General features: G+C 39.6%; 1 long non-coding RNA gene across 1 annotated transcript; it reads right to left on the bottom strand.

Annotated features, from left to right (window-relative positions):
- Positions 1-16,487: 16,487 nt before the first annotated feature.
- Positions 16,488-58,156, bottom strand: LOC143651534 (uncharacterized). The gene is made up of 3 exons (XR_013160017.1): positions 58,054-58,156; positions 48,066-48,233; positions 16,488-17,178 (listed from the first exon to the last, which is right to left on the bottom strand). It is a non-coding gene; the product is annotated as an uncharacterized LOC143651534 (long non-coding RNA).
- Positions 58,157-72,089: the final 13,933 nt, after the last annotated feature.

The following is a 72,089-nucleotide window of genomic DNA, read 5'->3' as shown; positions in this document are numbered from 1 at the left end:
AATGCACCCAAGTTACCCTATACCATGAGGGGCAGGATCGAGAAAAATACCCTAGTTTTGTGCTGCCCATAGATAACTCCAAGGTGGGCTCCAACGGAGACTCTACGTAGGGCCTTGGTAGCTTTGCGTCCCAGTGCTCACTGACACGCTTTTCATTGGCTTTCTTCCCTTCCTGGCCTATGTTCCCATTCCCAAATGTTGTTTCCTGCATCATCTCCAAAATAGATCCTTGTACACACCTGTCTCCAAGTCTGCTTAGATAGAAATCAAACTGTGATGGCTAACTTTACGAAGCTTTGTGTGCTACCTGGTACAGGCTGCAAGCCCAGTGAAAGTAGTTGCCACTGGAGCTTCTCGCTGCCCCTGTGCTGGACTCTGTAACCGTGACATATGCCTTCTGAGCTAGAATAGGTGAGACCCTTCCAAGAGTTTAACTGGAAATCTTCTTAATGACTAAATGTGGAGAGATTTTGGGAGAGAATATGTATGCAGTTAATTTTGTTGCACGAGATAAAAGACAAAATTAGCTATACTGTTTTGTATTTCCCAAGGTCCACAGAAAGAATTCATGGTATTAAGTCAGCATTTCATTTTGAATTTACTCCATCCCAAGTGAAGAAGCACAATTAGACAGAGAGACCTTTCTGTCAAAAAGGGTCAGGGATGACTTCAAGTGCAATAGTGCCTCAACTCAATTCCTATCAATAAAAGTGGGAGTAACTCATTTTAACCATATTTCAAGAGAAAGAAGGAGAAGAGGAACGAATGAAGGAAGGAAATAGAAAAAAGTATGAATTTAAATCATGGAGTCTGCACATGTTTACTTTCAATGAACATTTATGCTAAATGCAAAATTCTCTTCTATAGCTAAGTTTTTTTTATAAATATAGCTATTTTCATAAAAATATCAAATTATTGGGTGCTTCGGGCCTTCATGACTTCAACAAGTATTGTGGGTATTTGAAGAGGCCAAGCCTGCAACAGTGATGACCCCCCACCCCCTGTAGGACCGCTATCCTTGTCAGGGAAAAGAGTGAGGTGAGTTCAGGTCACAAGCACCCTTCCTGGACACTTGGGCCCATTCCGTGTTTAATACTGTGCAGAATCCCTATGATGAACGCTCTGTAATATTAGGATTCTCTAAGATGTATGTAAACTCTGGTTTGAAATCTCACTAGAGGCATAAGCTAAGTTATGGTCAACTTTGTATTACAGCACTGTGCCTAGAACTTAGGAAGGGATACATACAGATGAGGTCAGAACATAAAATTTCATGACAAATCAAATCAGATCTAATATGGAAAACAACAGCTATTTCTAACTGATAATTCAATAAGTGTGACTTAACTGCCTCTGTCTATAAATTGCCAACGAAGAGGTAAAGCAATGCTTAAGTGAACTCAAATATTCTTACCCAATGCTGCCAGATGGTACACCTTAAGTAGTAGCTTTGGGTATCTCATTGGCATAAACCCTTCAATGGCTGCCCCCACATTAAATAGAAATTCTTCAACATGGTTTCCAAGGGTCCTCACAATAAGATCCCAGATTACTTTTAGACATTCATTGCCTTTAGCCACCTGTGCTGTATGCTCTGACCAGATGAATCTCTCACTGTTTATGGAACGTAAAATTATGGTTTTCTGGCTGCAAGTAACAAAAACTCCTTCTTGCCCAAGCAAAATAAGGGAATTTATTGGAGAGGGTACAAGCATATCTCATGGATCAGTGGAATCCTGCCCAGTAAAGCTACCAGACTTCACTGGGCATGGATCAGGAAGCCAACCTTAGCTAAGACTTAAGGACCTTCCATCTAGCACTTTGCCATTTTGTGACTCAGGTCCTAACTTCCAGTTTCTGTGATTGTCAGGTCATGGAATGGTAACTCAACACAGAGGATCTAACTGGTCTAGTTGTTGACAGTGACCCATTTTTTGATCCAATCAACTATGACCATGGATGAGAAGTAATGAAGTTCAAATAAGTCTCCTGAGATCCTTCCACTATGGATCTGGAGCAGGTTGAAGAAAAGTTAAATGGTTGAACGACCCCCCAAAGCATTTTCTTAGATTCTCTTCTTATGTCATAGTACACCTTCCCCAGCACACCGTTCACTCATCACCACCTCATCCTGCAAAATCATGTCTATCCTTTATGGCTGACAGCAAATGAAGACTTTCCAGATTCTCTAAACCCAATGTCATACCTCCCTTCTTTGAATCCTCAAAATACAAGCCAAATTTGAATTTTTTTCCTCATATAACTTATCTATTCACACTATAAAATTCACCCTTTAAAAGTTCAAAATATAGTGGATTTTAACATATTCACAAATGTATGTAATCATCAACACCATCTAATCCTACAATGTTTTAATCAGCCCAAAAAGGCACCTTATAGCCATTGGCAGTCACTCTAATCCTTTCAGCCCTAGGCAAACACTAATCTACTTTATGTCTCTACAGCTTCACTGACTCTGGACATCTTATTTAAATTTAATCATATAATATACGGTCACTTGTGCCTGGCTTTTTTCACTAGTGTAATGTTTTCAAGGTTCATTCCTTTTTTTGGGCCAAATAATATTCCATGATATAGATAGACCACACTTTGTCCCTTCATCCGTTGATGGATATTAGGATTGTTTTCACTTATTAGATATTATGTTCACATATTAGATATGAATAATGCTGCTGTGAACATTTGTGTACAATTTTTTGGTTGTCTGGGTGTATATTTAATTTCTCTTGTGTATATTCTTAAAAGTGGAATTACTGGATCTGTGGTAACTCTATGTTAAACTCTTTTGAGGAACTGCAAAACTGTATCTGAAAGTGTCTATGCTGTTTTACTTTCCCAACAGTAATGTACAAGGGCTTCAATTTCTCCTCATACTTGCCAACATTTGTTATTTTCCAATTTCCTTTTTTTTATTATACCCATCCTAATGGGTATGAAGTGGTATCTCACCGTGGTTTTCATTTGCATTTCCCTGATGGCTAATGAGATTGAGCATCTTTCCATGTGCCTTAGTTGTTTTTATAAGGAAATGTCTTAATTCTCCACTTCCTGAACTGACGCTAACTCCTGTTACTTGCAGCTCAGTCTTTATTCCCTTTGGACTGTCTGCAGCTCTGAGTACAATGCAGTTTTTTGATAACTATTTGTTGAATTTTGTAGAACTAGGGTAAACTTTATCATCTGATGTTTCTATAAGAAATCAGTTTCATTTTATGTCATTATTGACCACAAAAGTGTCCTTGAATTTTAAAGCCAAGTTATTTCAATAGTCTTCTACCAGTTGAACTGCACTGATGCGATCACATAGTTGCAATATCGATACTTATATTTTACTTACCAACTACTGGATGCCTTACAAACTTTATCACTAATCTTCAGAGGAATCTTTGTGATAGACATTATTATCCTCAATTTATATAAGAGGGAAACTGAGGCTTAGAGCAGCGATGATCACAAACATTGCATTAGCTCCACCACATTTCCCAGTTGCTTTGTATTTAGGGTGAGTTGATGGTGAGTGGATATGACTTGTGCCACATGCAGGCACAAGCATCGAAGAAAAGTCACACAACCCTCCAGATGCCACTGCTCCTATGGCAGGAACCAAGAAAATTATATTATACATGGCACAGCTATAAGATGGCAGAGCCCTTGTGAGCCTGATTCCTGAGTGATGCTGTGGGACACATCCCTATTATCAGGAAGCATGACAAAATAAGAAACCATCTTGTATGAGGTCACTGGGACCTTGGACTTAATTCTTAGTGGTCAGTGAATTTAATAGCACATAGAATTAATTGATTTACCTAAGCCAAAACTATGATATAGAAGAACCTAGAGTCAAACCCTGCAGTCTTTGCCTCCAAAATCCTCTCCCCTTTCACTCTGAAATCTTCAAGAATTCCCATGGTATGGCGCAATTTACAATATAGTTGCATATCCATTTCCTTCAGTAGATGTTCAAGGTTGAGTTGATCTAAATCTGATTTGGTGTAGCCTCAGGAAACTCTCACCCACCTTCACTGCCAATCTTTCCATAGTCAATCTCAGGATTTAAGCATTCTGGTAGATTTTAAAACTGGTAAACAAATCATACATTTCTGAAGGATAAACTAACTCCACCATGCTCCCATTCAGGATTAGAAAGTCAAAGTGAAATTCTAATCCTCCCCTGCCTTCCATAATCCCTCATCTCTGGCTTGAAAAATTAAGATTTGCTCTCGTCAGAAAGTTGGTGCTGTGTCTTTAAGGACTTTTAACTAGAACACTAAGTCATTTCTTTGCCACCTCTCACATCTATATTGCCATTTATATTTATTTTCACATCCAAAAGAAAGAAATATCTAGGATAATGGGGTGCTCCAGAAAGAAGTTATTTGAAGAAACTCAACCTTTCATTTTCCTTGACTATATTGTATTTCATATACAATATAGCCTCTTAGCCATAATGTATTCTTGGGAACATTTATTTTGGGGATCAATTTTTTTTCTCTAATGAAGAAATCTATGAATACATTTTAATTTTTTTTTGACTTTCAGTTTGTAAAAGGGCCTCTTGTTGTATCATCTCTTAAAGGATTCCCAAAGCTTGCACAACATCATTTGTTCTTGATACTAATGTGCAAGAGAAATATACTAGCTGATATGAAATTAAATTGATCCAAATTGGGTGAACTGAGGTTACCAGAAGCATGAATGCAGCAAACCTCAAAGTTCCAAACTTAAATCACCAAATCAATTCTTCAGTTTGAAGTAAAACTTAGAGGGACCCTTGAGATACATAGCCCTTAACAGGTAGGGCATTAGATTCTACATTTCTTTGATTTGAATATCAAGATTCCAAAAAATGACAATCTGGATGAGGATCCACTTTCTATGCTAAGGATAAAAAATAAAACAAATAAAAATGTTTCATCAGTTGTCCTCTGAGCTTCGACAGGGTAAATTCATCTTCATATTTATCTTCGTTGCTTTAAATGCCTAATTTGAGTGTTCAGCCTCTGAAATCAATTTCAGATGTCTCTGGGGAGCTGGAACAAATAGCTTGCCTGCACTGTATTAAGTTTGAATTGGGGAAGGAGAAAAGACTTCGTCTTTCACACACCATCAGTAAGATGAGAATGACAGCTAAGAGAGAAAGAGAAAGAAACCTGACATGTTTTCAGGAACATTAGCATCGTTTAACTATTAATATTATTTAGCATTCATTATTCACAGAATGGGACAACCTGACTTTGACCTCACTTTTGAAAAAATGTATTGATTGGTATGAGGATAGCATTGCAATCATCTTGAGGCAGGGGCAGGCTGGAATCACCTCCTGAAACTGGGAGGTTTGTTTCCCAGCATCCCCTCCATTGAGCCTTATTCTATTTGCAGAAGGATTAGCACATGTAGGCTCCCAGGAACCAGGAAATTTCAGGAGAGCCTATCTAAACAGGATCCTTCCTTTCCTTTCCCAGAACTTGGTTGAATTAGTGAAAAACAAGTCCTACTGCTCCTGGAAAGGATGGCAGAGATGCTTGCCCTAGTCCTGGGATTTATTAGCTCTCTTGGAATAAATGTGTTTACCCACCATTGTCAGCAAGGATAATTTGCACAAATATGATGCAGAGTTAGCTATTAAGGAACCCAACCAATCCAGGGCAAAAATGGAAAATACCGCTCTCCATACCAGGAACATGTAGCCAGAGGGAAAATTTCTAAAATGCTTCACTGGCAGAGAGACTTTGACCCAAAAGAAAAAAAAAGGAATAATTCTACTGTTATAATAAGACTGCTTCATGGAAAGCAGTGGAAAAAGTATGTGAGTAGGGTTTAGGAAGATCAGGTTTGAAAACTTCCCCTTTTGTTTCAGTGCCTGCAGCCATTTTAAGAGGTCGGGGTAGCTTCCATTTCTCAGGTAGTATGAACATTTGGGAAAATTTGAGTTTAAATTCTTTTTTTCCCCCAAGACTTAGTAATAACACAAATGGGAGTAATTTGTTGTGGTAGGCTGGAAAATGACCCCCTAAAAGATGTGCACATCCTAGTACATGGAGTTTATGAGTGTTACCTTATAAGGCAAATAAAAGAGTCTTTGCAGAGTAATTAAGTTGAGGGTCCTTTATAGTAGATGGGGAGATTGTCTTGGATTATCTGGGTGGTCCTGAAATACAGTCACATGAATCCTCATAAAAGGGAAAATTGACACACAGAAGGTGACATGAACAGAAAGAAGAGGGAGATTTGAAGAGGTGGGCCTTGAAGATTGGAGTAATTTTGTCTTGACAAGGAACCAACAGAAGCTGAAAAGGTAAGGAATGGATTCTCGACTAAAGCCCAGAGCACACCCTGCCAATACCTTGATTTCAGCCCAGTGACACTGATTTCAAACCCTTGGCCGTCAGAGCCAAGAAAAATGTACCTCTGTTGTTTTAAGTGATTCAGTTTGTGGCAAGTTTTTACAGTAGACATAGGAAAAGAATATATTTGTATATTCATATGTTTTAATATTTTAATGACCCTTTCTGAGTGAAATCCTTCCCAATTAATCAGCACTCATAGGAAAATCTTGCTATCAGCAGATCTAGGCTCTTATTTATTTCCCTTTGCAAAAGCTGTGCCACCTGGGAAAAATCATTTTGCTGCTCTGATTTTCTATCTTTGAACCTACCTATTGGATACAATCATCCCTATTCTGCCTCACTCAAAATGACTTTATGAAAGGAAGGCTGGAGTCAACGGGGGTTTTCCTAAAGGAAGTTATAAGTCATATGCAGATCCAACTGGGCTAGCCAGAGAGTGGAGTATGCTCTTTGTAACCAAACTGCACTCTCCTCATTATTCACCTCCATAACACATAAACTTTGTGATTCTTACTTGGTTAATTATGTAGTATCTGCCCTACTCCCACCCCCCGTTAGTAAACAAGTGACTTGAGGACAATCAATCATTAGTTCCATTCACCAATATAGTTCCAGCATCTAGAATGTGGTAAGTGCTCAATGAACAATCATTGAATAATTGAATGAATGGACAATTCATCTTCAATTTCCATCAGAACCAAAACTATCCATACTTTTTCCTTTTTCCAGTTCTCTAAATCTTTCTAAAAAATTGATGACTCCTATTCAGTGGCAATCTTTGTGCTGGGCACTGTGGTTACAGGAATGAGTGTCTTCCCTTAAGATTTCATAATTTAGTGAGAAAGAAGGATAAGACTATACCAACAGAAACAAAAATAAATATATAATAAGAACTTGAGAAGGGAAAGCGAGTTAGGGAAGACTTCCTGAAAGAGGTAACGGCAGAATAGACTATTGGAGATTGAAAAAGAGTTTGGCAAAGAAGAGAGAGAGAGTATATCAGGTAGAGGAATACACAAAGGGAGAGAAATTCAGGAGCAGTTCAAGTCAGGGAAAATGCAAGAAGTCAAGCCAAGTGTGGCTGGCATGGAAACAGCAATGTGGAGAACTAATGAGAGCTGCCAAGGCTGGATCACAAGGTAGGAAGATGTCCTTGGCAGGGCTGGACAGTACAGATTCAGAGCTTGGGCTCTGGTTGAAACAGCTCTGGGTGGTATGTCAGATTTCCCATTTCCCAGTCATACTAATGAAACATTGTTGGGCATACAACAGTCCCAGGTGATGTCTCTCATGCCAACAAAATTACCAAAACACTCTACTTCCACTACCTAGACTGTCCCAGTTAAGTTAAATTTTATGGCTTCCTATTCTCAGGTATGTGCCCAAGTTCATTACCATCTGTGACCTCAGTTTCTTTATTGGTGAAGTCAGCTTCATCATCATTGTCATCCTCAGCAGCACTACCACTATCACAATACCCACTCTATAGTGTGGCTATAGGGATTAATGAGATAACTTACATAGAACACCTTAGTTGCAGCATGTAATACATGAACAATAAATGGTAGTATGAATGAATCTTTTTTCTTAATATCCAGGTGATGTGGAGCCAGTTAACTTTTTGAATATAAGAGGTACACGACTAAATTGCACCTAACTAGTTCTTGGCCATCATGAACTGCTGTTTGCTTATTTGTCTAGCCAGAGACATTATTGTCCAATTAACTTCCTCTTTCTTTCATCCATCCATCCACACACTCATGCATTCAGAAAGAATGTTTCTGTTTCTGTTTTCATTAACTAACTTTTAGTAGTTAGGTTCACGTGTCAACTTGGCCAGGTGATGGTACCCAACTGTTCTGTTGCTGTGGACTTAAATCATCAGCATGTAAATTTCATCTACGGCTAATTACGTCTTTGATCAACTAAGAGGAGTGCCTCCCACAGCGAATAAGTCTTAAAAGGAGAAGCCAAAAGAGAGATAGTCAGCTTAACACAGCTTCAAGGAACTCAGCACAGCCTCATGCAAGCAGCTCAGAGCTCAGAGCTCAGAGACAACTCAGATCCAGATGTTTGGAGATGCAGAAGGGAAATGCCCCAAGGAAAGCTGTTTGAATCCTGAAGACAGGAGCCCAGCAAACATCACAGTGTGCCTTTCAATATGACAGAGGAACTCAAATGATGTTTATCTGCCTTTCCTCTGAAGAACTGTAAATTTGTAACTAAATAAATGCCCTTTGTAAAAGCCAGTCCATTTCTGGTGTATTGCATTCTGGCAGCATTAGCAAAGTAAAATGTAGCTGAGGTTGAAAAAGTCACTTACTCACCTCACCTTACTTTCTTCTTCTGTAACAAAACTATACTTCTTACTCCTCAGGGTCATTGAAAAGATTAAGTGAATTAGTACAAAAAATGCACTTAACAGAGGGTCTGTACCTGTTTGCTATTACTATTAACTTTTTAGAATAGCAACCCACATTTGTTATTGGTCAGCCACGTAAACTTGGATAAGTTCTAAACTCTGTAAGTCCCGACTGACTTACCTCTAGGTGGATTTGAGAATTACATATAAAAGCCCATATAAAAGTTCATGGCAGAGGGCCTAACACAGAATAGGCACAGAATAAATGTGCCTCTGCTTTTCCTCAATAGGTTTTTCATCAGATATTAGACTGCATATTTTCTTTATACTACTCCTCCCCTAATTTTTCAGGTTTAATTTTAGTAATAATTTTCTTCTTATTATTATTTCTAACGTGGTAGGAGACCCTGGAAATCATGTAGTCCACTTCCTATTTAAATGTAGTGACATGAAAAACAGAGGGGTGCATTACTGGCTCCTAGGTAAACAGACAGATGTAGGGCTGGGTATAGAACCCAAATTCCCCCCAACCACAGCCTATAAGTTGCATTTTAACTTACAATTTTACCTAAATGGGGTCAGACAGTATCCCTCCCCAAGTAACATGAACTGGATAGGATGGATATAAAATGTGACCATTAGTGAGTATCCATTTCTCAATGTGGTGGCCAAGTGTGTTACAAAACCCCAGCTGAATCTTCTGATCAGTTTCAAAAAGGCCAGGCTGAGAGAGGAGCCAAAGGACCCTCACTATCCTGAGAAATACCCAACTCTATGTGAACAAATTCTTTTTTTGGCTCCAGGACCTCACTGCCTTCTAACACTGTGAATCACCTCCTTCCCGAATTTCTAGCTTACTTGGTGAATACAAACAGAACAATTGCCCAAGCAACATGGAAACATTGATGTCCTCCAACATTGTTGACAAAAGCCCTCGGATTGACCTAGTTACATGTGCCTTCTCTCCTCTGCTCTCCAATAGGACTCTGGCTGTATCTGCAGCCTCTACAGAAAACTTGGATTTAAATAGTGCTTCCCTAGGGATAAATTATTAACACTAATCCATGTCTTGGAACAAAGCAGCCCAAGGATGGGATAATGTTGCTCTGATACCTCCCTGCACTAGCTCTGCCTTTCAGCCCTGGGTTTCAGCACGACATCCACTTATAAATCCATGCAACTCACTGGGCAAGGGTCACAGTATTAAGATGCTAATTGTAGGAGTTTGCCAATTATGCTATTTTTCCAGATCCTCAATTAATTATTGAGAGATTTAATATCATTTTGGTCATGTCATTTGCCCCATTCAGAGTCTGTGATGGCTCAGGGCTAACATCCCCAGCACCTCCAAATGCCTTAAAGGCTCAGCATCAATGAGCACTTCATTGTCCCAGATCTTCCTCATTCTTTATCTGAGACCTCTTTGTCCCCATTTCTCCTGGAAGTCAAGCCTGAGGCAGCAAGTAGTGAGAATTACAACATGCCCTAGGGAGTCTTCATTCTAGTTCTCCTGTTCCCAAAGCCTTTATGAGGGCCTGTTCAACCCAAACACATACTGGAGTATGTAAACTCCATTTTCGGGGTCAATTTCTTGCCCTGCTGGTGGGACAAAATCATGGCCTGTCTGAATAGCTATGCAGCAATACTCCTCAGTTACTTAAAGTCTATGCACACCCTTTGTCCAAGCAATTCCAATTTAGGAACTGAAGTAGAAGGAATCCTTAGGGAACTGCACAAAGGCGTGTGCATGGAGTGTTCAAAAAGCATTCCATATTAAATCAAAGTCTGGAAACTGCTTGAAGAGTTATCACCAAAGAAATAGCCCAATGAACACTTCTGCAATGGAGTATTGTCTGCCCATATAGGGTACCACCAGGTTTTGACAAAAGATATCCATAATATATCAAACTTAAATTCAGGTAATAATAATTGGGTCTAGATTGACTCTACTGTTGTAAAACAAATGAACAAAAAACTTAAAATGCATCTGCTAACCTTGTTTATTCTCTAGTTTAGATATTGGGCTTAAAGTATTTGGGATCAATTTTTCTGAGTATGAGCTACTTTGTTTTTCCATAAGTTGTTTCTGTATTTTTAAAAATAACAACTTTATTCCATCTCCCTACCCCATATTAGTGACAGAAACTTCCAATATGAAAAATTTAGAATGGCCATAGCCCAAACACCTCTAAAAAAAGGGATGAAAAGATCAAAGGTGATGGTGGAGTTATACAGTGAAAATAGGATTTAACAAATGAAAATGAATGCTGAATCATTAAATTGGTATCTCTTTTAGTCTCCAATATCCTACAGCAGCTAGAAGTAAAAATGTAAAACTGTGGAATTGTAACCCATGTCAAATTCTGAAATATGTTCTGCAACTAATTGTGGTGCTGTGCTTTGAAATTTATTGCTTTTTTTGTATATATGTTATTTTTCACACAAAAAAAGAAGAAAGTCAATTGAGATGACAAAAATATATATATTTAAACCTTCTAGCCTCCTATATTCTGGAGCAGCTAGAAAGAAAAAAATCTGAGAGGATCGTATGGTAACCCATGACAAACTCTGGAATCTGTCCTGTAACTACTTGTTGAAGAGTGCTTTGAAAATTATTGCTTTTTTTTTTCAAAAATGATTGCTTATTTATTTCTTTGCTTATACTATACAACAAAAAATTAAAAAAACAAAGAAAACAAACAAAAAATAATAACGTTACTGAAATCTAAGTCATATACCACAACATCCTCTTTTTAAAAGTATACAGTTCATTTTTTTTTTTAGTTTAATCACAAAGTTGTTCAACCATCATTGCTATCTAATTTCAGAACATTTCATTGCTCCGAAAAGGAATGTTGAGTCCATTAGCAGCCATTCCCCATTCTACCTTATCCCCAGCTCCTGGAATCCACTAATATACCTTCTGCTTCTATGGATTTGCCTATTCTGTGTATTTTGTATAAATGGAATCATGCAATATGTGGTCTTTGATGTCTGATTTTTTTCACTGGGTATAACATTTTCAAGGGTCATTCATACTGTAGCTTGTATCAGTACTTCATCCTTCTTGTTTATGGTCAAGCAATATTCCACTGAATGGATATACCACATTTTGTTTATCTACACATCAGTTGATGTGCATTTGGGTTGTTTTCAGTTTTGGATATTATGAATAATGGTTCTAGAACATCATGTACAATTTTTGAGTGGGTATATTTATTCATTTTGAGACGGTTATATATATATAGAAGAGAATTAATGGGTCAAGTGGCAGCTCTATGTTGAATATTTTGAGGAACAGTGTGAGAAAAGTGGCTGTATCATTTTATAGTTCCACCAGCATCCTTGCCAACACTTGTAATTGTGTATCTTTTTAATTATAGTCATCCTAGCAGATATGAAGTGTTATCATATTTTGATTTTGATTTGCATCTCCCTAATAACTAATTATGGTGACTATTTTTCATGTACGTTTTTGGCCATTTGTTTTCCTTCTTTGAAGAAATGTTTATTTAAATCCTTTGCTCATTTTTAATGGGTGTCCTTTAATTGTTCATTTGTAAGAGTTCTTTATGTGTTCCATACACTCTACTGTTTTTCAGATGTATTATTTTTGCAAACACTTTCTCCCATTCTATAGGTTGCTTTTTTCATTTTCTTGATAATGTCCTCTGAAGCACAAAAGCTTTTCAGTTTAAGTCTAATTTATCTATCTTTTTCTTTTGTTCATTTGCTTTTGTGTCATTTCTAAGACTCCATTGCCAAATCCCAGATCATGAAGATTTCCTCCTATGTGTTCTTCTGAGTTTCACAACTTTAGTTCTTATATTTAGGCTTTTGATCCATTTCGACTTAATTTTATGAGATGAGGTCCAACTTTATCTTTTGCGTGTGAACACCCAGTTATCTCAGCACGATTTGTTGACTATTCTTTCCCCATTGAGTTGTCTTGATACATGAAATGCTGTATAATTTATTGGAATCACCATATGTTCACCTGTCTTCAGTACTCTTCTCTATCACCATCCCTATTTCTCTGACCATAGTTTTCTACTCTCTGCTTTCTACGCCATAACTTCTGTCACCTGTCTTAGCCTTCCCTGACTGCCAATCTTGGATACACTTCCTCACCATGCCCTCAATCAAAGCCTGTGGACAGGATGCCTCTCACTAAGCCCCAGTTACCAGCTCAGAAGAGTGTACAAAGGACTGGACATTCAGAAGCCAGAGCCTCATTGTTTGTAGGGGAAAATGACCTATCTAGCCCAAACTCTCATTTGTTGCTTCCAGCTTCTCTGTGAGAGATGATCCTCCCACCTTTACCTGAAAATCTCCACTAATGTGAAACTCATCACCTATAAATGCAGAGAGAGACACGTCTTCAGACATTTCCATTAGTTCTTATTTTGAGCAGCAATCAATTCCTTTGCAACTTAATCCACTGGCCCTTGGTCACCTCATCAAAGCCATACTGGGCCAGTTGCTCTTCATTTCCAGGGATACCACTTCAAGTGTTTGAGGACAGTGACTTTAGGTATCTGAATTTCCTCTGGGCTCCACCTCCCCCAACACTGCCTGCCATTCCCTCAACACACAGTTTCTTGGGCCCTCACTGGCCTTGATCTTTTTCTCTACCCAAGTTGCATAGTCAGCTTACATCTACCCTGTGCAACCTAAGAACATGCATTCCATTCTGTTCAGCTCCAGGGAGAACAAAGGAATCACCTTCTGCTTCTGAGACACCATCTCTAGCAAATTCAGCCAGACGGTCAATCATTCACATTGTCTCTTAAGTGCCCTCTAACTGTGGCTCCTCCACCATCATCCTCATCTAAACAGAATGGTTTAGTGTGTGTGTGCAGGGCTCCTGTAAAGGGTGTTAACACAGACCGAGCCCAAAGCATGTCCACTTGCCATGCCTGATGTCCATGGGTAGGGAGCTCTGTGTATGTTTGCAAATGTGGACTGTATTTTTTTCAATAGTATAGGCACCACATGAGGTAGCATCAGCTCTGCACCCATATCGCATACACAGTACTGCTTCCTCACAGGCCTCCCTGCCTCTCTTCCATTACCTGTGTTCTCCATGGAGCAACCAGAGACTGTTTCAAAGGAAGGCATCCACCCCATTTCCACTCCACCCCACTTTCACCCTCCAGGAGTTTCCCAGCACCTTTCCAGTACTTGCAAGTTTTTCCCAGAGGCCTGAAAGACCCTGCATTAGCTGGCCAGCTCATTTCCTCAGACATCTTGTGAAACTCTGCTGCCTCCCACCCAACTCCTGTGGACTTTGGTTCCTGGAATGTTCCAGGTTCTTTATCAACCTGTCATCATCATCCATGATGGGCATGTCCGGAAGAGGCAGACAAGCCTCCTCTACTCCAGGAGGTCATAGAGTACTAAGGAAAGGGACCTCATCATTAGTGCATGGTGTCCAGCAGCTGCTGTGGGAGCCAGACCATGAAACCCTCTGTCTGCCCCAGGAGGTGACCCCTTCACAGTTAGCTTGTGTCAGCCATGCATGTCACACTGAAGCCGATGTTGACCGAAACCCCCTAAGACATTTTCAGACATCTGTGCAGAAAAGGAAGGGCTCAGAGGTAATGGAACCTGTCTTTCTACATCAGAAGGACTGTCATGTATACCAGGGAGCTAATCTGCCTTCCTGGCTCCAGGAAGCAGAAACCATGGATTTGGGCTCCACACAAGTTGCAGACTTGGATAACTGCGCAGCAATGAGAGAAATTCCACAAGAGTATGGGGCTTGGGTGGCCTCAGTAGTGCTCAGGAAAAGGCCAGGCAGCCACTGATCCAGGCTGTGGGCTTGGAGATTCTTATATTCTGAGCCCAGTGGAGAAGGTGATGCCCAGAGCTCCCCCCACCATCTTGAACTTCTATCCCTTAATGCTATTGATGGCTTACAGAGCTCTAAGGCCTTGTCTAATGCTGCCTTTACACATAGTAGCTAAGTGGAAGCTAAACCTTCTACATGGGTTGAATCCAAGAACCCAATGTGTCCAACATGTTTAGGAAAACAAAATTCACCTTTTATAAAGTCATTATTGGTACAGAACTACCACGGAGAAATCAGCATGATCCATATTTCTGTTCTCAAGGGAGCAAAATATCTTATTATGCTTTTAAAAGTCGTAATGATATTTGTTGGGTTCACCTAATCATATATATATATGATATAAAATTTAGAAAATACAGGAAAGCAATGAGTCTGAAATAAAATGGTCCATTATCCTATCACCTTGATATAAGGTCTATAAAGTTTTTGATGTGTTTTATTGTACTCTTATTTCCTATAATCATATATGCATACTTTAATTTTAATCCTGCTTTTTTTCTCGTGAAAAACACCATGGATATGTTCCATGTCATTAAATAGCCTTCTAAAATGTGATTTTTAATGGTTACTTAGTATTCCATTTTATGGCTGCTCCATAAATTAGTTAACCACTCCAGAACTGGTGAGTATTAAATGTGTTTCCAGAATTTTAGTAGCAAAAGTAATGTAATGGAGTTGTTTTTCATATAAACCTTTACCTACATAAGATTATTTCTTTAAGGACAATTTCTACATTTAACAATTGCTAAGTTAAAGTGAAGGCCAATTTATAAGGTGCTTGACATGTATTACCAAATTTTCCTCTGGAAAAAATCTTATTACTTATCCTGCCAGCAGCATTTGAGAAGGCTTCCTTAAGGAACGCTTGGAAACCTCTTTTGGTGACCTCATTGAGAACTACACTTTGGTCAAGTAAGGCAACCTTTGCACAGGGGGACACCTCAAACAGAAATTCTACCATGAAGCATGAACCCCCAATCACACCCCACCAGCTACGGCAACCCCTAATATACTATACATGTCTATGATTTTGCTTATTCTAGGTTTTGCATATAAGTGACATCATGCAATATTTGTTCTTTTGTGTCTGGTGGGTTTCACTCAGCATAATGTTTTCAAGGTCTATCCATGTTGTCACATGTACTCCTTTTTACAGTTGAATAACAGTCCATTATGTGGCTATACCACATTTTGTTTACCTATTCATCTAGTACTGGACACTTGGGTTATTTCCATTGTTTTAGCTATTGGAAATAATGCTACTATAAAGATAAGTGTATCCAGGTATGGTTTTTAACATGTAAGCACATAGAGAAATTACTCCCTTCATCAAATGGCCTGATTATAAATGATAAGCCAATCAAAGAGGCAGAATTAACTGGTGATGACAGATTCAAAGTTGAACGACCTGAGTTAGTGACATGGCCCCACCACTGCCAGGCATGACCTTGACCCAGTACTTACCTACTGTTTTCTCATCTATGAAATGGAGCCATAATAAAAATAGAACCTGGACAGTTGTCAGGAGCTGTATAGTAAACACAATGTTAGTGTGTTTTTAAAAATATAAAATCTCCTATGCAGCACACCCTGAGTTCATGTCCCTTATATTGTACATTTTATTCTCTCCAGCATTCCTCTGAAAATTCAGTATTTTATTTCCATTCCTAAATGAAGAACTTCAGAAAGTTTAAGTAAATTGACCAAGATTGCAAAGATAATAAATGGAAGAATTGGGATCAACCTTGGGTCTTTCTTACTCCAGAGTAAACCTTCCTTTATTTTTTCAGAATAGATGAAAAGAATTCTAAAGCCACACCTCTAGTTATCAGGTCTCATGAGAAATCCTTTCAGAGGCAGTATCTCAGTCCAGCATAGACATTTTGTTTGCTTGTTTGCTTTTTAATTTATTTAGATACAATATGGATTCAGTAAAATTCACCCTTTTAAAGTGTACTGTCCTGAGAATTTTGGAAAATCTATACATTCATGAACCACTACCACAATCAGGATTAAGAATATTTTTATCAGCCAAAGAGTTTCTGAGCGCCCCTTTGTGGTCAATTCCCTCTCTTCACTCCCAGGTCCAAGCACTCAAAAAATCTAATTTCATTCTCTAAAGTTTAGGTTTTTCTAGAATATCATATAAATGAAGGCATGCAGTATGTAGACTTTGGAGTCAGGTTTCTTTCTCTTAGCAGAATGCACATGAGATTAATCCACACTGTTGCGGGTATCAGGCATCCGTTCTTTTTAAATGACCTCCAGCCTTTGAAGGTGATGCTCTCTCCCCTTTGCAGCTGATGAGATCAAAGTTCAAAGGCGTTGAATACATTTCTGAAGGTCCTGTGACTACAGTCAAGCCTCGGTCTTCTCACATCACATCCTTCACTTCAACACACTATGGCCACAGGCACTGATGGGACTTGGTAACTTGTTCTGCCCTTGAAGAGACTCATGTCTCTGTCTCTTCACTTGATTTCTAGCTCCTAAAGGGCAGGTTCTCGGTCCAGTTCATCACCTCATTCCAAATTTCAAGCTGGGCACTGAGCCCAATATGTACATCCAGGAAGCATTTGTAGAACTAAATTGCACTGAAAGACAAGGAGACATGTCAGAAAAACAAACAACAAACCCTGTGTAATTAGACAGCCTTGTAATCAATATATCAAAGCACGTTGAGTTTTCATTTTGAAGCAGGAAAATAGTAATAAACATGGAGACAAGGAAATGAATCAGTGACCCACATCACCCCCATAATACATCATCCAAAGTGTTTGCAGACCTCCACACCTCAGAAAAGCAGTGTCCACTCTTGAAGAGTCACAGAAGGCTCAAAGAGGAGTTTCCCCAAAAGGGAAGGACTTGGAACCCAATTATGTCCACAGTGGCCTCTAAGGCTAAGAATAGCAGCTGCCGCCTACTGAGGGTGCCAGACTTAGCTCAGAGTGCGATAAATGCCCCAAGTCTCTTGCGACCCCCTTGCCAGGTTAGTATCATTATTCTCAAATAGAATAAAAATTAAAAGCCTGAGGTTCAGAGCAGTTAGATCTTATGAACCAAAGCCATGGAGCTAGTACAATACCAAGCTGAAATTTAAACCAGTGGCTGTCTGATGTCCCTCTACTAAGCTGATATTTTATATCCCTTCCTGTTATTGGCAAAGGGATGTCAGAAGGATTCCTTTAAAATTACTTCTCTTCATTTGAGTCAACCAAAAAGTATCATTTCAGACCCTTTGCACATTTTTTTTTCATCTATTATGCTTGTCCACATCAAATGTCAAATCCTTGAGTAGATAACATAGGATAAGAAAAGCAAAGTAAGAGAAGACAAAACAAAGTCCGCTTTCAAAAGTTTGGAGGCTACAAATGACTAGATAATGGCTTAAAAGTGAGTCCAGAGGAGCCCCTAGAAAACAGGTCATTAAAGATAGACGTGGACGTGGACTTGGTGGCAGGTAGATGCCATCCTCAGAGAGTCTACCATGGACTGGACACTTTCTGGTGGATTACCAGATTTCCTTCATAGGAATGTACTGAAGTTTGCTTATTAGTCCCTTTTCAGATGAGGAGGCAAACTTTAAGAGCATAAGTATTTTACATTTCCAAGTGTATTAGTAAGGAAACTCCAGAGACATAGAACCTGGAAAGAAAGAGAGAAAGAGAGAGAGAAGCTTCATGAGGAATTGGCTCATACAACCACCCCCTGGAACTGTCAAATTTGAATTCCATAGGACAGGCTGCAGGCTAGAAACTGCAATAGGGTGATTCTGAAGTCTGGCAAGTTCATATTCCCTAGGATATGGATAGCTGAAGTAGAAATAGAAATTCTTCTTTCTGACTTCTGAAATCCTCAGTTCTGGCTTTAAGACCTCCAACTGATTGAATGAGGAGGGCAATCTCCTATTTTGATTGTAGATGCAATCAGCCATGGAGAAATCAATTGATTACAGATAAAAATCCATCTACAAAATACCCTCACAGTAGCAATCAGGGCAGTGCTTGCTTGACCAAACAACTGGACAGTAAAACTGAGCCAGCTTGAAACATGAAATTAATCTTCACACCATGGTTGCATAGCATCCAATTGACAGATCCCAAAGAGCCACACAGGTAGTAATTGCCTCTACATAGGTTGATCCTACAAAGGAATTTAATTTAGATTGGTTCACATGGTGTTTATTGAGGCCTGCCATGTACAAGGAACCATGCTGGGGGCTAAAGTGAAGGGGATATAGGGATAAATTCCAATAAAAAGTGGTTCCTATCTTTGGAAAATTCATATTCCACCAAAAGAAAGGGGATATGTTGCCAAGAGCGATACAGTTTGAAGAATCATGAAAAAATGCCATGGGGGCACAGAAGGTAGAGACATACATTCTGTCTACAGGACCCCAAGAACCACCAGGAAAACCCAGTTTTGGCAGTCCCTTGAGCTTTTGAGGGGCAGTTTTTGACAAATAGGTGGGGGTACCTGAGAAAGTCTGAGTTTTAGGAAAGAACAACAGCCCAGGAAAATGTTTGGAGATAGAGGGGCAGGGGCAGGAGCTTAGGTGGATGAGACACTCCACTGTTGACCTCAAACAACCCCCCAGGCTGCCATATAAAATCTGTCTGCGGACCACGAAGAACTGTTGGAGGAGGGGGTGGAGTGGGGAACAGGTTGGGGTCCAGAATAGAAGCCAGAAGAGAAAAATACTAGATTAGAGACACAGGAAGTCATAGAACAAAGAAGAGGGTTGAAGCCATACAAAGATAAAACAGCTGACAGAAGACAAAGCTCCAGAAAGAGTGTTTCTGGGTCTTTCTTTGCTGCGCAGTAGGATTGGCAGGTGGCCATCAAAGGGAAACGTGGCTGGGTACGGCTCTGGTGTCAGGCAGCCTGGGGGTGCAGGCTTTGTTCAGTGACTGAGCAGTCAGTGTGCTGATATTCAGAATGCACTATGCTAAGCAGAAGGTAGTCTATATTTAGATTTTTCTTTTAATCTTGAAAAAGAAGAAAACAGTAGCAAAGAACTTTCTTGTCAAATCCTAATTCAAGTTGAACTTCTAAAGACACCAAAGCTTTCGCAAGCGTTCAAATGGGAAATCAGAGGTGGGGGGGGGATAGATAGTTTTCTCCCATTTGTGTTTTCGCTTGCCATGGGAGTAACAGGGTATCAACCAAGTCCTGTGCAACACTTTTATTTTTAAAGCATTGTTTAATATACGGGCTCACATTTGATCCTCTGGACATCCCGATGAGTTAGACACAGACTGCAGATCATTTCCTTTCACATATGGTGTCAGAAAGGGTCTGAGCCTTACAGAGTTCAAGAACATCCCCAAGGCTGATCATCTGGTAAGTAACATATACAGGGATGGAACCCAGGATGGATGATTCTTGTCCCAGGGAAGGGGAGGTGCTGGGGGCTCTGTTGGAACAAGCTACAGGCTTCGAAAACCAACTGGATTATGTCCTGTCTCCATCATTTAGAAGACATGAAAACTTGAGCAAGTCATCTATCCTCCCTGAGCCTCTGGGCCCTTAGAGGCCACACAAGGATTATTTTGAAGATCAGGTGAGACAACACACATACCTAGCATGGTTCCTGGCATGCAATTGGTGGTAGCTATTCTCATAGATAGATGAGAGAAAATGGATGACAGAATGGGTAGCTCTGAATAGAAAGTTCTTATCTCTGGGGACGAGGAGTCTTGGCTGGGATTCTCATTCTGCCACAGCCTGGTTCTCAATACTTAACATCCTAGGAGGCCATGAAAACTGTGCTAGCAATAGACATTAGGACTGATGGGCCTGAGGTCCCTGCTCAGATAAAAACAATATTTGCCCTCTTAGATTCAAAACAAGTAGAGAAATAGGACAAGGAATAAAACAGATCAAGAGCAACCTATGTCTTTTATTATTATCAAGGCTAAGTTGGAAGATGGAGCTCAGAGTAGGAGTCCTATCAGCATGCTAAGTGAACCTACTTTGGTCAACAGTCAGAGGCTTTTCTGTGCTGCGGCTTAACTATCTATGACGGTGGATTGTTTCTGGGAACATGGACAAGTTTCCTTTCTGCATGAAGCTCGTTCCCACATTTACACATCAGGAAAAGGGTGGAGACAGGACCCGGATGCTAATATTCATCTACTGGGAAGGAAAATCAGGCTATGGAAGAAGCATTGCCCCTAACTTGCCCCAGATGATATTACCTTTTTATCATGTTAGGCTTGAAAATTGAGTGCATGGTGTCACTCTCCCGCCTGGGCTATGTGCTCAGCCTGCTTATATCCCTGAGCCCCCTGCCTGATAGTAGTGACATGCCACTTCCAGAAGTCAATGTTCAAGAGGCCTCAACAGCTCCCTTTGTCAGGGTTTTGCCGAGAATGTAAAAGTTGAAGATTAAATCCCTTTGTAAGTTGGACTCCAAAGAAATTGAAGAGTGAAACTGTGGTGTTCATGGTCCTTATGGACTTTTGGGAAAAGTCCAGAGTTCAAAACTGTTAGATAAAAAGAGCTCTCTTCCCCCATTTCTTATGCTTCACAGTCTCCCCACCCAGAGGAGTCCTCAATCCCTGCCTGGACTGGGGCACCTTAAGCATCTATGGCTGAGTCTGAACTGATCTTCCATTGAAAAGCATGTGGGTTTTTCAGGGCTTCAGACAATGTCTTAGTTTAATGCCAATTCTCTGAGGAGGTTCTCACTTTTGAAAGAGTTTAAACAATTAACAGGGCAAATAAGACCCATAAGACTATAAATGTTTCCCAAACCACCAACCTCTGAAACAGTCCAATTTCCAATCCTAAAGTATTATTCCTAGTAATCCCAGGAAAAATGAATTTCCCCAAACCCCATCCTTAATTTTGCCAAAGACCATAATAGCAACCCTGTGAAGGAGGGGGGATGTAGAAAACCTTGCCACTTTTAGCCCCATCATGTTGCCAGTCCACTTATGTCAGTTGTCTGGAACCCATAACATAGGAAATAAAACTCAAATGGGAAAAATCTTCCATGGATAAGTTAATTTGAGCACCTACCACATTGGAGGGGAAAATCTGCCCGGAAATCCTGTCTCCTATCTCAGAAAGGGAAAGCTGCTTTTCCTTCCTTCTAGATCATTCAGATCTCCTCACTCCCACTTCCCTCCCAGCTCTGTGTTTCTGCCATGCAGTGCCAATCCCTGTACAGAGTCGGCAGAGTGGGATTGTGTCTACCTCTCATGTAAATAGGCATTGGCGGTCCTGGGACATCATGCCTGTTGGTTGTGTCTCAGGCTATGGGCTTGCTGAGTCCAGGAGACCCTTATTCACTGGTCACCACATTTATTTTAGTTGGAGAATACTGTTCAGTACATCCCTGCCCTGCAGCCTCATTATCCGGTGCTTGTCTGGGTCTAAAGAAGACTAAATTTCTGACTGTGCCAACATTTCTCAGGTTTTCAGGGTTCCTGTCCATGTAAACATCTCTTCCCCCACCTCCTTCTCCCCAAGGGTGAGCTGAACTACTTTTCGTTTATTCCTTTCAGGGAAGTCCAGCTCATTGTGTGGTAATACAGGGCTGCTTCCTCAACTGGGCACTTACTGCTTATGCACCTTTAGGGCATGCTTTTCCCAGCTACCCTGCAGATGGAAGGCAGCCCGCATTCCTTCCCTAAACTGCTCCAAAAGGCTCTTTCTCCTCCAGTCCAGTCTCTGCCAGCTTATGAAAACCCTGCCTGCCTTTACATCTGCAGATAGCCTTTACCCTTGCTGAGGCTATTGTTTCCTGCATGCATGTAGTTCAAGGTCAAGTTGCATCCTAACCTGTCCTGGGACTGCACAGTCAATGCCCATACCTTCACTGAAGCCAGCAGTTGGCTGATATTTGCTTGCCAAGCCCCATGTGGACAACATCTGTTAAGGTCACCTATAACGGCCATGTGACCTACCCAAGGCCCCAGCATGCCTGATTTCTTTTTGCTTACAGCCATTCACATGGCTTCTCTGCAGCTTGATTCTTATAGAAAGTCAATCCTCTGTGGACCAAGTTGCTGTAACCTGTAGTTACCCACCAGGGTCAAATTGCCATGTATCCTAGCACCTACAGACTCTTGTCTGGGCCCCAGCAGTTAAAAACCAAGTGCACAGCTATTAAGGCCCACTTGGCTTCATCTGAGCTTCTGTACACTGCCAAGGTCAAGTGTCGCACTCGTAGCACTCCAGGCTCACATACCTGCCCCAACAAAACTGCAAACAATTCATGTCTATTTTGTGTTCCTAAATATTTCAGTGTTCCAGACAAATGTACTAAATTGTTAAGGTTTTAATACCACGCTTCTTTTCTACCTAAGATCTGAACAAATTGACAAATAAGAAAGAAATGGATGAAGGCCAAAATTTGCTTTCATTTTTGACAACTGCAAAATTGGAGAGATTGGAATTTACGTGACAGCCAAATGGGATGGCTAAGCAATCTCCAGCACCGAGCATAGTTATCCACCAGACACGGATGGAGTTAGAGGGGGGTCAGATGGGCTTCTCCAGAAGGGCAGCAGTGGCAGGGCAAAGGAGGTGTGGGTGGAAACAGAAAGCCATCCCTGAGGAGCAGAGGAAATCTGAGCCAAGCACACTCCATGTTTCCAGAAGTTACTCCACCCCAGAGAAGTGGATTAAGTAGAAGGGCTAGTGAAGCCTCATTTTTTTGGAAGGTGCATCATAGAAACAGAACCAACAGTAGATTTCTAAAACTTATTTTAAGAAATTGGTTCGCACAGTTATGAGGGTTGGCAAGTCTGAATTCCATAAGGCAAACTATCAGGCTGGAAACTGAAAGGGTAGCAGAGGGTATACACTTGAGGCATAATTTGTTCTATTTTTCGAAGCCCTCAGTTTTTTGCTCTTAAGGCCTCCACGTGATTAGACAAGGCCCATCCCATTAGTGAGGGTGACTTTCTTTACTTAAGGTCAACTGATTGTAGATACTAATCATATCTACAATATGCCGCCACAGCAACACTTAGGCCAGTGTGTGGCCAAACAACTGGCTATCATAACCCAGCCAAAGTGACACATAAAATCAGCCATCATTGAAGGATATATCGAGTGAAAAAGAAGTCTTGAACTTCACCTTTGGAACAGATGAGTGAACAGAAATTCTAGTGTCAGGCAGGTGGTCTCTAAAGGTGACCTCCAGGATTGGGTATTCACTGTGGAAGAACGGCTGGTGTTCCTTGAATGCAATCTCAGAAATCAGGGGTTACATTCTGATCAGGAATATGGTGCTGCTGATAAACCTCCAAATCTGCAAGCAGATACTTAGATCCATTCTAAATATCCATTGCTTTCCAGGTACAGTTGCAAAATGATCAAAATCTGATATGCAAATATTGTAACATTCTCTTGTTGAGTGTTTATTTGATGCCAGGCCTGGAGTTAGACATCGGGAAGAGAGAGAGAATTAATACATGAGAAATAGGAAACACCAACAGTATCCTTCTGGGTCTCCGTCGTTATAAGGAATAAATGAGTTAATTGCAAAAAACCATTTAGGATGGTGCCAGGCACAGAAATTGAAGGAATCTGCTCCCAAAGTAGGAAAGAAGAGATGGATGAAACCAAGGTCAGAGCTTCAGATTTTGGAACGTTCCACCAGGTGAAGCTAAGGATCTTGATCTTTGCCCTGAAGGTCATAAGGAGTGGCTCAGTTAGAAAGCTTCCTCCGTCTGCAGTTTCTAGGACTGGTCAGTAGGAAGGAAATGAATTTAGGGAGCAAGGTAAGAAATCATGATGAGGCCCTTCCTTAACAATATACAAACGAGGAAACCTCAGATTCAAAATAAATGAAGGAAATAGAAGTTAAATTCCCTGGACTCTCATTTAGGAAGGGATGGGTGGTGGTCCCTGTGACAAGAGAAAGTATATAGTAAATAAAACTTCTCCCTACAATGGCCTATGGTCATACTATGAAATCTAGTTTGGGAAGCACCCTCCAAAAACAGGCTTCCTGAGCCACAGTCAGGTTGATAGATTCTAATAAAGAAAGTTTACTGGGCTCCCCTGTCTTCCTATCCTCTTATTAAAGATAGTGGGTTGCAATGGATTTCCATTTCAGAGTTTATTGATTCTTAGTTTTGTGTAAGACTACCTTCCCCTAAACAGTTGGTATTCCCTCAAAAGTCTCTTTTGCATGGTAGCTCTGCCATGCATTAGTATGGGGGAAGGAGGTGGGGGTTTAATGCTGACTGGCAATAGCATTTATTTTTCTTAGCTAATAGCCAAGCATCTCTAATTCAAACCAACTGAACTAATTGAACAAAAAAGAATTTCACAGTACTGACTACTAGACTGTATTTAAAAGCAATTGTTCTCAATCAATAAATGCTGCTGGATTGTTTGATTTCATTAAAAATGTATTTGTTACCAAGCAGCTGGTACCCAAATAGTTGCTTTGGGTAGAGATTGCTGCTGCCCTATTGGATCACATATAAGATTTTATTTGCACATTTCCAGTCACAAATGACTCTGGAGCAAATGTTCATAGAATTGGGATGGTCCTACAACCCTATCACTGTCATTTAACCCTAAACTGAGAGAACACAGATGTTTCCTGGGCCTGCTCTCCCTGCATTCCAGAAGACAGTTCATCTTGTGAGGGCTTCACAAAGGCAAGAATATTAAAAATAATTCCTAAATATAACACATTGAGGTCACTTGAGAGGAATGCACTGTTTCTTTCAGATTCTCATCTGTCCATTTGCCTAATTCCGCAAACACTTTCGGAGGACCAGCTGTCCAAGAGGGCAGTAGCAATAAAACATAATAACCATAGTGGACATGTTTTGATTGCTAGATGCAGACACCACCCTAGATGTATGGCATTAATTATCTTGCTGTATCTTTACAACAAATCATGGAAAATGTACTCTTATCAGCCTTTTTTTTACAGATGAGTAAGACACAGAGGTTTGTTTCCCTTTGTTTTCATTTGCTAAAGCTACTGGAATGCAATATACCAAAAATGGATTGGGTTTTACAAAGGGGATTCATTAGGTTACAAATTTACAGTGCTAAGGCCATAAAAGTGTGAAAATTAAGGCATCAGAAGATGATGGACTCTGAAGAAAGGCCGCTGGCATCTGGAACACCTCTGTCAGCTGGGAAGGCACGTGGCTGGCATCTGCTAGTCCTTGCTCTCAATTCGTTGCTTTCAGTTTCTGAGTCCAGGGTCCTCTCTTAGCTTCTCTGGGATAAACTCTGGATTTCTTCTCTATTAGCTTAGCATCTTCTGAGGTATTTTCTATGTCCAATATCTATGCTTTCTTCAAAATGGCTCCCACTTAAAGGATTTCAGTAAGCAGATTAAGACCCACCTTGAATGGATGGAGATACATCTCCAGGGATACAACCTAATCAAAATGTTCCACCTAACCATAGATCTGTTCCCATAAGATTGGATTAAAAGAACACAGGCTTTCCTGGGGTACATTGCAGATTCAAACCAGCTCGCCCTTCTTTCCATCATACAATTTAGGTTGATGTTTATTTTGCGTGCTTAACTGTATGTCTATCTGTCTCACCTACTAGCCTGAAGCTCTGTGAAAGCTTGGAAGGTGCCTACCTTATTAACTCAGTGGATCCACTGCCTATGAAGTTTTTGGTGGCAAAGCAGTGAGAGGCAGTGGTTAAAATGCCCCTCAAGTACCCAGACTACTTGAATTCAAGCTCTAGACACATCTCACCCAGCATAACTAGAGAAGTAACTTGAAATAAGCTGATTAAATTTTTGTGTCTTAATTTCTTCTTTTGAAAACCAGAGAAAGTAATAAGATAATCCATAAGGTCATGTCAGGAAGCAAATGATTCAGTACTCGCAAAAGGCTGAGAACAGTGTTTGGAAACATAGTAAATGCTCAGTGAATATTAGCCAGCATCCCTAATGTATCAAGTGCCCCATAAATACTTGTTGGATGAATAAAGTAATTAAAGTTGAATGAATGAAGAACTCAAAGCTTATGATAAGGAATCATAATGGATTCACCCAGTTCATGGAGGTTAGGAGTTGCTTCCAAAGAGCTGACCCAACTTTCAACCATGTCCGAGAGGGTAGGCAGAATTTTGCAACATGAGGTGGAGGATGTTTACTGTTGGTGTAGGGAACAGAATACACAAAATCTGAGAGCACATGACACACAAGGACATAAATAGGGGCTTGTTGGGGGAGGAGCAAGTGACCAGAGTTTAAGGTGTTTCAAGGACCAAATTCAGGGTCTGTAAAGTCCATCAATAACTTGGGATATGATGTTGAGGGTAAGGCAGAGAATTTGAGGCTGCATTTCATTCTTCTCAAGCAAAGACAGGTATAATTCATCCTACTCCCAGCCTACAGGAAGAACATTTGGCTTTCTTCTCCAAAAAGCCCAGCCCCTCAAGAGTCTTCTCCATGAAGAGGTTGATAGCCACAGCACAGATACCTGCAGACTGTGTATATGCCTGACTCTCTCACTGGTCTGTGAGCTCCTGATGAGCTCAGGCATCCTTAATTTTCTTCCTTAAGTGTCCTCCGGAAATGCACAAAAAGCAACAATTGAATTGAATCACTGATTCCTTTATCAGCTGTGACCTCCGTTGCCAAAAATGTCCGAAATTTTCTGATAGAGATACATTAACTCCAAGGGAATTATTCAGAGCCCTGGTGTGCCTGTAAGGAACTGACTTTTTAGTCTAATAGACCTGAGTTCAAATGCAAATTGATTGAACTTGAGCAACTCTCCATTCCTTTGAGCTTCAGTTTCCTAGTCATGAAATGACTGTATGTGTCATTGTGAGAACTACATGGGAATTTAGAAGATGGTGCCAGGCAAATTGAAAGCTGTTAAATAATATGTAATCAAAATAATAAAGAGAACAATAAGGCAATTTTTTATTTTTAAAAAGAGTTTTACCCTGTTTCCTAAAAGGTAAAATTTGCTAGTGGGGCAGGGGATTGGAGGAGATGTTGGGGCACAGTAATGCTAATGATGATATTTAATATGCAATAACTCAATTATGAATCAGACACACTTCTATGTTTTTTGCTGCCATTGTTTGATTTAAACCTAAGGAACAACCCTATCAGTTATGTTGTTTTATCATCTTCATTTAACAGGTGAAGAAACTGAAACACAGAGATGATGTGAAACCCTTCTTCCTGTATCTCAAAACCCTGTCATAGAAAGGGAAGAAGAATCAGATGATTTTACATAAGCACAGTAAGTTTCACTGAGAGCCACTGACCAGTCTACCAGGAAGTCAGCACAATGTAAAAAAAAAAAAAAAAACAACTTTCTAGAATGCAGATCTGGTATTAGGTGGAACAGACTGCCCTAGGAGTGAGTGAATGGTGACTGAGTTCCCAAGCCCAGGAGGTATGCTGCATCAAAGGAGCACTTTGATGATAAATACACAGGTGAGATAAGGTGTCTACTAAAATCCCTTCTTTCTGAGCTCTAGCCTCCTCTGAACTGATTTCCACCACAGTCCCATGGGGCTGTGTCTGCTCAGAAAATTTCCGTTTGTCTAACTCCAACAAGTGCTGGGTGATCTAGATACTCTCTGGCACAGGGAAGGCACTCTCTAAGTATTCCTGGGATGGATAGATGGATGGATGGATGGATGGATGGATGGATGGATGGATGAATGGATGGATACCTTGGGACACATAACAAGCCTAGAAACTTTATATCATTAGCTCCATTTTACTACTAAGGTGTGTGGTTCATCCAAGATCATCCTTGAGATAACGAATAAGAGGATGGACCCCAGAGCCAGAGGACACCCTGCTCCCTGCCCCATGACTGGGACAGTGAAAAGTGACAGAGCTTTCCTGTGTCTTGGTTTTCTCATCCATTAAGGAAGAATTAATAATTCTACCAACGTCTTAGGGTTGTTATAAGTATTAAATGTAATCCATGTAGCCACACTCATATTAAACACTTACATGTTTACTATCAATTATTTACATGAAAGATGGTAATAAAAGCTAGGATATGGGGGTTACTGATATTTCTTGAGTTTTTACCATGGAGAGGCACTGATCTGGTCACTTTCTATGTGTGATTATGTCTAATCTAAAAATAGTGACATAAATTAGACATTATTAATACCACTTATAAAATAAAAACCAGAAAGATAATTAAGTTGCCAAAGACATAGAGTGTGCAATTATTTGAATCCATCTGCCAGTATTCAAAGGCTTTCAGTAGTCTTCTTCTATATAAACCAAGATATTCCTATTCCTAGCCCAGTAAAAAATCAACCACTCTGGGTTAACTTGTTTTCCCAACAATTAAATATTTAACTCTTTAAGCAGGGGAGTGTTCTTATTTTTAACCATTTTAAAATGTAAATTTCTTGAAAGTGATAGGTTCTCTAAGAGCAATGACATCTCACTAGCAATGAGTGCACCCAGTGCCTGGTTCTTGTTTTCTAATACCATTCTCTGATAAAAGAAACCCTGACTCCATGGAGAAATGGCAGATTCTAAGTCTGGAGGAATATTCTCAAGGAATATATGAGATGATCCTTGAACATCTTGTAGTGGCAGGAAATGAAGAAGTGCTCAGTAAACCAAAGGGTGTGGGTATGTTACAGGTGCATAGGAACCAAATGAAAGAGCTCCCAATGGCCAAAGATGGAGCAATTTAAGCAACAATAAAAAGTGGTGTTGTATTATAACCCAATGTATAAAATAAGTTTCCATGAGTTCACACTGATATAAGTAAATTATCAAATAAATAAACAAATGGGGGAGAAGTCTCCCATGCAGAAAAATTCCAAATAATTAATGCGAATACTTCACTCTCACAGAGGTGGAGCATAACTCCCCATTCCTTAGGTGTGGGCTGTGCATAATGCTTCCCTTCCAAAGGAGCAGAGTATGGAAAAGGGAGAACAGTAAATTTATGGAAAGCAAACCTGACAGGCACCACCTCAGTCAGGTGGTGGTCAGCATGTTGATAGTGTATGCACTTGATAGTATATGTGATGGAAGGGCACTTTACTTTTCTGATTTGCCTCACAAAGCCCATAACCTCAGTCTAATCATGAAAACACACACACACACACACACACACACACACACACATTTTCTAATTGAGGGACGTTCTACAAAGTACCTGACCAGCCCTCCTCAAAACTGTTCAAGTCATCAAAAACAAGGACAGCCTAGAGACTATAGCAGACTAGAGGAGCCTAAGGAGACATGATGATTAAATGTAATGTGGGATCCTGGAATAGGAAAAAGTCATTAGGTGAAAATTAAGGAAGAAAGTATGACTTTAGTTAATAGCAATGTATTGATACTGATTCCTTAGTTGTGACACAGGTACCACAATAATGTTAAGTTAATAATAGGGGAAATGCAGTAGGTTCTATGGGAACTTTCTGAACTATTTCTGAAACTTTTTTGGTAAATCTAAAACTATTCTAAAATAAAAATGTACATGAAAATAATAGTAAGTGTTCCCTTTCCTTTTATTTACATATTTTTCCATCTTTCTGGCTTAAGTTCATTTTTGTGGAAAACCCGCATTAAACTGAACTAAAATGTAATAAGGTCTGTTTTGGCCCCCATAGTGGGCAGGGCTGTTTGCCTCTAAAATAAATTACTCCCGTCCAATGACTATATTATATTGTTGTCATTATTGTTCTTTAATAAGGATTGTTTGAGAGCTTTTTGACTAGTCCACATTGTCTATGCTTTACTGCACTATGCTGTCTGCTTACAATAGCCCCTAATGTATTTCAGTGTTGCATTTTTAGAATATTAAGAGACTGAAAACTGAGCTTATGAGAACTTGGTTGAAAAGAAAGTGAATGGGCTTGGAGGATGGACTTCAGTTGTCTTTGTAATGATTCTATGGTCTGTTTGCAATATTTTATAGATTTTCTCCCTAATTAGCTGCTATGTTCTGGATAGGAAATTGAGAAAAAAATTGCATTCCAGATAAGGACTTGCCTAGGGATTACATCTCATGATCACCCTCTAAAAGTCAAAAGTGTTGACATAGCAGAGCTTCTCCCAACATCCTCTGACCTGAGAGCAATGAATGGAAACCTGAAGAGTCCCTGGAAGCCATCAAGTGTGCATTCTTAAAGGGCAATCTTTCCAAAGTACATGAATACAGTTTTCCCTCCTCTACTTGGCACCATGGATAAATTGGGTTTATCCCAACACTAACACTGAAGTTAAACCAAACCCCCAGAGAGCACTGAAAACATTAACTTTAGAGAATGGATTTTGTCTTCAGTCTTCTGCTTTCTGGACCAGGACTAGGATGAAAAGAAGTGAATGTTTTCTCCTTGTGAAGTGTCAACTGCTTCCATATTTGCAGCTGCAGAAGAGTTTCTGACTTGTCAACTATTTGACAAAATTTAAAGCCGAAGGGGACTGGAAAAACTTGGAGGTAAAATCCATAGATATGGATGAATCTCATATGTCTCCTCTCTCTCCCCGCTTCCCCTTTTTCTTCTGCTCATCCTTCATATCCACAGTTTTCCTTTCCAGTTTATCTTTCTTCTGCACCTTTGAAGGCAACTTCATTTTGAGGAAAGAATATATATAACATAAGCTATGGCGTAACTCTCTCTAATATTTGAATCCTGGCTCCCCTAGTTGCTCTTTACTAACTGGTTAAGTTATTTGAGCTCCTTGACTCTCATCTGTCTGCTCAAAAGGCAATGGCAAAACCTGACAGACTAAGCCCTTATTAGGAGTCTGCCAGACAACATGCATAGAGAGCCCGGGTGGGTAGTAAATGCTCAGTTGGTATTAATTGCTAATTCTCTTCTCTCTTTGGATCATCATGTTTCACAAACTTGCCACCTTGGATTCTATATTCTCAATCACCCTTCCAGGCTGGGCTGTGACTTGTCTCATCCTCTTTCTCCCTTATGGATAAAATGCAGGTCTATCCATAATTTGAGGGTAATAAAAACACAAGCAAAAAAATATCCCATGTCTATCACCTTGTTGGATTCTCAACTTAGTGAGTATGGAAATTCAGTTTATTTTGCATTCCTATTTAACCTTGATGATGGTCCTGCATTTTTCAGGGGAAGGAATTAGAGAAGTGAAGTGACTTGAAGTTAAAGACAGAATTAGGATTCAAACCTCGATCAGTCTGTGCCCCCCAGTCCATGCTCTTTCTATCTCATTGCACACCTCCCCTTGGAAGTGCTCAAATTGTCTATGGTACCTCTTTCATTTACTCATTGCATAAGTGCCTTCTCCACACCCGATGGCGCTGGACCACACAAAAATGAGCAAGGCATAAGCCCTCTGTCAATTAGTACCAGTCCAGCAGAGACACTCACCAGGAGCAAGCACAGTGCAGTATGATGCATATCACGACAGAGAGGAGCACCAGGTGCAAAGCCCCAGATGGGCTCAGGCCTACTCCCTTCCCCTCCAGCCTGGGGGTCCTAGCAACTTTCTACTTTTGCTAGTTCCTGCTCTGCCTTACTAGCCCGATTGAGTCTCAGAGGTTTCCATCACCTGCATAACCACTTCCCTGCATTAAAACCCTTCTGTTTTAAATACTCAAAGTGATTTCTGCTTTCCTGTTTGACTCCAACTGAAACAGTAATGATTCATAAATATAACTTGCTTGCTCTGTGCTATGTAATTAGCCGGGGACTGGAGACATTCAGTTCTTAAGTAATAGGATGGAAAATTCAAGGGCTTTGGTTAGAATTTGATCAGGCCCATTGCTTTGTGGTTTCAATAGGAAAACAAAAGGGTAATATCCTTATTATCTAAAGAAGTTATACAAATCAAGAACAATTCCAGCACACCACTGCAGCCAAATGTACACTGAGAATGATTGCCTTCCTTTGAGTATTTATTATGCTCCAGGCAACTCAGTGCTTTGTATTCATTCAGTCCTCATAACAACCCTACCCATTTTACAGAAGAAAAAACTGAGGCACTAAGAGGTAAAGTGGCCCAAGAGATGGGCTTAGAAAGGTAATTTGAATTTTCATCTTTGCTGAATTTAAACAAATAAACGTATTATTCCAATTGACAACAATGAACATGTACTTCTTTTAAGATTAAGAAATGACATAATAATAAAAAGTTATATATGGGGGTACAAGAGTAGTTTGGTGATAAAATTCTTGCCTGCCATATGGAAAATCCTAGTTTGATTACTGGCTTGTGCATGTCCTCCTCCCACCAAAAAAAACTGAACAAATGGTGCTGCAATACTGGAATACTCAGATGGAAAAAGAATGAAATGTGACGCTCATCATGGAAAAACAAACTAACAAACAAAAAACTGTCCAGAAGTCTATTTGTAGAGTATATTGCTTAGGCCAGAGGTTGACAAACTATTTCTCTAAAGAACAAAAGAGTAAACATTTTCGTCTTTGTGGGCCATACTGTCTCGGCCACAATTACTTAACTCTGCCTTCGTAATGTGAGAGCAGCCAGAGACTGCAGAAATAAAGGGGCCTTGCTGCATTCCAGTAAAGATTTACTTAGATGAATGACAGATAGGCTGGATTTGGTCCATGATCCTTAGTTTGCCAGCCTTTGGCCTAGACTGTAGCAAGCACTCAATAAATGGGCATTATTGCTATTATTTAAAATAGTTTAAGATCTCATCCTGCGCCCCCTGCCTTTGACCATGCCCACCTTCTGATAATTCAAGGTGTTCTTGGTTGCTACCTGCCCTTCATGCATCAGTAACGCTCAGCACTTGTCTCTGCGGACCAGAGATGACCACTGTCCGGACATTGAGCACCGCTGGAAACAATATTATCCCAAAAGGTTTTGGTCCCAACACCACATTGCAGTGTCACTTTGGAAAATATCAGCATCCTTAATAGACCCTGATGGACACAGCATGGGACTTGTCATGGTGTGTGACATGCTGTAAGGAAATTATGAATATGTGATTAAGGGAGAGAACTGCAGGAAAAGGCACATTGGTTTTGGGGAGAGATGTCCGCCTACTTGTTTTTTAAATTAGGAATGCCCACACATAGTCACACACTCCACACAGTAAGTAGTTAAAAATCACTGCTTCTTAATCCAAAAAGACATGATACAAAATTTCACCAAAGTTCAGAATTTCAACCCGAAATGACAAAAAGAGGAAGGAATTAATGCTTGTTAAGCACATAGTAAATATCAGATTCTACCTATACCACCTTTATCAGTTAGAGCTCTCCAGAGCAACAGAATATATATATATATATATATATATATAGTGGTAATTAGGTTCAGATGTCAACTTGGCCAAGTGAAGGCACCTAGTTCTGTTGCTGTGGACATGAGCCAATGGTACGTGAACCTCATCTGTTGCTGATTACATCTGCAGTCAGCTAGGAGGCATGCCTGCTGCAATGAATGATGTTTGATTTAATTGGCTGGTGCTTAAATGAGAGAGCGCAATGTAGCACAGCCCAAGCAGCTCAGCATGCCTCATCTCAGCCCTCGCAGCTCAGCCCAGGCCTTTGGAGATGCAGAAAGAAATCACCCCAGGGAAAGTTGTTGGAACCCAGAGGCCTGGAGAGAAGGCCAGCAGAGACCATCCTGTGCCTTCCCACATAAGAAAGAACCTCAGTGGAAAATTAGCTGCCTTTTCTCTGAAGAACTAATGAAATAAATCCCCTTTTATTAAAAGCCAATCCATCTCTGGTGTGTTGCATTCCAGCACCTAGCAAACTAAAAGTCTATATGTATCTGTGTGTATGTACATGTTATGTATGTATATATATATATATATATATATATATATATATATATATAAACATACATATAGGAAAGATTTATTATAAGCAATTGGCTCATACAATTAGAGGAAAATTAAAATCCCAATAAAGGTGATGTTGATGTCTTGAGTCCAAATTCCTTAGGGAAAGCTGGGAGGCTAGAAATTCTGGCGAGAGTTGATGTTGAAGAAATCTTGAGCCAGAAATTCTTCTGACCTCTGGAACCCTCTGACCACTTCTGATCTCTGGACTGTAACAGCTCTTGCTGTGAAGACTTCCAACTGACTGGATAAAGTGCACCCACATTATGGTCAATTGATTATAGATGCTGACCCCATCTACCAAATATCTCCACAGGGTATTCTAAGCCCGGTCTGACCAAACAACTGGACACCATAACCTCACCAATTAATGCTCACACTCCTTGTTACTTTTACTCTTTCACCCATTTTCAGTTTTGTCCTTCCTTGAGGACAATTGTGTCATTTTTAATCATGTCTTTAAAATGGGTGGATCCTTGGCCCTAACAAGTTTACTCCCAAGATGATATCCAAAGGGAATAATTAGATAAACTCTGTATCAAAACAATATTTATTCTGGATAATGTTTTGAAGCATCTAGAATCCGTATTTCATATGATCTGTAACATCCATATAAGGGAGTAGCTTATAGCTATTCAATATCATGGTGCTATTGAGTGAACAAAGAAAACGCTCACAAAAACAGGTTATGTTATGCTTTATAATTCCAGTTTTAAATGAAAAAAGTTGTGCCTCTGTCAAGAGCTGGAGCTACACCAAAATACAATAGCAATTATTTCTGGTGGAATTCAAAACATATTTTGTTTCTTAGTTTACATTTCTATATATGTTGCCCAAGTTTCCCCCATGATTATAGTCTTATTTTGAATGTTAGAAATGAGACAATATATATTGTTTAAAGCAAACCAAAATGGAAAAAATATAAACAAACTGGAAACAATGTTTGTAACCTAAAGACAAGATATTAATATCTTTAATCTAGAATGAGAGCTTATATATTAAAAGAAAGTAATGCCAATATATAATCAAGCAAAGAAAGTAAACAGAAAATGCACTCCCACTGAAAAATCTGCAGCAAAAGAAATATTCTTATAACCAACATGTGAAACATTTTATCTTCACTAATAATCAAAAAGGCAAATTGCATAAAAAAATAAACCTATTTCAGCTACTAAATTGTCAACTTGTTAATAACATTAGATAGGGTTGCTGAAGATGGATGATTCAGTGGCTTGCCCTGAGCTGTTGAGCCCCTCAGTTCATTAATCTTTTTTATAGAAAACAATAGGTAATTGTCATGAGATTATTAGTCCAGTGCCCTTTGAACTAATAATTCTACTTCTCAGAACGTTTCCTTTGGAAATAGAGCCCTTTAAGATGTTTGAAGGATGGCTTTTTAGATATGGGAACAATCTAGATGTCTAACAAAAGGGAAATGGGGAAAATTGTGATATAAAGATAGACACAGGACAGAAGATTATCTAGTCATGAAAATAATGTTTTCAATAATTATTTAATAATATGGAAACAAGCTTTACTTATCAAGTAAAAATGGCATGACATCAAACTGTGTCTCTAATATGTTCCAATGCAGTAAAGTATCTGTGCATAAAGGTATTGGAGAAGGCATGTGCTGAGGACAGTGCTGGCGGTTGATATCAACAACATCTTTGTTTCTGTATTTTCTAGATGGGCAATAATACCCTCAAAAACCAAAATACAGAACATATCAGTGTTAAAAAGAGATAAATAGGCAAAAATGGAAGAAAGGAAGGAAGGAGGGAGGGAAGGAAAAGGAGGAAGGAAGGAGGGAAGGAAAGAAAGAAGGAAGGAGGGAAGGAAGGAAAGAAAAAATAAGCCTCTGTTTCTACCTAGCTTTTACCTAAGAACATTCTTCAGGAATTTATTTTAAAAACCCATTCAAGATATTTAATTACCTATGGTACCTGCCCTAAGACTCATTTTTCAGCTCTTTTGCTCTTGGAGTACCAATTGACTCAGTGATGTGTAGCATGACAAACAAGGTAAAAACTTGAAAATTCCTAAAGAAGGACTTTAAAGATCCACTTTCTGTTAATATTTCTTAGTTATTTTCTGTAGTTGTAAAAATGAAAAATGACTATCACTTAATATCCTTGCCTTTGGGGTCAGATGGACCTGGTTTTGACTATTGTCTCAGCTGTGGGATCTTCGACAAGTTCTTTCACCATCTGACCCCAAAACCTCAGAAGTCCCCATTTCTTGCTTAGTGGTTTGTAATTTGGGCAATTGCTCCTCACCCTGCTCCCATCCAGAGACACTTGGAAACACCTGGTTTTATTTTTGATTGTCTCAACTGGGGAGTGCTTATAGCATCTACTGGGAAGACCAGAGATGCTGTGCATCCCACGATGCACAGTACGGCCCTGCAGCAAAAATATGTCAGTTCCAAAATGCCCATAGAGCCAAGGGTAGAAAGCATATTATAGCTGGAAATGGTGAGGATTAACTGAGCTACTGTTCTTCAGTGGATTTAGACTAGAGTCCAACACTTGGTTAGGGCTTGAGAGAGTCAATGATGTCCAAGCCCCTTTCTGTCCCTGCTCAGGGCAGCTGACCCATCCGTCAGGAAGGATATTGCTCCAGGCCAAGCTTGACGAGAGAGGGGACCAGCCAGCACCAAGTGAGTTAATTTCTGCAGTCCCCAGAGAGCAGTCAAGGCTCTCTCAGAACCCAGCCCAGGCAGAACCAGCCCTTCTCTGGTGTCAGGTTTTATCTGCCACAATCATCTTGGGCTCAACTGAAATAAGGGGAGCCTCCCCCAGTCTGATGACTAACTGTGAGGGGCAGGAGCTCCACCCCAGCTGCCACCGCCCTGCAGGCACCGTGAGAACCTTGTTTCCTTGGAGGAGGTGGCCATGGGCTGAGAAGGCAGTTGCCCTTATCACTTCCTCTCATCTCCTACCCAGGTTGTTCACCTCCAAAGTAGGCCAGACTGCTTCAGGTCCCATCAGAACAGAGACCCAGAAACCAGGGAGGCAAGAAAAAGCCACTTTGTTGGTGTGAGAAAGCTGGGAGCCAGACAACCCTGGGGCTGTCACCAGTCCCCAAACAAATGACCTCCTGGCATGGCCAACAAGTGTTCCAAGGTTACAGAGGATGGCTACTAAATCGAATCAAGAAAGGGTTTTTTAGATGTCAAAGGACCACATTAGGCATGATGTTTTGTCTAGCTGCTGCTACAGCTCAAATCATTGGCCATTCCTATACTGGGCTTTATGAGGGGAGAGAAATGAGCAAATGTTCTGAAACCATTCTGATCCCTGATCAATCCTGCTTCATCTGTGAGGTCTCCCATGAAATGGGAATGGCAGTGATATCTACCCCCCTCTGGATTTTCAGGAGAAATCTAAGAGGCAAAGAAGGATGAATTAGTACCCTTTCATCCTCTGCTGCTTCCCCAAGGAGTCTCTTTCTAACAGCAGCCCCATGGCAGTCTCTAGCCCAGCACTAAAAAACAAGGCAGAATTAAGAACAAGGTCACCAAGAGATGGCTTTAAAGTCTCCCCCAAACCCACCTGAAGCATGATTGATGGCCAAACTCAGACCTAACCCCCAGTACTTCTGCCTAGCAAGCCCTGGGTGATGCCTCCAGGCAAGATCCTCTGGGAGCCTTCCATGTCCTTCCTGGAGGTTTCTCTCTGCACTAGCCAGTGATGCTGGGAGCACACATTGTTGGACTTTCTCCCCTTCATCTAGGGGTTTAACCAGGCCTCTGTCTTGCTAATTCAACCCAAGTTCCTCTATGTATCTCCAGTCCATAGGGCCATGCCTGGTTTCATAGTTCAATTAACATCTCTTTGACAAAATAGTATTAACCTATGAAATCCCTTGGAAATACTTACTGCTCAGCCCAGTCATCTGCCCTCCAAAGAAGGCCTGAATTACCAAACTCCATTCTGACTTTGGGAAAAGGAGGTAATCAGCATCGCTATGCATACACTCCACCCTTGGAAACATTCAGTGTGCTCACGAGGAGTGAGGGCTAGACGAAAAGACTGATGGGCTGTTCTGCAAACACAGGTGGTAAATCGGTAACTCACAAAAGGCTACACTACCATGAACAGGTGAGGCTGGCTGTGGCTTCCCAGCTATGCATTGTTCCTCCTTAGACCAGACTGCACCAATAGGAAATTGGGCAGCTAAACTGATTACCCATCACTGCCTCATCTCTGCACTACTAGGATTTGGAGGTGTAGATAATTAGAGAATGTTTATTGTGAATATGAACAATCCAATTTGCACAGCAATGGAGCCGCCCACATATTTAGATGTGTAATCTTTTCCTTTCTCTTTTTCCATGAGAAACATGATGGAGTAGTGGAGTTAGGTTTCTGGGGTCAACTCTATGACTTATCAGACTTGTGATTTTGAGGAAACCCTGAAAAAGTGGATCCTCTGCTCACATCCTAGCACCAATCTTGGCTGATTATAGGCAACCAATGATGATAGTTCCCACTAGTGATTTCTTCCATGAGCCCCAGATAAAAATATTAACAAATAAGGATGTTAAGATATACTACATATACACATATAGATGCGAATTTATCCCTATATGCATTCCTGCCTAAATGTATTTTTCAAATGTTGATGGTGAAGGTAGTACATACAGTGGTCATACAGAGACTGGTCTGCCTTCAAACACCCTGGGTTCAAACCTCAGCTCCACCATATTAACCATGTGACCCCATGTCACATAGCCATATATAAAAAATGCAGGCAATGGCATTACCTACTGCCTAGGTGATATCCATGATGGGCAATGGCATGGGCTCCTGAGTCAGATTACCCACGTGCAAATCTCATCTTCACAAACTGTGATCCTGGCAAAAGACTGAAACTCTCTGGGCCTCAGTTTCCAAATCTGAGACATGAGTATAAAATTCCTTAGGGGTGTTTTGAAAATTCAATGAGCTAATACAGACCTAGCACTTAGAGCAGTTCCTGGCATGTTTGTGTGTGTGTGTACACACATACTCTAAGTGTTAACTGTGGGGATTAGGTAAGATTAGATGGGATTCAGTAGGATAATACTGATAAAGCACTTAGAACAGCAATACCACAGGCACAGTAGAAAAGTGTTATCCCATGTCTTTATTGTGGTGTGCTTTTATTGTTGTTTTCGTGTTTTATAGACATGTTGAGGCTCCAATTGATAATTCATGAAAATGTGGTTTGCAAATGACAAAGGTGGTTCAAATGGCTAACACTGTCTTCATAAAATCAGGAGACAAGTAGATAACAAGAAACTTAATGGCATTTTTTTCTTAGAAGACTTGAGCACTGAGTCTGCCACATGAGCCAGATTTAAATGGGGAGAGATCTTTTCAAAATTTTCCAGTAATACCCCATGGCTCTAAAGATAAATTTAAAACAAAATTTTAAAATGACCTACAAGGTCCTGTGTGGACCATCCCCTGGCCAATTCTCATACCTTGGCCCCTGGAACTTTCTCTCTCATACCTGGCTCCAATCTTTTTTTTTTTAAATTTCAGTACCCTTAATAAAAGATCCCTCTTGCTATAGGGTCTTTGTGCATGGAATGAATGAAAGAATGAAATATGTGTTTGAAGCACTTTTTCTTCTCCATTATTTTCTCTTATTAATTTGATACATTTCCCCTTGAAAGCATACCTATTGCAAGTAAAGTGGGAGTATAAGGTTTGTATGCACGTGGGCTTCTGCCTTAGTTTGCCAGACCTTCTATAACAAAGTACCACAAAGTAGTTGGCTTAAATAGCAGAATTTTATTGTCTCCAAGTTCAGGAGGCTAGAAGTCCAGCATCAAGGAGGTGTCAGCAGGGCATGCTCCCACTGAAGTTTGTAGAGTACTGGAGGTGGACACCAATCCATGATTTTCTTTGGCTTGTGGCAGCCTCAATCTCTCAATCTCTCTTTCCCTACCTCTCTCTGTCTATGTCCAGATTTCCTTTTCTTCTAAGTACCCCAGTTATATTGGTTTAGGGCACACCCTATTCTAGTTTGCCCTCATCTTAACTAATAACATCCTCAATGATCCTGTTTCTAAACAGGGTCACATTCATGGAGCTAGGACTTGAACAATTATTTTTGAGACACATAACTCAATCCGTGCCAGCTTCCAAGGTTTCAAACATCCCCAAAGTCAAAAGAAAAGCTGAAGTGCCAAGGCATTCAGGGATCAATCTCAGCGTCAAACTTTCCGCTTTGAATGCATGATTGTTGCCAACCGAATTTGGCAGAAGTTATCCATTGAGAGAATTGTATTACATCATCAAGTATGCAGACACATGCATGCTGTCTTTCCAAGGCATCTTCATTACATTGTTGAGTATTTGGTCTGACACCATCCTCGGCAAGCTACATATACATTACCTCATTTAGCTCTCCTAATAACATGATGGCTATTTCTAGCCCTGTTTTGCAAATTGGGTAACTGAGGCCCAGAATGGGTAAGAAGCCTAGATCAAATTTACAAAGCCAATAACGAAAAGTTGGAGTTCAAAATCAAATCTCTGACTTGACTTGACAAGTACTTATGAACATTTAACATGTGCCACAGCCTACGGGAGACCATGGGGCCTGATAGGACTTGCTGTCTAATGGAAGAGACAAATGAATAAACAAGGGATTATAACAAGCATGGTACAGTATAAAGGAGGGACAAATGATCCAGCCTGAAAAGTCATTCTAAGCATTCTGTACTACATGCATCAGTTGGTTTTGCTATGTAATAAACCAACCCAGAACTCGCTGGCCTCTAACAACTTAGTTCACAGTCCTTTTAGTTGGTAGTTTTGACTGTCTTAGTTGAGGAGTTTTGGTCTAGGCTGCAATTGCATACTCATGGGTCAGCTGGTGCATTGGCTGCACTGGTTGGCATTGGTTGGGGTGATTGAGTCCTCTCTTTGCATTTGATCTTTTCTCCCCAGGAAGTAGGTGCAAATTTGTTCACATGCTGGTCACAGAGCTCCAAGGAGGCAAGTGTCAATACATAGGCATGTTTTAGGTCTTACAGTAGGTCTTTGCTTATATCATATACACTATCATTTCATTCACCAAGATCAGACACACGGCCCAGCCAGAGTCAATGTGACAAGGCATCACAGGGCATGGACGCCAGGAGGCTTCACCAAATCAGGGCTGCATTCATTGCTATGATCTGACACGCTAGGTGATATCTAGGCTGTGATAAGAGAGATGAGAAGGAGAGGGCAGGATAGAAGGCAGAGAGGACAAGGAGGCATAAAAGGAACTGAAAAAGCTTTAGCTTTGCATTCTTCTTACTCTCCCCAGCCCCATGTCCCATTTTCTCTCTACAGTCGTATGTTAGCCATTGGGCTCCCAGAAGCAAAGAGATGATTCACTCTGGCCAGGGCCAAGCCAAGCACGGTTTGGGTGTCCCTTCACAAACCCAACAGTTGCCAGTTACGGAGGCTGCAGAAAGCACCCGCCCTCCCCAGGAGACCAGAATCTCTCCGGTGTCATGCCGAACTCCACAGTGGTTTAAGCCCGAGGCCAAATGACACTCAGTACAACAGCTATGGGTTAGGGTTTCCAGATGTTAAAAATAAAAAATAAATTAGATTAAAAGTAGAGGTGGGTGGGGGTGGTCCTTGGGGACAGAGGTGTTGGGAGAAAAGGAGTCTGAGGTTTTCTCTTTAAGTTGGCAAATGTGAAATTAAAATGTTTCTTTTGAGTCAGAAGGACCATGTCATTCCATCTCTGCCCCTCAAGCCTGGTTGTGATTATTAGCTGTAGTTTAGCATTCGTCAAAAGCTGGGTTCGGCAGCTGGGGACAATGACCCCTTTATTCTGCAAGGAAAAGCTGAGTCTGGTGGCTGAATGAGTCCCCTGGCTGATGGGCCCAGGTCAACACCACATCAAAAAGTGTTTTTTTCTCAAAGGCCATGACCCCGTGGCTCCCATTCTGAGTGGGGTCCTGTGTTATAGAAAAATGAGGGAGCTATCACAGGAGCCTGGAGTGAGATCTGGGGTCATGGGCTGCAGCTCACAGTGCAGACATGGCAGCCATTTGTGGAGTGAAGCTCTTTAGGACTTGGACTGACTGGGCAAGGAGGTGACAACTCAGAAGAAAGGGTATCCTCAGGAATGCAAAGAGTGTCAAGGGCCCAGGTCTAGGACGAGCCTCGCCCTGGGACTATGGCTTGCTGTGTGGTCTCAGACTTCTTGCTGTACCTCTCTGAGCTTTTCAGGAAAGAATGTTCAGTAACCAGCCACTCAGAGAGGGACAACAGGAGCTACCATCGTGGGTTAGAACAGCATCAGGAATAGTCCCACCCAATTATCACCTTCACAGTTCTAAAAGCTCTCAAGTCCTTCAAATACCATTCAGAGCAGGAATTCTTATGTCCATTTTAACAGATGGGGGCACTGAGACTTGGGGAAGTCTAGCAGCTTGCTGAGTTACAGTTTTCAGCTGGTGCATTGGGCACTGAGTTGGATTTTTTCATGTCAATCTCCTGCTCTGATAGAGTCGAAGAGGACACAGATAAGGAGGCAGATGGATCTGAGAGGCCATATGAGGTGAGGCAACTTCTAGAACTCTAACTAGGGAAGAGAATGCCTTGCATTGTTAAGAGGATTAGATTAGAGACCTGGTGCTTAAAGGACCTGATACGAGGCAGGCAGCCAGCTGGCAGCTGTCATTGAGCCTGTGGCTGGTCTGCCTCTCTGTTGTGTCCCCACTTGGACTACCTGAGGCTGGCTCAGCCCCTGAGGGAGGCCCCTTGCTTCCCTGACACCCTGGACCTCCAACGTGAGCAGAGACTGATGGTGATGGAGAACACATCCCAGGGCAGCAGGGCCTCAGCCACCCTTCATCCTTCTTCCAGAAGTCTAGTATCAGTTTCGTCCTGTGGCTGATGTAACGAATTACCCCACACTTAGTGGCTTAAGGCAGCACATATTTATTCTCATACAGTCATGGAGGTCAGAAGCCTGAATCAAGGCATCAGCAAACTGGTGCCCTTCTGGAAGCTCCATGGAAGAGTCCATTCCTTGCCTTTTCCAGCTTCTAGGGGCTGCTTGCCTTCCTTGGTTCATGGAGGCTTATCCCAACTTCAAAGTGCATCACTCCAACTTCTACATCTGTCCTCATGTATCCTTCCTTCTTTGATCTTCTTGCTTCCCTCTTATAACATTGCTTCTCCTTATATTTAGGCCACACTCAAATAGTACAGGATCTTCTCCCATCTCAAGATCCTTAGTTTAATCACATCTGCACAGTTCCTTTTCCAATGTAAGGTGACACAGTCTCAGGTTACGGGATTAGAACATGAACATCTTTGGGGGACCAACACTCAGCCTGCCTCCCCCAACACACTCAGAGGCCCACACAGCCTCCTTCTATCACCCTGAGCAGGTGTGAAATGGCCTCTGCCTGCTCTTGTTGCAGTGCAGTGATACTGGCCATGAGATATATGAGGAGCCAGGATGGTCTGGCCTTCAGAGTCACCATCACAGATGGGTGGGGTAGACCTAAGCACAGGGTGAGATAGCAGTGGTAGCAGCTGGCCTCGGTCTAAAGGAGGCACAAGCCTGTGCCCCAAGGACAAGGCCAGCCAAGCCAAGCCAAAATGTTGTGGGAGAGGAATATTTGCAACTGGGGCTCATGAGAAAGGCAGCAACCAAGAGAGCTCTCTGTTTATTCTGGAATTAAGTAAGAAAGAGGGCGAGACCCATACCTCTTACCTGCTCCACTCTCACCTCCCTGGCACCTGGCAAAGGCCACCGTATTTAGCAAATTTGCATATAGAATTTGAATATCAGATAAACGACAGATAATTTTTTAGGACATACTTAACACTAAAATTTGTTGTTACCTGAAGTCAAATTTAACTGGGCATTCTGTGGCAACCCTAAGCAAGCATCCTGCCTGACACAAAAATCACTGGTGAAGGAAGTAACAAAAAGAAGTATCATCTTTTAATTTTTGAAACAACTTCTTGTAGTAATGACTACTAGCCCTAGTTTACAGATCCAGCAATTTAATCTTAGAGACCTGCTGTTCAAGGACATCCGAGACCTGTCTGACTCCTTTCTGTGGGACCCCAGGGATTTCAGGAAGACTTTCAGTACCTGGAAGAATCCCTGTACTGACACTGGTGGCAGACACCTTAGTGGCATCCTGAGCACACCTGAGACTTTCAACCTGTGAGAACCTCCGATTCACCCTGAGGCTTTCTGCTCCCCGGAAAGCAGGAGAACCCTCGGGGCTGGAGTGTCTGCTCCCACCTTCCGGGAGCCCTCCAACACAAGACAGCTGGGGCTCCAGATGAAGAGGGACTTTGGTGGGACCCCAGACCCAAGCTCAACCACCTGATAGTGTGGGCATTGGGAACTGACTCTAAGAAGAAGCCTAGGCTGCCCCTGAGCATTCCCCAAGACTTGCAGACTCTTTGTAGTCACAGTTACATCATGATGAAGGCATGGTCCAGTTTCAATGCTCAGCAGAGGTTCTGGCTGCCCCAGCCTTGGCTGGGAGCAGTCAGGGAAAGCACGAGGTAGACCCACTCACAGAAGAGCTCTGAAATCAGACAGAGATGGCTTCACTTCAGGGAACTGGGGTTTACTCATTGGGTGACCTTGGGTAAGTGATTTCATTTCTCTGAGATTCAGGTTTTGCGTTTGTGTACTGGGGATGATATCTCTTGAGTCAATCTAAGGATCTGCCAAAATAATAACTGTAAATCATCAAGTACTAATTCAGTCCTTAGCAGTTGTCAGCAAACCAACTCCCCCTTTAAATTTCAACAAAGAACTGTTTAGTAAAAATGAGGGAGGGGAGGGGGAAGAATATAAAAGGAAAGAGAAAGGAGGGGAAGGGAAGAAAAAGAAAGAAAAGGGAAGGGAAAGGAGGGGAAGGGAAGGGAAGGGAAGGGAAGGGAAGGGAAGGGAAGGGAAGGGAAGGGAAGGGAAAGGAAGGGAATGGATGGGAAGGGAACCAAATGAGAGAAAACCAAAAATCTAACTAGTATTAGGTTTCCAAGGTGCTTGCATTTGTGGCAGTGGCTTTATTCCCCAACTCCTGCTGCAGATCTCTGGGCTTCTCCTGATTGTTCTCAGGCAGAAACAGGGTAGAGACCCAGTCTGGCTCCAGAGACAGCCACTCTGATCCTCCTCTGCTTCCCTTGGTCTCCAGTAAGAAGGAAATCTCAGTACTCAACTTCCCAAGGTCAGAGTAATTGAAATTCTCTGTCTGTATCCCAATTTTCCAGCTGAGGACTCTTACAGTTGTCAAGACATAAAGACCCAAAATGGGCACTTTTCAAGATGACCATGAGTGTATAATTAGTTGATTAGAATTGTCAAGATGTTACTTTCGGTTAGTTAGAAGATGCATCAAAATCATTCTTTTGTTTAAGAATAGATTGTGTGTGTGCATGTATGTGTGTTCTAAAAAGTGGTAACAGGAATCTGTGAGCAGGGATGGACTGCTGGGGTTAGTGAGAAAAAATGACAACTTTGCCACAAAGAAACACCATCAATGCTGATGACTCTGGCAGTGCAGTGGTCCTCAGCCTACACTGAAAAGTTAATCAAAGCTGCCCACTGCACTCTGAGATGTCCTTGGCCTGCCCCAGAACCTTCTGAAGCTCACATCTCTAGCAGGAAGAAATCCATCACAGCTACTTCTATCCTGAATTTGGATGGATGGGAGTGGATCCCTCCCATTCACTTGTTAAATGAGGACACTGGGTGTTTGATTGAGTCTCAGCTTCCACATCCATGAAATGGAAATGATACTGACTGGTACATGGATTTGTTCTGAAAATTAATAGCATCCAACCTACGAGAAAGGGCTGCCAGAGTGAGGGCATATGCTAGAAGCTCAAGTGTAAAGCACATGCTCAAACATGCATGGTCCCTTCCTGGCCTCTTACTATACCTGATTTATGAATGATGTTGCAAGAGCAGAAGCTAAGTCTACCATTGGGATGCTTCTACACAGAGCTCAGAAAATTCAGCACCATTCTCATTGCTACTGCACATGATGAAAAAGGGGATTGCAAAGAGCAGAAATGTTTGGTGGCCAACCAGACCTGGCTTTGAATTTCAATTCTGCCTCACTAGACATAAGACTCTGGGCACATCTCTCATCTCTAAAATGAGGTTAATAATATAATATTTTGAAGCAGGTATGAAGGTTAGATGCAAAAAAACTGCATGTGTGAAACACTTAGCACAATGCTTGGCCCATAATAGAAAATCAATAAGGAGACACTCATTCTGCAGGGTAATTTTTTCCAGGATTAGCTGATGTGCCTCCCTACATATGACACACATACATACACACGCACACATACACACGTGTGTGTACATCTCATCATCAGCATGAGAGACACCTCACTCCCTGTCAGGGTACAGGAGACACCGACTGCCTGGCCTGGGTGGTTGGGAGGGGCATGGCTGTGACTCAGTGAGCTGGTGAGTCTGGAGAAGCCTCTTGGCAGCTCCAGAAGAGTGAACCAGGTGGGACACAGACATATTAATGATGGCACAGCAAGCAAGTAAGGACTGCAGGGCAGATGCTGCCCTCCCACGCCACAGAGCCCTCACCTATGGAACTGAGACACAACCCAGAAAGGAGAGGTAAGGGGAAGCCACTGGGATTACCCTGAATAGGTAAGGTTTTGAGTTTATCTCTGGGAAGGAAAAAGCTCCAGATGATAATAAACTTCAGTGTGGTAAGTGAAAAATATCCCCCTTCTGACAAGTGTCCATGTCCTAATCCTGGAACCTGTGTATTTATTACTTTATGTGGAAAAGAACTTGGCAAATGTGATCAAATTAAGGATGTTGAGATGGCAAGAGTATCCTCAATTTTCCAGGTAGGTCCAATGTAATCACAAGGCTCTTTATAAAAGGGAGGCAAGAAAGTCAAAATTAGTAGAAGGCAATGTGTGACCCCAATCGAGGCTGGTGGCCTCCAGAAGCTGGTAGAGGCAAGGAACATATTCTTCCCTCAAGTCTAAAGAAGGAACTGGCTCTTATAACTCATTTTTAGCCTTAAAAGTTTTATTTCAGACTTCTAACTTCCAAACTAAAAGAGAATAAATCCACATTGTTGTAAGCCAATGAATTTATGGCACTCTGTTAAAGCAGCAATAGGAAATTAATATACTGAGTTATAGAAAACTAAAGAAGCCTATCTCCTCACTACAGAGCTCCTTGATGTTGTCTTAGTGAGTGACATATTCTTGGTTACCTGTGAATATCTGAATATCTTTTTAGAACCAGGATGATGGTCCTCATTCAGCTTGAGCCTTGGTCAGGGATGGAAGTGTCTGGCCTATATAGACCAAAGTGACATGGGGAAGGGTTGAATTCAACAAATCCTTACCATCTCTCTAAAGAAGCAAAGTGGGTCTGAGCCCTGCCATCATCCACGTAGACTGCACAGCATCTCAGGGACTCAGAGAAGGGAATCCAGTCACCCCACACAACCTGTGCCTAGTCTCTGCTCAGGATGGGGACTCACAGGTTGAAGGAATGGCTATAACATTTCATGACTCTCAGCCCAACTAGGTGCTATAGAACTATATCTGCTAATGAATAACTCCTGGCAGGTCTATGGTGGGCCTCCATTTGGACTTTGAACCTCCCTACAGCCCATTTCCATTGATGTTATTCTAAGAAGAAAAATGAGTCTCATGGAGATGAAAAAGACTTACCTAATGACACACAAGAGAAAAGTGTGAACTTTGTGCAGAGATCCTCTGACAATTCCACTCTTGCCTTGCAAGTAGCTTGAGTCCTGTCTTGTGAGGCAGACTTCCTGGCTTAGAATCCCTGAACATCCTCGGGGCAAGCTGCTCCAGGGTCTAATCCTGTTTTGTCCTCTTTAAATCAGAAGAAGGTTGAATCAGTGTAAAATTAATTAGTCCATGTTACAGCCAAACATGGTACTTGTGCATGGTAAGTGCCCAATAGATGCTAGCTTTTACTTGGAAGGTGTTTAGTTAGGGATTGATATAAAACCTAATGCATTCCAAAAATTGATTTAAGGAAACTTTAAAATTTGCTACCCAATTTTAGTTGTTTTTAAGACTCTATAAGAACTTATATTGGTTCCCCTTTTCCCATTATCTTTCAATAATAAATATTCTAATATCTTTCAATAATAAAATCAAACCCTCCACATGATTATTTTCAATCTCAATAAATTGTGTCCCTACTACAGCTCACTTGCCCTCTATTTAGCAATCGTGCTCTTCTGTATTGCATTAGGGCTTAGGTTCATTCCTCCCATTTGGTGGCAAGTTCCTGATCCTGTTTCACTTTATGTATTTATTCAGGCATCCTTTCATTCACAGCCCTGCAAAGAAAACAGAAACTGCATTCGTTGTTTCAAATATAAGGTATTTAATATGAGGAATTGGAAAACTGAAAGAGCAAACAAGAAACTGATATAGTCCAGAAATAATAATCAGATGATGTCCACAGCAAGTAGTTATCATCAGAGATTTGGACAACAGAAAGGAAGTGGTAGGGATGAAAACCAGAGCCAAGAATATTCAAAGAAATGCCCCAAGATGGTACTTAGACCCCTGAAAAGGGGGAAGTGGCTGGCCACTGCATCTTCTTAAATTACGAAAAGACTAGTTCTAGAAGAGGCAAAGAAGGTAGAGACTGTGCCAACTGCTGTTGTCTAAACAACTCTGGCGAGGAACGAGGAATACACACATACACGCATGCACATAAGGTCAAGTAGGTTCTCACTCCTCCCATGTTCCTATCTCTTTCCTTTGCTTTCCATTGGCACAACTCAACAGGAAGCTGGGGATGCAGTGCCCGGGGAGATGTAGGTCAGGACTCCAGCCCCAGAGTCAATGAACAGAGTGGAGAAGGGCTTACTATAGGCTGAAAGCCAATAGGTAACCACCATCATAACCGCTCAGTGTATTTCCGCTAGGGTCTGAGTTCTCTCCTCGATGTCATGTTCATCACCACAACCCTATTTTTCAGCTTTTTCATTGACTTCTCTTTTTAAAAAACTGAGTCATCTTCCTTCTAATATGGAAAAATTTAGTATACACAAAGGGTAGTGTGAAAGAAATCATCAGCTTTGACATTACAACAGCTTCTGGTTCCATCTCTGATACTTAGTAGTTATGTGACTTACTCAAGATTCCCTATCATATATAAATGGACCAGCTTATTCCCCACAGCACAGGTTTTCAATAACGACTAATGAGAAAATCTACTGGGCTTAAAAATGGCAACATTTTACATATTTTTGACTAATCAGACTAGAAAACCAAGACCCCAAAGGGATTTTAAATGGCATTAAAATTCAATTGGGAATGACTGATATGGCTGGAAAGATTTGGTGGGTGAAGGCTAAATATGCTTCAGGCATTTGCTGACACTGTGTGTGGGCCATGGACAATCAGGGAGCACAGGGCAGGCTGATAAAACATTGTTCTCGTCTCAGAACAATCGTCAGCAGTGCACTTTCTTCACTGAGCAGAAAAAGCCAAAAGGAAAATAATGGAAAATTTTTCCAACTTGGCAGTGCTAGATCTGCCTTACTGACCACAAAGAGCCAAGAACTCTGCAGCAGAATCATCTACTTGGAGGTTTTTTCCAAATCCAGAAATCACAGGTTTGCAATTGGAGCATCTGCCTTCTGAGAAGACCCCATATGCCGAGTTACCCAGATTTGACAATTACACCCATTCACAAAGAGAGGCCAGTGCTGTCTTTAGTTCTCAAGATTGCTCAAGATAAAATATCATTCAACAGCAAGAGATCATTCTTTTAGAATGGAAGAGAACAGAAAGAGACGACTCAGATATTTTTATACTTTACACAGTAATCGAAATCGATCACAAATGTGTCACTTCATGCCACTGTTTCTGAAGCAAGGGAAAAGAAAAGCAGAGAAACTGAAAGGAAATAAACCACGTATGGAACTGTGCCCATCACCATGCAGGTTATTTCCTTTAGTTCTTGCAACAACCCTGTGGGTTTCTGTGCTGTTATCCCCATTTTCCAAAAGGGAAAGCAGAAGCCTAAAGAAATGAAATGCTTTCCCCAAGTCAGCACCATATGATTTTTCAGAACCTGGATTCAAGCCGAGAATTGCAAAACAGACACATTCTGTTCTAATCTTGCCCTGCATGTAACGTGTGGCCTTGTCCTACCCCTAAACTCCTGGACACTCAGTTTTCTCCATTGCAAAGTGATAGCCTCTAAGGAGTAACTAGGTCAACAAGGCTTTGAGTCTATGCCGATTATTGAAAATATAGGTGATCAAGAGAAATGCAGAGAAGCTCATGACATGGCTGCTGCTGGTGTAACCAATGCACAAAGCTCTGCAAGCGAAAACAAGTTTCATATTCTTTTCCTTTCCCAAGTTGCAGAAACCCTTGCATATGGTTGTTTTTATTTTAATGTGCATGAATAAAAGATATCCCTTGAACTGATGTAGTCTGCAGGCTTTTGAGATCAAACAGTTTTCTACTCCAGGTGAAATGTGGGAATGACAGATAATGTTGTCAATATGCTATATTTTTGTTAGGTTGAACAAACATGGCCACAGCAATCATTTTCATCATATATATTTATATGTGTGTGTGTGTGTGTGTGTGTGTATGGGGATATATTTAAAGAATAAGATTTAAGAGAAAAAATCAATAAATGCAGAATTTTCCATAAAACCTTCAGTGAGAAATATCCCTCCTTCTTCCTCATGTATATTAAAGTGAGCAGAATTTGCTGACTTGCATAATGCAATACAAAGTGATTACTGGGAGGGATCTGAGGTGATTAAATAACCCACAGCATTTGGAGGTACCTGGAGATAAATATCCTCATTCTAAAGCTCATGCAGAGTGAGTAGCACGCAATGAAGGCATTCTCTGGGTTTTGGAGTTTCTGTCTCATTTTTTCGGTGCTATAGAGACACAGCACAGATTTGTGGCTTATGAACAATGGATTATAATTTGTGCATGGATAACATATGAAATACAAAATGTTTTTATATCTAACAATGTCACATTAGTGGGGCTGAGTGCAAACTCTGGCATCAGACAGATGCTGTATTTCTGACAGATGCTGTATTTCAGACACATGCTGTATTTCTGACAGATGCTATACTCCAGGCAGATGCTGTATTTGAATTTAGTTTTGGCCTTGGAAAAATAACCCAACCCTTCTAAGTCTAAATATTGTCATCCATGGAATGGGAATAAGTATTGCCAACAGAATACCTGCTCTTTAAATTATAGCCATTATTAATAAATTAGTATCACAATAATAACTGTGTGCCTTTCGTTGAGTACCCCAAATTGGGGAATCTACTAAATTCAGTCATTATTTTAATCTTCACAACAATGCCATGCTGGTAGTTTTTCCAAATTTACAGATGTTGAAATTGAAATTCAGAAAGTACAACTCTTGAATTGCATCGAATTTAAGATGCAATCCACTGTGAGATGCATCATTATATACCACGAAAAGAGAAAGATATGCTGACAATTCTAAGTGTAAGATGTCATCAATTTGTAGGATGCAACTTCAGATGCTAGAATTTTTTTAAAGACATGCCTTAGAATCAACAAAGTATGGTAAATTACCCAACATCACACAGAAATTAATTGATAGGATCAGTATACAAAAACAGAACTAAAAGAAAAAAAAGTTGGTGGCTGTTTCCTCCACTAGTACATCCATTATCTGATACAGAGTCAAAGTTCCATAAATAAATGCTGAATAATAAAATATGTTCATATATATCATATATATGACATATAAAGCTATATTATCACACATAGTGGATATATATATATATATATATGCTTTTCATATCTTCCAGTCAATTCCCAGTTTGGAAATAATTAATTTTTCAAACATTTTTGACAAAAATGAGATTCTGGAATTCACTTGGGAATGAGATACAGAGATAAAAGCAAAGTGAGTTTTTTTGTGAAATATGCAGACCTCAGCATCCTGAAACTGAGTGAGTTAGACTGATGTCACCCCCATAAAGGGACCTCATTTGCTGGCTGGTTGTGAGTCAGTAACTCTGAATTAAAAAAAAAAGAACAGGAATAACTTCAGGGTAAATAAAAATATCCATTTGTAATGGCCAAGCTCTTCTGAGGTATATGAAATATAAGAACTTATTTGCTGTGTTAGAACAAAACTAAGGAAGAAGTTGAAAAGTGTTAGAAATAAAAATGACCAGTTTAACTACCGGGAGAGAGACAAATGAGATGGGCCAGACAGTTTGCGTTCCAGTTTGATGGCATTGTTAAAACAATTGCATCTTGAAAGGGCCCTGACCTTAGATACACTCAGCTCACACGCACCAGGCAGGAACACCATGGGCACTTACTTAGTCCCTAGCTATTGACCCTGGGTTTATGTTAGGCTTAGGAGCCCACATTCGCCAACCCCTGCACATTGGAGGGCACTTTGAGATTTACCAGACACTCTCAAAATTCTCCCAGGAACTTCCGTGAAGGGAACAGTATCTGTTCCTCCTTTTATGAATGTGGAAATGGAGGCTTGGAGAGAAAGGGTGCAGAAATGCTGGAGTAGCCACTAAGTTTTTTTAGTTAAATTCCAAGACGATCAAGATAAGAAAAATAGGCATTTTGGACCTTTCAAAATTATATATAACACACACACAAAGGAGCACAAAGGTAGGCAGGAGAGTAGAACTGAGGCTCTACAGTCTGCAAATCACATTTATGTGCATGGTTTTGTGTTCTCCTTCCTGCCACCCTCAGGGGTTGGTCAAGCAGGGATTCACCTGCTCCACCCACACATATGCAAACACACACATATTTTACACATATGGAAACTGAGGTCCAGAGGTGCTACCAACTTCTTAGAAAACGTCAAGACTCGGAAACCTCATCTCTCACTCCTCTTCCAGGCCTCTTTCTTACCATACCACACCATCAGGCATTCTTAGGTATGACAGCATTTTACCTCAGCCTGGATAATCCTCAAATTCAGCTTTGTTTCATAGGGATGAGAATAAGGATTCAGGAGATTTGACCAGCTATATTTCACTTTAGTTCCACTTGAGCTTAAAGAGAAACTTTGGGGATAACAGGAAAAATACTGTCTCAAGTGGCATTTAACTGGAGCCCATGAACTGAGAACTCTGTACAGGAGGAAGGGGAGAAGGAGAACTCACACGTATGGGAAAGCCAGCACAAGACCCTCTAGAAATGTCCCATCCCACAGCCTCTGCTTTAGAGATGAAGTGACGCAGACACAGGTAGGTTAAATACTTGACCAAAACCACCTGGCCAAGGAGGGCTGAGCTTCTTCTTTGAATGGTAGCCCTTGCCTCTGACTTCTTGACCATGGTGGCTCTGACCACCCCTTATTTCATGTTAGGTTTGCAGAAAGTAGCTGTCCCTGGGTTGTACCATGAGCATCTGGACGGGAGAGGAGGTAAGGGCTGGGAGACATGATGTTCAAGTTCCTGGGCCTTGTCATCTCCCCCAGCAGGGCTTCACAGGGAAGAATTTGATGCATGGTACCCCAGGCAATCTGGGTGGAGGTCCCAGCTCCCCTGAGAACACCACTTCAAATGTTTCAGCCTCTCCAGACTTGGCTAAATCCCGGACAGGGAAGGTGATGCTTCCTAGGGTGCTTAGCTGTAGAGCTGGGCCAGATCAGCCTCCTGGCTCCAGACCACTGGGATGGACACTTCAGGTTGGGTGGCCCCATCAGTAGAGCATTTCATTTTAAGACTAAAATAGCCCTGTGAACATGGTTATTTCTCCTTCTTTTTTTCCCCTGTGTTAAAAGTGATATTCGACAAATAAAATATGGAATATAAATAACAAATAGAAAGAAACCTGATATCACAACCCAATCAAATATAATTTTACTCACTTAGTGCATTTGTCCATCTTCTCCCTCATGCAGAGTGATTTGTTTACAATCGGTGAATTTTTTAATAAGTTTATTTATTTAAGCTGCAAGATTATAGTGTGAAATAATTATATGGACTTTTTCCTGATTTTAAAAGTAATGCATGCTTGATGTAGAAAGTTGTGAAAATAAAGGAAAATATAAAAAAGAAAACCCTAAAACCATTGCCATTTCTACCACAGATTGATATTCTGATACTCATCGCCCCCATTTTTATTTTTAAATATATATAAATTTTCAGGTAATACACAGCCCACTGAGGGCATGGGTTTTGAAGGCAAACCTGAATCCCAGCTCTATAACTCAGGGACTGGAGGCAATGGGGAAGCCTCCATTCCCTTACCCATCAAATGGCAATACTAATATCTTTACTTCCCAGATCTGGGATGGAATTAATTGAGAATAATTCATGCAAGACTTATGTTCAATGAGTGCTATTATTAGTGCTATTCTTGTTTCTGTAATGTTATATGTTATATGACTGAGATCAAACTCTATAAATATATTATATGCACAATTTCCCATTTATTATTACATTAAGAGCATTTCCCTATGTTACTAAAATCCTTTGTAATAAAAAAAATCTATAATAAAATGGTTCCTAACTTTTCACTACCTTATGTAAAGGTGTGGTGGATCTGTTCTTGCAATCCCCCTTCCAACATGCAAGAGGGTTTCTACATACATGTTTGGAAGGTTTGGGAACTTAAAGATAGCTCTAGATTAGAGATATGCTTTCCCAAAGTATAATAACATTTACACTCTCATAGCCATCCATGAGAGGCTTTTTGTCTGCAATGGTTTCCCCTTACCCACCTAAACTCTCCCCTCTTAACCTGGAATTCTCATTTGCTTTGAATCCAGAAACTGGTCTCTCTGGGGCTTCTGGAGTGGCTGATTTTACCCAGTGATGTCCAATCTCTTTGTTCAGCTTAACTGGCTGCATTAATCAAAATAATAAGTCTGGTTTCATAGACAGTCATTGTCTGAAATTGTTCCCCGTCCCCACCACCACTTTCTTTCATTCATAATGATCAATGGGTTGGACAAGGAGAATTAATGTAAAAATCAAAATTGCCTAAAAACATAATCTTCCAGGACAAACACATCTTGTAAAAGCACCCCTTAGACCTGGGAAAACACTAGGTGCTTCCATGTTCCCTTGCTTTTTATTTTAAATCCTCAAAGAGCCCCTTGACAATGACAAAAGAAGATAGAGCTACTGCTATATATCCCTCATGTCATCTTCTCTCTTGTGCATGTAGAAGAGTGCATCTTCCAGCGTGCCTTGTGATGAGCTCAGCAGGACCATGGTACTGAGCTCTTGCTGGCTGAAAAGTGAGTAAAAGGATGGCTCTTCCTGTCCAGAAAGATCCCGAGAAGGCACATGGACGCCAGTCTGTCTTTTAATACCCGGGGTTATTGAGATCAGCAAATAGAGTGAACTTGCCTTACTGGTGCTGAGGCACTGGCCTCATTTGAATGCAAATTTAACACTCAAAAAAGTGATGTAAATAAAACACCACAACCTTGTACAGATTAACAAGTGTTTTACTTCCCAATACTTTGTTAGAGGGTCACATTCTGGTGGTCACAAATGCAATGTACTTGTAGGACTACTTTCCACCCTTAACACAAGGGCCTTAACAAAAGCAGGACATGTGTCATCTACAGTTTGGGTCTAGAAGCTGCCCCAAGAGTGGCCCCACCCTGCCCTGCACACGTGTGAGGTGTGGCCACAGGCTATCCACCTGTGTTTCATGCCTGTCCAAGCCGTGTTTCTTGGAAAAAGAGCAGGAGGGGGAGCCTCTGTGAAGGGGCTCACTGCGGGTACCAAGGCCTCATTCCCAGGGCCGAAGTCTCAGCAGCTGTGCAGGGTCTGGGAGCGTCTCTAAGACGACAGCAGCGTGACCCCCTCTGCCCAGCTGGGAGCGGCTATGGGAAGCTGCAGTGGCCATGGCAAATCCCCCCTCATCTCGGGTTGCTCCAGCTCAGTCAGAGGTCTCCTCTCCGCACTTGGTAGGAAGTCAGCCCTAGCTGGGGAGAGGTAGGTACTCTAAGAGGGCAGAGATAGATCCCTTGTTCTCAAGGGGTTGGAAGAGTAGTTGAAGGGTCAATTTTTGAATGCACGGGAAAGACAATTCCTAATGACAGAACAGTATGGATGATGGATTGGTTAGACTTGATCTGTCAGGGCCAGAATGACCAGAAAACACCCACTGACACAGACTATACACAAGCCTAAAGAACCAGAAACAACTTACAAATCCACCATGTGGAGGCTGGCTAAATAAAGATGGTTGGTGCACAGTATGTTCTGTGAGATCGTAGGGTCCACCTGGGGTTCCTAATTCAGTTCCCCTCGTGAATACAGAGTTCCAGTGGTCCCAGGATGTGTAGGAGTTTAGTGAGAACCAAAGCAAGTAGAGAGTAAGCACGTAAGGAGGAAGGTGAAGGGAGACTGACAAGACCAAGAAACTATGCTTTCTGTTTGAACCAGAACCTACTTCAAATACAGCAGGGCAGCTATGGTGTTGCAAGAAACATCAACATCTAAGGAACCCATGGCATCCTTTCGTCCTAGTGTTACATCCCTGTACACTGAAAGTGCTTACACTGAAAATGATGACAGAGAAGGAAAGGGAAAAATAGGGTATCCCATTGTTTCTTTTCTTCTTAGTCCTTCCTCACTGATCAGCAAGCCAAAGATAGTGTTGATAGAATGTGCACATTTCAAGGAGTGAAACAAAAACATGAGGAATTTGTTTTGGGTGGTGTTTCCACTGTTCTGGTAAGAACAAATTATATATGCCTGTAGGAACTACAAAATATAAACTGCATTATTTTGGTGACTCTGCACAAGTGTTGAATGTTCTTATACTTACATCTAAAACTGCTCTACATGATATGTAGATGGACAGTAAAATTCATGCTGATAATTTAAATTTTAATTGTTCTTTACTTAGAATGACATTTAAAATAAAAATAAAAATACCATGAAAGTCAATCAGAGTATGCTGCAGAGAAGGAAAAGAACTATATTATAGCCTTAAAGGCAAGTTTCCTGTCTTTTAATAAGGGGCCTCACAGTTTCATCCTGCACTGGGATCTGCAAGTTATGTAACTGGCCCTACTTTGGGATTGACAATGTTAGCTGTACACATTTAGGAGCTTCACAAATAAGAAAGAAACTTATACTTTTTAGCTCCTGACTGCCCCCACAGGGAATCAATTCTCCAGTGGGGCACCAATCTTCCACAGTTTATATGGTCAGCCTGTCACAATATAGGGTAGAAACTGGCCTATTTCTGGGATTATTGAAATCCTCATTCCTATCAGTAAGTGGGGATTAGAATTGTGATATCATGAATTACAACTAGGATTACCATGCGCAGTTGTTCAGGGTTTGCACTGCACAACTCCAGGCATACCATGTATATTTTTACCCCTAGAATTTTGTACCAACACAGCCATACATGATAGTCCTGGTGGCCAGTTTACACGAGTGGACCCCTGGGTGCTGACCTACCCATCAAATCCCTTCCCTTCTTCATGCCATTTTATCTTAAGTCAAGAGATTGGATCTCAGTTTCCTGAATGATGCCATGGTTCCATGCTACGGTTCTTTTGCCATGGACCTGCTTGGCTGTTAATGTGACCTACATGAGAACTAGGTTTCTATTATGAATGAATTAATTAGAAGTAGGCTCTGCTTTCATCCAGTCATTCTCAATATTCAAATTGTCACCTTCTTACCAGCTGGATCACTTAGAACGTGGATCCCAACATCACCAAGACCTCAATCCCTCTGCTCTGTAGATAGATCCAATCCCTAGGCCTCTCAACTGTCACTCCGGAGGCTTCCACCTCTAGAATCTTTAGGGTCCAGCCCCACACCCTGAACATAGGCCACTCTCCTCTTGCTTTCCATCTCTCCCTCCCTCACAGTCCACCCAGCCTCAGCTGTGGAACCAACCTGACCCTCGCACATGAATGGAGTCCCTGTACCATGAGCTAGAGTTTAGGTCTCAGAACAATCACTAAGGGAAAAAATAATCCCCCTCTGGCCCACAAAAAACCTTGGTTCCCATCTTCACATTCTACCCTTGTGGGGTTCTGATACGTTGGCTCTCTGAACTAACTGGTATTCCCCCTTCCCACACTTCCAGATTTCATGTTATATGGTCTTTCTTCCAGTTATGCAGACCTCAGACTCCTCTGTGAGAGTGAGACAGACTTGGCTGTGCATCAGACTTGCCTGAGGACTTGTTAAAACTGCAGATGTCAGGACTTCACCCAGCATGGTCTACTGGGCGTGTCCCTTGCTGGACAGTGCCAGGTGATCATCAGAGACATCGACTCTGGCCAGAGAAGGCCTGAGTTTGAGTCCATCTTTGTTCTGCCATTCATGACTTGTGTGACCTGAGGAAATGTATTTATCCTTCCTCAGACTCAGTTTCTTCACCTAGAAAATGGGGATGAGAATGATAGTCCAGACATTGCAAGCTGGGCAGAAACATTAAATGAGATAATAAATGTAAACAAGTAGAATACTACCTGGTCATGAGGATCACTCAAGGAAATCTTAATTACACTGTTGTGATTGTTAGTCCAAAAGATTACAGGCATAATCTTTGGCCTGATTCCTACTATGTTCTCCACTACCATAACCAGGCAACTTCTTGCTCATGATTTAAAAACAAACCGAAATGCCTGATCTTTTCCTGAGTCCTATCCAATGTTCCTCTGTATTTTGCCCTCTGAGAATTCAGTATGCAGCACATTTTATCCTAATTACTGGTTACTTGTCTGGCTCTTGCTTAGACCCAAAACCTAAAATTTACTCATCCTTAAATTCTCAAGCTTAGTATGATACGTTCAGTAGATGCTCAATAAAGGGTGGTTCTGTCACTAAGTATTTATCTCATTGCTTAGAGTCTGATTTCAAACACATAGAGAATTCTGATTTAGCTTCTTTTGTTGGGGGCATAATTCTAACCCTCTTTTATCACCGTTCCCATTTGTTCCCATGCCCTCTGGTTTTTATGGTAAATGAAAAGTAAGTGCAAAATGTGGCACGGAATAAAAGTCAAGCCCAAATTTGAGCCCCATGGTTGAACTTCAAACAAGGATTTAAAACATGCAAAATAAGAACCAGCTCTGCCCGGACAGGGTAAACGGAGCAAGAAACTTGGTGACTCTTTCAGATGTTCTGGAAACACACTTTGATTTCATATATTTTGAATTAAATTGATTGAAATTCAAAGTTAAAGCCAACATACCACATTTCCTTTGGTCAGAAGTGAAGTGTGAAAATAGTGTTTTGAATTCCCGGTTGGATGCAGAGCTCTGGGTTTGAAGTGTGACAGACTGTGGAGGTTTTGGGTTACTGGAAATTTCAACATTCCATTGGCCCACTCTTCCATTGGAATTGGAGACATTGAAAACAAGGAATTATAGAGTACTGGAGAATGAGAAGAGCGCTGGTGAGCATTCCTCTCGGCCCTGGGAATTGTCACAGATGTGTAGTCATTCTCTCTGTGGCAGCCACAGAGCATGGGTAAAGTTGCTTAGAGAACAGACAGTGGAGTCTCTGTGACTATTCTCCCGTAGAAGTTCCAGGCCGTGGAGACAGGGAATTAGGCCCTTCCCACTGCTGACAGGAATGCAGAGTAAGGAAAATCTATGTGTGTATATAACAAAATGGATTTAAACTTGAGTGTGATAAACAGAATGGATGTTCCTTAGAACAAGGGAATTTGTCTGCCTTTTAAGAGAAAGACTTTGGAGTTTATCATGTTACAAATTTTCTGACTTTCGATGTTTTAAGTATATGGCAGTCATTTACTGAGTATCTGTTTTGTGCTCAGCGCTACACATGTAGCCTAAGTTCATACTGAGGCAAAGAGCCAAATCCCTCCTTTTACCAAGAAAACATAAAAATACAGGATCAAATAGAATAGGCAAAATGCAAAAATGCATAGGCTGATTTAAGGGAGATCCCAGCTTTTAGAAATAAAGGGGCAGATCAAAGCCAGACATAGCTGGAGTTGAGGTCTTGGTGGCCAGCAGGTCTTAGCGGTTAGAATTTTAATGCTTACATGGAGCAAGAGGTAGGGCATGAGTCTTTTAGAAGCATTCAAAAGATCCTTTAAAATAAGTGTATGTGAAATAATTAAAGAGATAAAAGCAGGATTAAAGCCATAGGGAAAGAAAGGGAGCTCATGACAAAACAATTGTAAGATTAAAAATATAATAACCATATGGGGCTTTTGGAAATTAAAATTATTAAAAGTTTTGAAACTAAAAACCATCAGTCCCTTGGTACCATAATGGGAACATGGATATATGAGGTCAGTTTGAAATATTGGTGAGTCTTACTGATTAAAGAAAAGGGTCAGTTTGAAATGTTGGTGAAAGACATTAATTAAAAAAAAAGGGTCAGTTAGACAGTCATAAAAAGAAAAGGTTATTGAAACACTCAACAGGACATTTATTCACTAAAAAGTAATCTCATATGGGTTGAATTTTTAAGATCGAATTATTATAATTTTGATCTTTGGCCAAAATGTTGTATCTTATATTACTAAGTGCCAGATTAGCCTTCATTTGGCTGTTTCTTTACTACAGATATGTGGAACTGTAACCAAATATATTGTCCTCTAAAAAGTGACTTTCTCTTAGAAGGCAGTTCTATAAATGAAATCCATGTATATATGTCTGCTCATTTTATTACAGAAAATTGGCGATTGTAGTATTTAAAGTTTGAGTTAATATCATACAAACAAGCACTATGCTTTTCAAATTATTTGAAAATCACTTTTTTTTGCATCTATTTTGAAGGTGGCTTGAGATTTTTGTTTAAAGTAAAATCACTAAATTTGTGCAATAGAAGCATGGAAATTATCTGAAACTTGTATGCTTATTATGATTATGCTTTTTATCCATGATGGAGATAGCTTGAATTATAAAACTAAATATTAAAGTACAAAGAAGTATATGCTGCCTACTTATAAGAGAAACTTTGTTCTTTATAGCTATCATTACATTATAATGCCACTGATTCATTACATACAATGTCACTGATTTTATTCATTAAATAAAACAATGTTTTAATTAATTGTGTGGAGTAGAATACCAGAATTTAGTGTTCCTTTTCATCTAGGGTATTTTTTTTCTAATGTGCTTAATCCTATTGGGACACTTCAGTATGAAAACTACAACATTAATATCCAAGAGAAAAGCCATAACACAACAATATGTATGATCATGATCAGTGAAGTACATTTTTAAGGTAATAAACAATCAGGCCTTTCAAAGAAAACAAAACCAAACAAAGAAAACAATGGTTAATTGTGGCCTCTAGTAATAATCAAATAGCTTACTCACACTAATTCTCCCACAGATATTAATTATAAAACAAAATCAAACAATCGATGGCCATGGAGAGTACCACAAAGCAAGGAGATACTTAAAAGATAGGAACTGAACTGGGTGAGATGTGTGTGCCTGTGGCTTTTTGCCTAAGAGCACTTTCCAGTCTGGGTGTTGGGGAAAGACTCTGGTTTGTTGGTTGGTTTCATATGTGAGAGGAAAGACTTTAAGACTTCCACAGGGCTTAAAAAACTCACGGTGAGTATTCTGAAAATTAGGGAGTTGTGGAGGATATGAATCTTCCAACCTGCTTGTAAAGCCCAAATCCCTAACTGACCACAGAACTATGTAGTTGGGAGAGGCTCTAGGATATCTGGCTAAATCCAAAGTGACTGAAATGAGAAAGAACTGAGGGAGTATTTAGGATGCTGCTCACCACAGTGGAAATGAAACTGGGAGATCTAGTCTGCCCAAGTCAACTCTTTGCTAGAAAAGAAATCAACACTCTTCAGAGGAACCTAACTGAATCCAGTGTCTGTACAATGCATCACCTACAAGGTATAGAATACAATAAAAAACACTAAATACACAAAGAAACATACTAAATATGATCATGGTCAAATGGAAAAACAGACACTGTGAACTCTCTCTGAAATAAGCTAAATTGTTGAATTAACTAACGAGTATTTTAAACATTGATATATTATCAGTGTTTATTAGTCTATATATTAGGTTTTTATTTTATTTTCTGAACAGTTGCATGTATAAGGAGGATTGACTTTTACTCTTTCTTAGCAATCTTCTAAAGTGAAAGACATCATAAAAATAATGAAATAAAACTAATTTTATCATGCATAATCATGTGGGTCCACTGGACTCATGTATAATAAGTTTAGGATATATAATAGGATTTTAATGATGTTATTTTTCCTCTAAATATTATGTTTTTTAATTATCCAGAGGCCTATCTCATTTTTCTTATCAATTATTCCTAATTATACCAGAAAATTACAAAATAATAAGAAAACAGAAAAATGATCCACTAGACTACAGGATGATGTAAAAGTGAAATGAGTCATTACTACAGCATTATTCTTTAGATTTTCTGTTGCTTTGACCAGTATATTATCATCTTTAAAGAATATAACTTTTTTTCATTCCATTCTTAAGCTTTCCTGAACATAGCTGAGAATTTAAAAAAAAAAATCATTTTCCACCCATAATGGTAAGGGAAGAAAATTGACAAAAGGAGGCATTTCACAATTATTAGCTATATCAGAATATGAAGGCCAACAGATGGATAGTGGCATCCTAGGCTCTGGTAACGATAGTTAAATTATCATTTAAACAGACTCTGAGACTATGAGACTCCAGATAACAAATTCTAAATGGATTTCCTCAAAATCAAAAGTCAATGCCTCAAACAATATTTTAGGGCAGACAAAGAGAAAAGTTGGTATTCGCATACAATTAAGCATTAATCATTCAACTGAAAAAGCTTCATTATGCAAAATTAGTGGCAAAATAATGGATCATGCCATTTTGCTAAAATGACATGTGACATTATTCTTTCATCTTTTATGATGCTTGAGGATCAAAATTTATTTGATATCTTCATATGTGGACAAATACTAATGGTAGGTATTTAGACAAAAATGAATGCAAGGAAATAGATGAAGCATAAATAAATAAATTCATTGTTGTGGTCATTTTTATCAGTGTTTATAAATATAAAAATGAAATCAATCTTGAGCAAAACAGGACAACTCCTCTTCAAAAAACTGTTATTCATTAATATTTTTCAAAAGTATTGCTCTTTGCCATTTATGTGGAAACAGAAGAATTAGAAATAATAGCAAGCTAGAATCAATTAGAAATTAATTTGAATTCTGGTAAAAGTGTAAATATTCCAAATTCATACATGAATTTGAATTGAGCAGTTTTTTGCCTATGAAGGAACTCTCCATTAAAATAAAACAAACAAAAATGGAAAATGTGGAATAAAATTTTGGATTTACCATGTTAAAATTCTTAAAATTTCTACTGAAGATATTTTAACTATCTCTTTTTAGCAACTTCTGCATATAATTCATAAAATTATTTATAACATTTAAAAGAATAAAAAAATAATCATTGTACCCAGATGGTGGTAATTGTATGAGATATACTGAGGGTTAAAACAGCTAGTGAAAATATTTTTGAAGACTTAAAGGAAAATATAGACACTATAAATGAATAGATGGTGTGCTGGTTTGAAAAGATGTATGTCCCCTAGAAAAGCCATGTTTTAATCCTAATCCCATTTTGTAAAGGCAGAATAATTCCTATTCAATACTGTATGCTTGAAACTGTAAACAGATCATCTCCCTGGAGATGTGATGTAATCAAGAGTGGTTGTTAAGCTGGATTAGATGTTGACATGTCTCCACCCATTCGGATGGGTCTTGATTAGTTTCTGGAGTCCTATAAAAGAGGAAACATATTGGAGAATGACAGATTCAGAGAGAGCAGAGCAGAATGACATAGCCACGAGAAGTAGAGTCCACCAGCCAGTGACCTTTGGAGATGAAGAACGAAAATGCCTCCCAGGGGGCTTCATGAAGCAAGAAACCAGGAGAAGAAGCTAGCAGATGATGCTGTGTTCACCATGTGCCCTTCCAGATGAGAGAAATACTCTGACTGTGTTCACCATGTGCTCTTGCACTTGAGAGAGAAACCCTGAACTTAATCGCCTTCTTGAACCAAGGTATCTTTCCTTGGATGCCTTTTATTGGACATTTCTGTAGACTTGCTTTAATTGGGACATTTTCTCAGCCTTAGAACTGTAAACTAGCAACTTATTAAATTCCCCTTTTTAAAAGCCACTCTGTTTCTGGTATACTGCATTCCAGCACCTAGCAAACTAGAATAGATGGAGAGGTCAGCAGAGACATTGTAATTATGGTAAAGAAGCTAGCAGAAACTCTGCAGTCTAAAGTACAAATTGTGAAATGAAAAATTATGGGATTAAGTAAATAGTCTATGCAAATATCAATGAATATGAATATGGATCAGTAGAATATATGCAATTTGAGAATAAAAAATCAATCACTGAATAAAAAGTAAGAGAGCCTAAATGACCAGTGGAACAATATCAAATGATCTATACATATATTCACAATATGTGATATATATATATATATATATATATATGTATATATGAATCTGCAGTCCTATAAGGAGAAATATTGAAGAATATGAAATAAAAGGTACTTAAGCAAATAAATGCCAGAATATTCCCAAATTTGTGAAAGACCTCAAGCCAAAAATCCCAGTCGTTAAGCAAATGCCAAGAAGGATAAACACTAAGGAAACCATATCTATGCATATCATGGTCCAACAGATAAAAAAGAAAATTGGGAAAACTAATAAGCTATCAAGGAAAAATGACAAATTATATCTATGAAACAACAATACAAATTACAACTGACTTCTCCTTAGAAACAGCAGAAGGAAGTATAATGATGTAGAAAACAGAGCTCAAATGAAAGTAATAAAGACAAAAGTCCTTTTATTAAAAAATATTAGTGAAATCAATAAATCCTTAGCAAAAATGATAACAAAAAAGAGGGAAGAAAAAAAATTACCAGTACCAAGAATGTGAGGGTATCATAGACATCATATAGACTTTAAAAAGATAATAAGAAAATATTCTGGACAATTTAGATAGAATGAATAAATTCTTAGAAAAATAAAGTTTACCAAAACCTGACCCAAATAAAAATTGAATATCTGAATATGTATTATTTACCATGTATTGAATGGTAGTATATGTAATTAGCAGTAAAGGGGAAAATAAATAATAATAACCTTCTCAAAAGAACCTTCCAAGTCCAGAAGGTTTCACTATTGGATTTTACCAAACACTTAAAGACAAAATCATATTCAGATTATAGAAACATTTTTTGGCAAACAAAGAGCAAAGAACATTTCTCAACTTGTTTTATGAAGCCAAAAAACTGTGATACTAAAATTTGACAAAAATGTTAAAGGAAAAAACATATTGACAAATATTCCTTATTAGCATAAATTTAAAAACCAGCAGATTTAATCCAGTCATATAAAATAATTATTACAATGACCAAGTGAAGTTTTCCCCAATAGTGCAATGTTTATCCATAGATGTGGAAAATGCATCTGACAAAATGTACCATTTTTACATGGCAAAAAAATCTCAGAAAAATAGGAATAGAAGGGAATTTCTCTGATCTGACAAATGTATTTTACAAAAACTATGACCGACATCATAACTTGTGCTGGTTTGAAACTGTCAAGTACTCCAGAAAAGCCGTGTTCCTTTGATCCTAATCCAATCTTGTGGGGGCAGTCCTGTTATAGAGTGAGATCTTCTGATTAGTTTGTTTTCACGGAGATGTGACCCACCAAATTGTGGCTGTGGCATTTTGATTAGATTATTTCCATGGTGTTTTGGACCCTCCCATTCAAAGTAGGTCTTAATTAACTAACTGAAGTCCTTACAAAGAGAGAAAGAGTTCAAGCCAATGCAGACAGGAGATGCCTAAACAGATGTTTGGAGATGCAGAAGGATAGACCTCCAGGAGAAGGACCCACAGGAGCTGAGAGTGCCATTTTGAAATGAACCCAGGAGGGCCAGCAGACTTCACCATGTGCCTTCCCATGTGACAGAGGAAACGGATGCTGCATTCCCTCCAAGAAGGTATCCTCTTTCTGGTGTCTTAATTTGGACATTTTCAAGGCCTTAGAATTGCAACTTGTAACTTATAAATCCCCTTTATAAAAGCCAACCCATTTCTGGTATATTGTATTGCAGCCGCTTTAACAAAACAAAACAATACTAATTTGGTGAAACACTTAATAATTTCCTCCTAACACTGGAAACAAGGCAAGGATGGTCCTAGGCAAGTAAATAAGGCAAGAAAAATAAACAAAAACATAAAGATTAGAAAGAAAAAAGTAACATTGTCTCTTCTCAGACAACATGACTGTCGAATTAGAAAATGTTCAGAGATCTACCAAAAAATAAACAGATGCATACACATTTAGAATTAATAGTCTCAGGATACAAGGTTCATATATAAGAATCAATTTTATTTATTTATACTGGAAAATAAAATCTAAAATTTTCATTCAAAATAGCATAACTTACTAATAAATTCAGCAAAATATGTTAAAAAAAAACCTCTACACAAATGACTATGGTAGGTACTGAGAAAATTTAAGACCTAAATAAATGAAGAGATACAGCATGTCCATGTATCAAAGTCTTAATATTATTAAGACATCAATTCTACTCAACTTGATCCATATATTAAAGCATCTAAATCACAATTTTTGTCAGGTATTTTAAAAAATAAAAATTTAAAAGGATATTATATGGACATTCTAGGATTGTTAGAGTAATCTTGATAATTAGAAAAAATCTGAAGACATTGCAATATCAGACTCCAAGTCTTATTATATGGCTACATTTACCAAGGCAGTGTGGCAATGACATTAGATACACACATAGATTAATGAAACAGAAGAGGGAATAGAGAAAGACATCCACAATTACATGGTTATTCTATTTTCAACAAATATGTCAAAGAATTGAATAAAAGAAGCAAGGTCTTTTCAACAAACTGGATATTCTTATGGTTATAGGCATGAATCTCAGCCCTTTATACGATATACAAAATTTAATTTCAATTTAATATAAAATTTAAAACTACAAAGCTTTTTGTTTCTAAGTCTTTAAGAAAAAAACAGAGAATACCTTCATGATCTGGGGGCAGATAGTTTTCTTGGACTAGACACGTAAATTAATAGCCATAAAAGAAAAAATGATAAATTAGATTTCATCAAAATTAATAAAATCTTATCATATCAAGGCTCATTTGAGAAAATGAATAAGAAAGTCTCAAACTAAGAAGAAATATTTGCAAAACACATGCCTGACAGTGGACTATTATCAAGAATGTATAAATAATTCTCACAACTCAACAACAAAAAGAAAACAACCTAATAAGAAAGTGAACAAAAGACAGGTATACTTTGCAAAGGAAGTTATGCAAATGGCCAATAAGCATCTGAAAAATTCTCAGCATCATCAGCCTTCAGGGAAATGCAATTAAAACTACAGTGAGATACCACTTCACACCCACTAGAAATGCTAAAATTATAATATCTGTTAAAATCAAATATTGTTGAGAATGTGGAGCACACCTTTTTTTAATATTAATGGGAAAGTAAAATAATATAGTGTCTTTGGAAAACAATTTATATTTTTTACAGTTTATTTTTTAAGTTAATTATAAACCACTCTTTTACCCCACAATTCTAATCCTAGGTATTTGCTCAATAGAAATAAAAAATATATTCCCTCAACCAGATTTGTACAAAATGTCCAGAGCAACTTATTCATAACAGCTGAAAACCGGAAACAACCCAAATGTCAATCAACAAGAAAATGTATAAGAAACCAAAGATACAATAAAATAGTATTCAGCAATAAAATTGAATTAACCACTGATACACACAACATAAATGAATCTCACTCCATGCTGAGTGAAAGACGTTGTACACAAACAAGAGCACACTGAGTGATTTCATTTATATGAAATTCTAAGACAGGCAAAACCAATCTATGGTGAAAAATCACAACAGTGGTTGCCTCCAGTTGGGAGCAGAGAAGGGGGAATTTACCAGAAAGGAGCTTTCTGGGAAGATAGAAATGTTCTATATCTTAAAAAGTAAGGTTGTTTTCAGGGGTTTATTCAAAGCACTGGAAAGTCTAAACAACCCAAACTGTTCACTGAGGATTTGTTCATTTCAAAGTTTGTAAGTTGTACCTTAAAATTTTAAATAAATATTGAACTTTAGTTAGTACGTTTGCTTTTTACAGTGGGATGGGTTAGCAATCCTGAAATTACTTTCTGTATATTCTAGATTAGAGTAAATGTGTAAATACAATGAGGGTAATAGAATCCAGATTTCTCGCTGTTGTGAATGGATCTACAAACACAGAAAGGGGGAAACTAGATTCTAACCTGTGCTGTTTGGTGGGAATTAGAGGATTAATTCAAAGATATAAAAATAGCTAAAAATAGAGAAAAAAGAAATACAGATATTTATTTATAATTATATACATCATATGTGTATATGTAATTATATATAAGATATATATTTATATAAGTATCCATAAAACAAAAGCCATAAATATATGAGTGAAAAAGAGGATTAAACATATCTTCTAGTATGAAATCTTGAGAATGGGTAAACTGTGAGAAAAACCTGAAGTTATTTCCTAGAAAGTATCACAGCATGAAAAAGAGAGGGTAGTTATAAATGAAATATTTAACTTATGGGCTATAGAATTAGAAGGTCCAACATGTAGTTATACAATTTCCAGGGAAAGAGAATAGAAAGAATTATCGAAAAGGTAATAGATGAAAACAACCTTAATGAATGAAAGATGTGATTCCTCAGTTTGAGAGAGAACACTGAATTTTGAATAGGATGAATAATAAATCCATACCCAGACACTTGCAAGAAAAAAATATGGATTCCATATGAGGAATGTCAATGACATCATCAACAGACTGAAAGAGATGGAGAAGGGAAAGGGGTAGGAGAAGAGGGAGAGGAAGAAGTGGAAAGAGGTCTTCAAAATTTTGAGGACAGAAATCAGTCTAACCCAGAACTCTATACTCTGTCAAACTATTATTCAATACTGATAGATTAATAATGATAATTTCAATAAAATAAAAGTTTTCTATTCATGGACCACTCAGGAAAGAATTGAGAAAAGATTAACGAATGTATAAAGGCTGACAGTAAAGCTTCTGAGATTTAAAAGACACCATAAGAAAAATTAAAAGATTGGCTAAGATTAAGAAAATGTATTTGCCAAGCATACAACCAATAAAGATTTATGAATTCTATCAAATCACTGAGAGGAATAATGTTATGGAAAAATTGGCATAAATTGAAAGATAATTCATAAAACAGGATGGAAATCTCAATGGCTATTAAACATGGGTAAGCTACTTCTCACTAGTAATCAGAGAAATGCAAATTAAAGCAACATGATACCATTAAAACAATATGATGCTGTCATGGTGCGGTTCATGTATCAACTTGGCCAGGTGGTGGTGCCTGTTTGTCTGGTTGGGCAAGTGCTGGCCTCTCTGTTGCTATGAGGACATTTCATAGAAGTAAATCAGGGTCACATCAGCCACATCCACAGCTGATTGCATTTGTAATCAGCCAAGGGGAGTGTTTTCTGCAGTGAGTGATGTTTAATCTAATCACTGGAAGGCTTTTAAGGAGGATTCAGAAGAGACAGTCTCTTCATTCCTGCTTCAGCCTCTCCTGCGGAGTTCATCCAGACCTTTCACCGAAGTCATCAGCTTCACAGCCTGCCCTACAGATTTTGGACTCCATGTTCCCACAGTTATATGAGACACTTTTATAAATTTTATATCTACGGATATTTCCTGCTGATTCTGTTTCTCTAGAGAACCCTAGCTAATACAGATACTATTTCACTACATCAAGAATCTGCATTTAAAAAAATCTGACAATACTAAGTTTAGCGAGGGCATGGAGAAAACAAATCTCATAGACTGATGGCAGAAATATAAAGTGCTGAGTCACTCTGAAGGACAATTTGGCAAAATCAAATAACTTGAAAAGCCATTCACTCATTGATTTGCAATTCCACTTTTTGGTATATTTATGCCCTAAGGAAATGTTGACAGAAATGTACCAGGAAACGTTTTGTGAGACGGTTCATGTATTGTTCATAAAAAAAAAAAACAAAAAAAAGAAGAATACTTAAATCTCCTTTAAGAGATTTGAAGCAGCTAGAAGGAAAAATCTGAGAAGATCGTATGGTAGCCCATGACAAAACTCTGACAAACTTTAAAGGAAGAAAGGATAAATAAATGATAAATGTAAGTAGCAGATAAGATGAATAAATTATCATATATCAACATGGACAATTCTCAAAAATTAATATAAGCAAAAAATCAAGTAGCAAATATATACACACACACACACACACACACACACATAAATACCAAGTATATAAATCTTTAAAATAACACAATGCAATATTACATCTTTTAGGGCAACTTTTACAAATAGCAAGGAGAAAATCTAGAGAAGAATGGCCGGATCTGGGAGCAACTATCTCTGGGAGTGAAGAAGAGGAATGGAATTATACTGGGAGTAGGATGGATAAGGGAGAGATCTATTAGCAAAATTTGAAATGGTTTCTTTCCCTAAAGAAAAGAAAATATGTGAAGAAAATAAAATAAAGCATTCACATGCATCAGGTCTGGGTTATGGAAATATTTGTTATATTGTTTTCTGTACTTGTTATGTTTGATATATTTTGTGAAGGCAGATCTTTTTAGAAAGCTTTTTAAAAAGTAGCATGAAGCCAGTTAAATAACACAGTTCTGTAAACTGCGGTAGATCAATACCTGAGTACTAAAAGCATAAAATATGAGAAGAATACAGACCAATTTCAAAATCCACCTCTGGAGATGGACAAAGCGAAATGGGAATCAGGGAGGGGCACAAATGGGTCTTCATTTCTCTCTAGACTGGTTAAATTTAAAAAGAAAATATCAAAATGAAAAATAGAAAAGTATTTCATTTGTAAATTCTAGGTATTGCATAAATAATTTTGCAAAACAGTTTGCTTGACATTTCTCTAACTGACTCAGGAAAACATAACTGCATAATCTACGTTCTCAGAATTTTAGCACAAGGTTTTCTTACATTGATCCTTCGTTCCTGGTCACTTGAATTCATTGTCTTTCCCAAATTTTGCTCTGTGTGTGTGTGTGTGTGTGTGTGTGTGTGATTATATGTCTGTGGAAAGAGAAGAGAGGGTATTTGATATCTCCCCAGGGACATAACAATATGTACCTGCATAGAGACACACATTGTAGTGAATTTTCATGAAAAGTAATTGAGAGTTTATATGTACACTTAACTGTTTAAAAGAGCTCACTATGAGTTTAGTTTAAATTTTAAAAAATATTGTCTGGCCCTCAGTTTCCATAACTCTAAAATGCTGATATTGATTGTATGATGTAATGAAGTAGCCCAGCTCAAGAACTGAGGGTCTGTCCCCTTCCGGCGTGAAAAAGTTAGAATGGCCATGGCCCAAACACCCCTAAAGAGAGGGATAGAAAGATCAAAGATGATGGTGGAGTTATACAGAGAAGATAGGGTTTAACAAATAAGTATGATTGCTGAGTCATTAAACTGACATCTCTTTTTGTCTCCAGTATCTTAGAGCAGCTAGAAGTAAAAACCTAAAATTGAAGAATTGTAACCCATGTCAAACTCTGAAATATGTTCTACAACTAATTGCAGTGCTATGCTTTGAAATTTATTGT

The sequence above is a fragment of the Tamandua tetradactyla genome, chromosome 12 (genome assembly GCF_023851605.1).
Source record: "Tamandua tetradactyla isolate mTamTet1 chromosome 12, mTamTet1.pri, whole genome shotgun sequence".
Lineage (NCBI taxonomy): Eukaryota > Metazoa > Chordata > Mammalia > Pilosa > Myrmecophagidae > Tamandua > Tamandua tetradactyla.
Note: the sequence above shows the minus strand (reverse complement) of the source record. Positions and strands in the feature narration are given on the sequence as shown.